General features: G+C 36.3%; 2 protein-coding genes across 3 annotated transcripts; both read left to right on the top strand.

Moving 5' to 3' along the window:
- Positions 1 to 11,132: 11,132 nt before the first annotated feature.
- Positions 11,133 to 11,840, top strand: LOC108038649. The gene is made up of 2 exons (XM_017115480.2): positions 11,133 to 11,354; positions 11,423 to 11,840. Exon 2 carries the CDS (start codon positions 11,434 to 11,436, stop codon positions 11,800 to 11,802), a length of 369 nt encoding a protein of 122 aa, XP_016970969.1. The 5' UTR covers positions 11,133 to 11,354; positions 11,423 to 11,433; the 3' UTR covers positions 11,803 to 11,840.
- A 2,455-nt stretch (positions 11,841 to 14,295) lies between these two features.
- On the top strand, positions 14,296 to 65,788 carry LOC108041553. Of its 2 annotated transcripts, XM_044457462.1 has the most exons (5): positions 14,296 to 14,516; positions 14,585 to 14,960; positions 64,735 to 64,903; positions 64,959 to 65,210; positions 65,280 to 65,788. In XM_044457462.1, exons 2-5 carry the CDS (start codon positions 14,596 to 14,598, stop codon positions 65,676 to 65,678), a joined length of 1,185 nt encoding a protein of 394 aa, XP_044313397.1. In that variant the 5' UTR covers positions 14,296 to 14,516; positions 14,585 to 14,595; the 3' UTR covers positions 65,679 to 65,788. The 2 variants fall into 2 exon arrangements, with proteins under 2 accessions (XP_044313397.1, XP_044313396.1); XM_044457461.1 differs by having other exon boundaries at positions 14,298 to 14,516; positions 64,959 to 65,788.
- The last annotated feature ends 6,301 nt before the right edge of the window (positions 65,789 to 72,089 follow it).

Raw genomic sequence — 72,089 nt, 5'->3', positions numbered from 1 at the left:
AACAGTATTATTAATTTTTTGGAGTTTTTAACAAATTGGTCGCCAGGTTGAAAAAAATTTCTTTTTTTAATATCACACTTGTGGTTGATGAAGCAGAATCCAATTTTTACCAAATTGACCTTTCGTTGCTCAAACTATGATCGATGATGCGGGTTCAAACTGGAGTCCGAATTTGCTGAAAATTTTGGTCAGAAGTTTGTAACGCAGTGAAGGAGAGGTTTCCGACCCCATAAAGTATATATATTTTTGATCAGGATCAATAGGGGAGTCGATATTGCCATGTCCGTCTGTCCATCTGTGCGTCTGTTTCAATACCGTTTGCGAGCTCAGTTTAAAAACCAGTCGTCCTAAATTTGATCGTATTGGTTGATTAAAAAAAATATAAATTTTATTATACCCTTGCAGAGGGTATTATAATTTTGGTCAAAAGTGTGCAACGCAGTGAAGGAGACGTCTCCGACCCTATAAAGTATATATATTCTTGATCACGATCACCTCCTGAGTTGATATAGCCATGTCCGTCTGTCCGTCTGTCCGTCTGTCTGTCCGTCTGTCCGTCTGTCTGTTTCTACGCAAACTAGTCTCTCAGTTTTAAAGCTATCAAATTGAAACTTTGCACACACCCTTCTTTCCTTTGCACGCCAGGATCGGCCAACTATATCCTATAGCTACCATATAACTGATTGATCGGAAATGCCATAACTTTCGTGTTTGTAAAGTTAGGAAGTTGGGATTTTCTATGGGTTTTATATTTGGCCAATCCATTCGACCTACCAAATTTCATAAGGATCGGCCGACTATATCCTATAGCTGCCATATAACTGATTGATCGGAAATGCCATAACTTTGGTGTTTGTAAAGTTAGAAAGTTGGGCTTTTCTATGGGTTTTATATTTGGCTAATCAATCCGACCTACCAAATTTCATAAGGATCGGTCGACTATATCCTATAGCTGCCATAGAACTGAACGGATGGAACTTTGGTATTTTTATACCCGTTACTCGTAGAGTAAAAGGGTATATTGTATTCGTGCAAAAGTATGTAACAGCTAGAAGGAAGCGTTTCCGACCCTATAAAGTATATATATTCTTGATCAGGGTCACTAGCCGAGTCGATATAGCCATGTCCGTCTGTCCGTCTGTCCGTCTGTCCGTCTGTCTGTCCGTCTGTCTGTCTGTCTGTCTGTCCGTATGAACGCTGAGATCTCGGAAACTATAAAAGCTAGAAGATTGGCATTTTGCATGCAGATTCTAGGAGTTCCTACGCAGCGCAAGTTTGTTTCAAAATGGTGCCACGCCCCCTCTGACGCCCACAATCGCTTATATACGATTTTAAAAATTTAAATATTTCGGAAAAGTAAAAATGCAGTTTTATTGTGTTTATCAATACCTATCGAAATGTAGAAGAAATTTTTCAAATCGGACCATTCGTTAAAAAGTTATGCGTGATCAAAGTTTCTATCTCCATCTCCCTCGCACTCCCTTTACCTGAGTAACGGGTATCTGATAGTCGGGGCACCCGACTATAGCGTTCTCTCTTGTTAAAGTTAGGAATTTGGAATTTTTTATGAGTATTAAGAATGCATCATATGAATAATTTTGGAGAATATAATTTACAGAGTATTCTGCAAGGGTATATTAACTTCGGCTCCGTCCGAAGTTAGCTTTCCTTTCTTGTTTTTTAATTTCACTTTATTGGTGCAGACCTTAATTCACTAACTCTTTATTACATCAAGACACTTTCACTTATTATTATTTCTTATGACCGATCCCGGTTTCCTTAATTCTAAAATCTTCTCCAACGAACCTCGGCCAGAAGCTTTTCTTTTTTAAGGTTCTAGAACTTTGATTTTTGTTTAAAATAAAAGCTTATGCTGAAACTGTCGCATCTCGTTGTGAAATTTAATTATGCTGACCGATGCAATTTTGATTAAAAATTGGAACGCAATACTTTTGTCTTTGAACGTGAGCTGTTGTTTACTTTACTAAAGGTTTATTTATCTTAGCAGAACGGTCAAGCGCGGCCTTCGAAGTTAATGAAAAAGGCGAAGGCAGAATCATAAATAAAGGCAAAGGCAATGTAGCTGAGATTGAATTTAAAAATTTGTTTATTAATCCCATAAGTAAAACCGTTGGATAATTGAATTTAAAAATTTGTTTATTAGTTCCATAAGTGGAACCGTTTCACGCGTTGGATAACTCTCCCCCTTCTAAAATGGATCGTCCCGATTCATTATGGATTTCGTTTAAACGATCTCTTAATTCTGTTAAAAATATTTCTTCGTTAATAGGTTTTTCTAATTCTGGCCGTTGTTTTTTGGTTACAAATATATTTCTGTATTTAATAATAGTTAGAGAAATTAAATATATAATGATTAAAATTTATAATATAAAGGATATAGATATTTTGGTATTATTAATTTTAATGAATGGATTTAAAATATTTATATTATCTAAAGAGAGTTCCGAATTATTTGAAAATATATAATCGGATATTTCATAATTTTTGAAGTGGTTTGTAGTAATATAGTTAAGAATTTTGTTGTTTAAATTGGTATATGAAACGTTATTTATTGTGGTTGTACCGTTAAATGTTATTAAGAATGAACCACCTAATTCGGAATTGTTGACGATGTTGTTACCATTTATTAAAATGGCACCTCTTGGATAATTTTTTTATTTTTTTCTCTTATTTTTTTACAAATTGATTGTTCACCGTTTAATAGTCGGGTAAAACATGTTTTTTCCAAACTTAGAGTGCAATAGTTATTAAAGAGTTCTTTCTTAAATGTAGACATTTCATAATATGTATTTTCGCATTTTGCGACTTGATTACTTATTAATAATTTTCCATCGATTTGGGAAATGGGTCGAGTGTAATATAATTCGCATCTATTATTTATTATTGGGTATTTTATATAAATTATTAAAAGTTCTTTATGTAATGCGATTTTTAACACAGAGATGTCCATTAAGTCAGCGATAATTACTGGCTTTTGCTCGTGTTTTAATATTTCTTTTATATCTTCATTATTTAAAATTTTGGTGTTGAAAACGTCAATTTTTGCAAGGGTGATAGTATCAATTAAATTTTGCAGATCAAATGTTATCAGTCGTAAGCGATGTTTTCTTAGTGGTAAATCTTGATCAATAAAAACCTTTTTAAAATCTTCAGAGAGAGATTATATTTCTTTGAACAATTTTTAATTAATAATAGACTGTTTATTATTATTTTCAATTAAGTCATTGATTTTATTTTGTACTTTAATGAAATCATCATGATCCGGAATTCCAGCTAACCATTTCCACACGGTGCCTAACTCATTTATTCCTCTTTTTGTTCTAGCTGATATTAACTGGGATAAGATTAATTCGATTACTTCTAAGTCGTACTTTATTTCCCATTGTGACCTTTTATTTAAATCCTTTTTTATATTATCTGATTCTATATTAATTATTTCCTTATAAAAACTTAAATTAGTTACGTGGAATAAATCGTTGTAAGATTCATACATAAGTACATCCTTGTTGTCTTTGAACAGAAAAAATTCATGGTTCGAGTAATCAATTATTTCTGAACTGGCCAATATTATAATTGATAAAATATGTATTAAAGAATACATTTTCTGTAAGTTTAAAAAAAAAGAATTTATTAATGCTTAATATTATCTTTGTGAATAATTCTGTTTCTACTGTTGTTTATTATTATTTAACTATTTGCTTCTTATATCTTGGTTTAAGTTTATTTCTTTCTCCATATTTCTTCTCATAAACAACTTGTCCTACGTGATATTGTTTTTCTTTTCTGTTTTCATTATGTGTTTCTAACATTTTCTCCTGTGTATTTTTTAATAATTGTGGAATATTATCGTGTTCGATTTTATTATAAAGAATGTCAACAGGTTTTTGGTTTGTTGTGGAATGAATACTCTGATTATATTCCTGAGCGGCTCTTATTACGATTTCGGAATAGTCAGTTAAATTAAATTGTTCTTTTAAGCAGCGAGCTAAATTTGTTAGTGTCGAATGTGCCCTTTCCACTTGTCCGTTTGAGGTACTGTGCCTCGGGTCTGCGTAATGTAGAGTTACTCCGCATCTTTGTGCAAAAGATTTAAATTGAGCTGAGGTAAAGCTCGGTATATTCTTTATATTCTTTTAGTTTTACAAATAGATTGGGCCAATAATATAATCTACTGATTTGTTTATGATTTTCGTCTAGTCCCCTATGAGCTCGATTGTGTGTTTCCTCTATTATTATAGCTCTATCTGCGGCGTTTTCTACGTCTTGTAGAAATAATCGCGTAAAAAGAAATTTGTTAGTAAAACTATTTCTTAAAGAAACTTGAATATGATATAAATCTTCTAAACTACAATGAATTCCAACCGTTACGTTAGGTGGAAGATACTCTCTTAATATGCTTATTAAATTCTCAACTGTATCATATTCGATTATGTGTCGTGTCTTGTCAAAAATGTCCAGTGACTCATGTATTGTATACCTCCCCGTTGTTAATAACAATTGTTGTTTAAATTGATTTAACGGCTTACGGGTCTCTTGTATTACATTTTCAAAACTACTTTCAGCTGAATGCTGTGTGTCTCGGTCTGAGTTTGACTGTTCAGAAACTTCTATGTCGCTGTTTGTAATATTATTTATATGTATTCGTGATAATGCATCGGCTACAACATTTGTTGTTCCGGGTTTGTATATAATTTTTGGGGTAAAACTTTCAATGAAAGAATACCATCTTTTCATCTCTACGTTTGGATTTTTATCCGAAATTGTGAACGATAAGGATTGATGATCCGTTTGTATTTCTATGCCAATTACTCCATATAAATAATTCCGAAGATTTTTTAAAGCCCATACTATAGCTAACAATTCTTTTTTATTTGTGGCATAAAGTTGTTCCGTTTTATTTAATGTTTTTGAAATAAACGTAATTGGTTTATTATCTTGTGTTAGTACTGCCCCGATAGCTACGTCTGATGCATCTGTAGTTAAAACGAATTTCTTACTATAATCTGGCTGAACTAATTTGACTTGTGCTATTAGATTCTCGATTTTAGATTTTAGCTCGTTGAAAGCTTGTACAGCTGATTCGTCAAACTGTATTGAAACTTTAGTAGACATTCTTTTAGAAACCTTTCCATTTTCCCCTCCTAGATATTTTGTTAATGGTTTAGCAATTTTTGCATAGTTACGGACAAATTTTCTGTAATACCCTGTTAAACCTAGAAAACTTCGGAGTTCTCTAATATTACGTGGAATCGGATATTTTTTAATTGTGGCAATTTTTTTCGGGATCCGTTTTAATTACATTATGAGAAAAAATGTACCCTAGAAATTCGGTTTCTAATTTAAAGAATTTAGATTTTTCGAGAGAAATTTTCATATTTGCTCTTTGTAAAATATTAATTATTTTAATTAAATCAGCATAGTGTTGTTCAATAGTGTTTGAAAAAATAATTATATCGTCCATATAAACATGGCAAGTTTTTCCTACTTGTTCTCTTAAGATATCATCCATAGCTCTTTCTGGGTGCGTTTGTTAACCCAAAAGGCATTCGTAAAAATTCAAATTTTCCGTTATTATTAGAAAATGGTGTTTTTTCAATATCTGAATCTTTCATTAAAATTTGGTGGAATCCAGATTCCAAATCAATTGTTGAGAAGTATCTAAATTAGCTAATATTACAGACGGGTCTTGCATCGGGTATCTGTCCGGTATAGTGTTTTCGTTCAGTTTTTTGTAATCTATTACTAATCTATGTTTGAGACTGCCATCTTCATTTTGACCTTTTTTGGGTACCACTAACACTGGAGAATTATAAGGACTTCTACTAGGTCTTATAATATTTTCCTTAAGCATTCTATTGATTTCCGTATTAACGAAATCTGATACTGATAAGGCATAAGGATATTGTTTACTATAAATTGCCCTGTCATTTTCGGTGAAATACACTCCCAATATCGGTACGAAATGGAATTTGTAAATTTATTTTTGAGTGTTCCTCCTCGATTATGTCAATTATTTTCTTCTCCAGTACTTCAATTCGATTTGTATTCATTTTATTTCGCTTGGGCTCTTTAGTTTTAATATTTTTTATTCTTTTTAGATCCTAAACCAATAATTTTTTTGTTGACGGAAACTACATCGTCGGCGTGCTCAGGATTTGTTGATCCCAAACTATTTAATTTTTTGTTGACGGAAATTTCATCGTCGGCGCTTTCAGGATTTGTTGATCCCAAGCTTTTCTCGCTTCTTTCCACAAATATAGAATCTGTGTTTTCAAAACTTATAAATCAAAATATTTTTTTAAATAAATTCTTTTAATGGAAGAGTATTATTGACTTCCATTAAACTTGTTTCATTTTTTTCCTCACTATCGTAATATAATAACTTTTCTGTATTTCCTTTATACTCCAACACTCTCTTTTTAATATTTATAATTGCTCCGATTTTTCTTAATAAATTAAACCCAATTAATAGGTCAGATTCCAATCCTTCTATTTCAAATGTCTTGTTCCAAATATATTTATATAATGGTAATATTTAATAATTGAATACCCATGAACTGTAGATACTTTTTTGTAAATTGATAATTCATTTTTATTCTCAAAAATTCCCTTCTTTATAGAGCAAGCCGTAGCTTCCGTGTCTATTAAAATATTTAACTCTTTCTTAGTTTTTCTGTCCACTCTTTTTAGATAAGGCATTCCCCTGTAGGGGTCTGATCTAAAAAATGATCTTCATTGATATTATTTAATGATTAACTGTTCCTTCTAGTTCCCTTTTTTGAGCTTTAGTTTGCTCTTTGTTTTGATTTGGACGATAATAGTTTGTGCGATTATTGTTTTGATAATAATTATTATTATCTACCTCGATTATTATTTGACTGCCAATTATTTCTGGGCTTATTTTGAAATTGGAGCGATGAATCTACATCCATTGGCTCGACAGGTTGTTCTTTTTGATTGGTATTCTGATTATTATTTTGCCAAAAATTCTTATTCTGTGGCCAATTATTATTTTGATTATAATTCCAATTATTTCCGTTCCCTTTAGTATTAGTGTTTTGTTTAGAATTAAATCTTAAATTATTTCCCTGATTTTTATTTTCATTTTTAAAGCCATAGTATCTGTTTGCAAATTGAGCTCGAAAATTGTTTGACTCTAATTCCTGGACCTTTGCCAACGCATTGGGCAAGTCCGGTGGATTTAATGAGAAAAGGGTTTCTGCTATCGGACCATTTAATCCAGAGATAAAAATTTGTAGAGCATTGCTCCTTATTGTTTTGTTTGTTTCTTTGGTAATTACGTTATCTTTTCCGTATGTCATTATAGTTTTGTTTATTAGTAAAGTCATTTTTTTTATTAACTTCATTATAGTATTCAGTAACTGTCATTCTACCTTGTCTAAGGATACTTAATTCGGACTCAAGAATATGGATTGGTCGTTTATCACTGTATATAAAATCCAATCTAGATAAAATTCCTTGAAAATTTAGAACAGTGCCATGATTGGTAAGAGCGTCGTGGGCTGATCCCATGATTTTATTTCGTAAAATTGTTAACGCGATAAAATACTGCCCTATAAAGGCTCATTGCAGTTTCTGCAGCTTCTCTCCAACCTACGTTATGTGTTGGTTCCCCGGTGAACTTCGGTAATGATTTGATTACTTCAAGAGTGGTTTCACATTTTATATTTGGGTCAACTTCTTGAATTTTATAGTCCTCTACTATGTTTGCGTCTGTAGCTAACTTTTCTTCCAAACCATCTATTTATACCCGTTACTCGTAGAGTAAAAGGGTATATTGTATTCGTGCAAAAGTATGTAACAGGTAGAAGGAAGCGTTTCCGACCCTATAAAGTATATATATTCTTGTTCAGGATCACTAGCCTAGTCGATCTAGCCATGTCCGTCTGTCTGTCTGTTTGTCCGTATGAACGCTGAGATCTCGGAAACTATAAAAGCTAGAAGATTGGCATTTTGCATGTAGATTTTAGGACGTCTATATCTATAGCTTCCGTAGGAAAAATTGTTAAAGTATCCCTTTTTTTCTATTTTTATATGACATTTTTGCAGTATAAAAGCAATTGACATCAAACGATGCAAATCTAGTTTATTTATGTATACCTTATTCCTTTCGCTACTGTTTCAGTTTTAGCAATTTTGGCAAAGTCTGCAAGGGTATTAAAACTTCGGTTTTCGAAGATAGCTTCCGTCCTCGTCAGGGTTAATTTTTTTTTTTGGCTTTGCAAAAGCCTTCCTTTTCGTTTGCATAATACAGTTTTATACCCTTGCCGAGGGTACTATAATTTTGGTCAGAAGTTTTAGCGCAGTGAAGGAGACGTTTCCGACCCCATAAAGTATATATATTCTTGATCAGGATCAATAGGGGAGTCGATATAGCCATGTCCGTCTTTCCGTCTGTTTCAATACCGTTTGCGAGCTAAGTTTAAAAGCTAGCGATCTAAAAATTTTAACAGTCGTCCTAAAACATGTGTACGCAGATCAAGTTTGAAAATCGCCCCGATCGGATGTCTATATCCTATAGCTCCCATAGGAACAATCGGATATATCTTGCAAGAATTGATGATATTTCGCGCAGTCTAAAAGCTATCGACATGAATCTTTCCAAATCGTATTTTTTGTGCATACCTTGATCAATGTAAAAGCGCGTACTGATCGTACGACTACATATATATATTTTAGCTCCCATAGGAACAATAGGGTGAAATCGGTCAAAATTTGATGTTTTTCAGAATATTTCGCGTAGTGTATAAGCTATTGACATACATTTTTCCAAGTCTTATTTATTTACGCATATCTTGATCAGGATAAAAGCGCTTACCGATCGGACGTCTTTATCTTATAGCTTCAGTAGGAAAAATGGTTAAAGGCCTCGAAAATATACCTTTTTTCCTATTTGTATTTAACATATTCGCAGTATAAAAGCTATTGACATGAAATTATGCAAATTATCTAATTTATTTATGTATACCTTGCTCCGGGTAAAAGTCGTTGCCAATCAGACAACTACATACTACAACTGCTATTTAAAAATGAAATTGATTACGTATAGCTAATCTTTTTTTATGTATAATTACAAAACAATTAATTTGTATACTCTTGCAGAGGTAATTATAAATTTGGTCAGAACTGTACGTAACAGGTAAGAGGAAGCGTTATCTACTCTATAGAGTATGTTTATATTCTCGATCAGGATCAATAGCCTAGTGCACAAGGCCATGTTCATCTGCCTGTCCTGTATGAAGTGTGATAGCGAAATATACAAACATAAGATTTGGGATTGAGCATTTAGATTAGAGTTATGCCCACAAAGCGAAATTTTATTTCAAAAGTGAGCCACGCCAAAAAAAAATTAAAAATTCTGTACAGAAATGGAAAAACAAGTTTTTGAGCAGTTACAATTTGATCACAGTTAACAGCACAAAAAAAGTTTTTTTAATCGAACAGTTATTTTAGAAATTATTAAGAACTGAAGTTCAATAAAGTCAATAAGGTCCGCTTTTTTAGATTAACAGACACATTTTTTCCTGTTTTTATACCGTTGCAGAGGTTATTATAATTTGAGTCAAAAGTTTGCAACGCAGTGAAGGAGACATTGCCGACCCTATAAAGTATATATATTCTTGAGAGTCGATCTAGCCATGTCCGTCTGTCCGTCCGTCTGTCCTCCTGTCCGTCTGTCCGTCCGTCCGTCCTTTTCTACGAAAACTCGTCTTTCAGTTTTAAACCTATCTGCTTGAAACTTTCCCAAAAGTCGTCTTTCTATTGCAGGTAGTATATATGTCGGAACGAAAATCGGGAAACTGGGTCATATAGATCCCATAGAAACAATCGGAAAACAAAAAATTAAAAAAATTATAACTTTGTTGGTATACCCTTGCAGAGGTTATTATAATTTCAGTGAAACTTAACTTATTTACATAATAGAAATTAAAATGGATTTATATTTAAAAAAAATGTTATTTTAGTTGTGTACGAGATATGTCCTTTTATATTTATTTATAATATTATATTTACATTAAATAATATTATAATATTATTTAAAATAATATTTATTGCATTTTGAATTATTGAAATTTGTACAATAAAAAAAAACAAATATAATATTCGAAAGTTGTATATATTTATAATAAGTAAACTTTTTTATTCCTAAACAAGAAAGGGAAGCTAACTTCGGGCGGAGCCGAAGTTGATATACCCTTGCAGAATACTCTGTAAATTATATTCTCCAAAATTATTCATATGATGCATTCTTAATACTCATAAAAAATCCCAACTTCCTAACTTTAAAAACACCAAAGTTATGGCATTTCCAATCGTTCAGTTATATGGCAGCTATAGGATATAGTGGCCGATCCTTATGAAATTTGGTAGGTCGGATTGATTTGCTAAAAATAAAACCCATAGAAAATTCCAACTTCCTAACTTTACAAACACCAAAGTTATGGCATTTCCGATCAATCAGTTATATGGCAGCTATAGGATATAGTCGGCCGATCCCGGCCGTTCCGACATATATACTGCGTGCAAAGGAAAGAAGGGTGTGTGCAAAGTTTCAATAGCTTTAAAACTGAGAGACTAGTTTGCGTAGAAACAGACAGACAGACGGACAGACGGACATGGCTATATCAACTCAGGAGGTGATCCTGATCAAGAATATATATACTTTATAGGGTCGGAGATGTCTCCTTCACTGCGTTGCACCCTTTTGACCAAAATTATAATACCCTTTGCAAGGGTATAAAAACAGAACATTAAAAGATGCACAAAACCACACATCTTCACCCACGACCTTTATCTTAGCTTGGCAAACCTTAATGACCAGGTCGTTCATGTCAAGGAAGCAGATTTTAGAAAAAAATATTTTTTATTGTTAGAAATGTTTGACACCAAATTCGCTCCAGCTTTGAAATGACACATTATTTTTATTTTCTATCCATTTGCTAGAGCTCTCAGTGTATCATAATTAAATAGAAAACTCTGTATTGGTACTTGACAGATAGCGGTCCCTCATCAAAAACGTCGAGAGGCGGATTAAAACTTGATAAGATAATTAGCTGTCAATCGTTGCGAGTTGAATCTATCCAACAAAAAAGAAGCAAACTAACAGACTCTGCATCGCAAATACATGAAATATGACTTACTAGCTGAATACGCCTCAAAAATCGACGTCTCCGTGTATTGCGTGCTTTATTCAAAAAATTAGACAACTCGCTGTCGTCTATTAAAAAAGTATATACCCACAAAGTTAATAATAGTACAATTCAATATTACCATAACTAAATGACTATATTTATTTTCGGCGTTTTTCTCAAGTAAGCAAGATCATATTCAGCACCAGTCACGCTTATAAAGTGAGTACCGCTCCCTTGCTACTTTTCAGACGATAGCGAAATGTGTAGCATTGTGTTTGATGCAGAGGTGGTTGTTCCACCCAGTCACCTGAACGTGGCCTTTTTTGAGGAAGTGCTTGAGACAGCACTGCGAACCGCAAGAGTCCAATTGCTGGCCATACATATTCGAATGGGCAGCAGCACTGGGGAAAACTATTGCAGTCAAATATATCGAGCGAAAGTATCGTTCAAGCGTCCCGACCATCCGGAGCAGCAGATGGTGTTTATTGTGAAGAGCATTCCTCGTCAAGATTCAGTGGAGTTTATTGAGGATCTAGAAGTGTACCTAAAGGAGAAGATCACGTACACCGAAGTTCTTCCTCGACTAGAGCTGATGATGCAATGCAAGCGGCGCTTTGGACCCAAGTAAGTGAAAATTAGGAAAATAAAAGGATCGTTGTTTAGTGACTGAGGAAATGTCTATCCACGGTTCGAGACTAGGTTTTTATACCCGTTACTCGTAGAGTAAAAGGGTATATTGTATTTGTGCAAAAGTTTGTTTCAAAATGGTGCCACGCCCCCTCTGACGCCCACAAGCCACAAGCTGTGGCCACAGTTTTGATGCTATTATGAAAATTTTAATTAATATGTATTTGTTTCGTCAATATCTATCGATTGGCCTAATAAAAGTTTGCCACGCCCACTCTAACGCCCAAAAACCCATTAAACGCTTAAGCCTGGCTAGCGCCTACATTTCCGCCTTTCATGGCGCCATCTAACGGATGACTTTGGAACAGTCGGCCAAGGTGCTAATTCGAGCGGCGAAAAACATACAAGAAGGCATATTTATCTTAAGTTGTTTAGCTGAGTAACGGATATCTAATGGTCGAGGCACTCGACTATAGCGTTCTCTCTTGTTTGCTTATAAAAATGATTTTATCTTAAACTTGTGAATGAACTGTACGTAACTGGTAAGAGGAAGCGTTATCTACTCTATAAAGTATGTTTATATTCTGCATCAGGATCAATAGCCTAGTGCACAAGGCCATGTTCATCTGCCTGTCCTGTATGAAGTGTGATAGCGAAATATACAAACATAAGATTTGGGATTGAGCATTTAGATTAGAGTTATGCCCACAAAGCGAAATTTTATTTCAAAAGTGAGCCACGCCAAAAAAAAATTAAAAATTCTGTACAGAAATGGAAAAACAAGTTTTTGAGCAGTTACAATTTGATCACAGTTAACAGCACAAAAAAAGTTTTTTTTAATCGAACAGTTATTTTAGAAATTATTAAGAACTGAAGTTCAATAAAGTCAATAAGGTCCGCTTTTTTAGATTAACAGACACATTTTTTCCTGTTTTTATACCGTTGCAGAGGTTATTATAATTTGAGTCAAAAGTTTGCAACGCAGTGAAGGAGACATTGCCGACCCTATAAAGTATATATATTCTTGAGAGTCGATCTAGCCATGTCCGTCTGTCCGTCCGTCTGTCCTCCTGTCCGTCTGTCCGTCCGTCCGTCCTTTTCTACGAAAACTCGTCTTTCAGTTTTAAACCTATCTGCTTGAAACTTTCCCAAAAGTCGTCTTTCTATTGCAGGTAGTATATATGTCGGAACGAAAATCGGGAAACTGGGTCATATAGATCCCATAGAAACAATCGGAAAACAAAAAATTAAAAAAATTATAACTTTGTTGGTATACCCTTGCAGAGGTTATTATAATTTCAGTGAAACTTAACTTATTTACATAATAGAAATTAAAATGGATTTATATTTAAAAAAAATGTTATTTTAGTTGTGTACGAGATATGTCCTTTTATATTTATTTATAATATTATATTTACATTAAATAATATTATAATATTATTTAAAATAATATTTATTGCATTTTGAATTATTGAAATTTGTACAATAAAAAAAAACAAATATAATATTCGAAAGTTGTATATATTTATAATAAGTAAACTTTTTTATTCCTAAACAAGAAAGGAAAGCTAACTTCGGGCGGAGCCGAAGTTGATATACCCTTGCAGAATACTCTGTAAATTATATTCTCCAAAATTATTCATATGATGCATTCTTAATACTCATAAAAAATCCCAACTTCCTAACTTTAAAAACACCAAAGTTATGGCATTTCCAATCGTTCAGTTATATGGCAGCTATAGGATATAGTGGCCGATCCTTATGAAATTTGGTAGGTCGGATTGATTTGCTAAAAATAAAACCCATAGAAAATTCCAACTTCCTAACTTTACAAACACCAAAGTTATGGCATTTCCGATCAATCAGTTATATGGCAGCTATAGGATATAGTCGGCCGATCCCGGCCGTTCCGACATATATACTGCGTGCAAAGGAAAGAAGGGTGTGTGCAAAGTTTCAATAGCTTTAAAACTGAGAGACTAGTTTGCGTAGAAACAGACAGACAGACGGACAGACGGACATGGCTATATCAACTCAGGAGGTGATCCTGATCAAGAATATATATACTTTATAGGGTCGGAGATGTCTCCTTCACTGCGTTGCACCCTTTTGACCAAAATTATAATACCCTTTGCAAGGGTATAAAAACAGAACATTAAAAGATGCACAAAACCACACATCTTCACCCACGACCTTTATCTTAGCTTGGCAAACCTTAATGACCAGGTCGTTCATGTCAAGGAAGCAGATTTTAGAAAAAATATTTTTTATTGTTAGAAATGTTTGACACCAAATTCGCTCCAGCTTTGAAATGACACATTATTTTTATTTTCTATCCATTTGCTAGAGCTCTCAGTGTATCATAATTAAATAGAAAACTCTGTATTGGTACTTGACAGATAGCGGTCCCTCATCAAAAACGTCGAGAGGCGGATTAAAACTTGATAAGATAATTAGCTGTCAATCGTTGCGAGTTGAATCTATCCAACAAAAAAGAAGCAAACTAACAGACTCTGCATCGCAAATACATGAAATATGACTTACTAGCTGAATACGCCTCAAAAATCGACGTCTCCGTGTATTGCGTGCTTTATTCAAAAAATTAGACAACTCGCTGTCGTCTATTAAAAAAGTATATACCCACAAAGTTAATAATAGTACAATTCAATATTACCATAACTAAATGACTATATTTATTTTCGGCGTTTTTCTCAAGTAAGCAAGATCATATTCAGCACCAGTCACGCTTATAAAGTGAGTACCGCTCCCTTGCTACTTTTCAGACGATAGCGAAATGTGTAGCATTGTGTTTGATGCAGAGGTGGTTGTTCCACCCAGTCACCTGAACGTGGCCTTTTTTGAGGAAGTGCTTGAGACAGCACTGCGAACCGCAAGAGTCCAATTGCTGGCCATACATATTCGAATGGGCAGCAGCACTGGGGAAAACTATTGCAGTCAAATATATCGAGCGAAAGTATCGTTCAAGCGTCCCGACCATCCGGAGCAGCAGATGGTGTTTATTGTGAAGAGCATTCCTCGTCAAGATTCAGTGGAGTTTATTGAGGATCTAGAAGTGTACCTAAAGGAGAAGATCACGTACACCGAAGTTCTTCCTCGACTAGAGCTGATGATGCAATGCAAGCGGCGCTTTGGACCCAAGTAAGTGAAAATTAGGAAAATAAAAGGATCGTTGTTTAGTGACTGAGGAAATGTCTATCCACGGTTCGAGACTAGGTTTTTATACCCGTTACTCGTAGAGTAAAAGGGTATATTGTATTTGTGCAAAAGTTTGTTTCAAAATGGTGCCACGCCCCTCTGACGCCCACAAGCCACAAGCTGTGGCCACAGTTTTGATGCTATTATGAAAATTTTAATTAATATGTATTTGTTTCGTCAATATCTATCGATTGGCCTAATAAAAGTTTGCCACGCCCACTCTAACGCCCAAAAACCCATTAAACGCTTAAGCCTGGCTAGCGCCTACATTTCCGCCTTTCATGGCGCCATCTAACGGATGACTTTGGAACAGTCGGCCAAGGTGCTAATTCGAGCGGCGAAAAACATACAAGAAGGCATATTTATCTTAAGTTGTTTAGCTGAGTAACGGATATCTAATGGTCGAGGCACTCGACTATAGCGTTCTCTCTTGTTTGCTTATAAAAATGATTTTATCTTAAACTTGTGAATGAACTGTACGTAACTGGTAAGAGGAAGCGTTATCTACTCTATAAAGTATGTTTATATTCTGCATCAGGATCAATAGCCTAGTGCACAAGGCCATGTTCATCTGCCTGTCCTGTATGAAGTATGATATCGAAAAATACAAACATTAGATTTGGGATTGAGGATTTAGATTGGAGTTATGCCTACAAAGCGAAATTTTATTTCAAAAGTGAACCACGCCAAAAAATTCTGTATAGAAATGGAAAAACAAGTTTTTGAGCAGTTACAATTATTTGATCACAGTTAACAGCACATATTAACAAACACATTTTTTCTTGTTTTTGTACCCTTGCAGAGGGTATTATAATTTAAGTCAAAAGTTTGCAACGCAGTGGAGGAGACATTTCGGACCCTATAAAGTATATATATTCTTGACCAGCATCACCAGGAGAGTCGATGTAGCCATGTCCGTCCGTCTGTCCGCCCGTCCGTCTGCCCGTCCGTCTGCCGTCCGTCCGCTTCTACGCAAACTCGTCTCTCAGTTGTAAACCTATCTGCTTGAAACTTTCCAAAAAGTTGTCTTCCTATTGCAGGTTGTATATATGTCGGAACGAGGATCCGGCAACTAGCTCCCATAGAAACAATCGGAAAACAAAAAATCAAAAAAATTATAACTTTTTTGGTATACCCTTGCAGAGGTTATTATAATTTCAGTCAAAAATTTTTGAAACGCAGTGAAGGAGACATTTCCGACCCTATAAAGTATATATGCTTGATCAGCATCATCAGGAGAGTCGATATGGCCATGTCCGTCTGTCCGTCCATCTTTCCCAAAAGTTGTCTTTCTATTGCAGGTAGTATATAAGTCGGAACGAGCCGGATCGGGCGACTATATCATATAGCTCCCATAGGAACAATTCGAAAAAAAATTCAAAAAAAATATAACTTTATTGTTTTTAATTATTTTTTTTTGTTCTTTGGGGTTTGGTATTATTTAAATATTATTGAAATACGATTTCAATTAAATAAAAATCGGACAACAATATTATATAGCTGCCACTGAAACGATAGCAAAATGCAGCGCAAAATCTACATAGCTTTGTTGTAATAGTTGTTTTAGTAATATAGGCATAGAAATCGAAATGTAGTAGATTTGTAACAACTGCAAGGGTATATAAACATCGGCGTGCCGTGTTCCCTCCAGGCAACCTACTGTGGAAAACACTAGCAGAGAGAATAGATTTGCAATTCTGACCGATACAGAAACTGAATCGGAAAAGAATCGGAAAGCCAAAGCCGCCTCCAATTTTTATACGAGTAAAAGCTTCTAACTCCCTCGTGAATTCTATATTGGAATTTATAGGGAATGAGAACTTCTACGTTTTTCATCCCATCTACAAGCTGCAGTACTTACTTCACCGCAGAGTCCCTGTCGAGGAGCCGCATAAGCGCAATGGCCCGGTATAATGCCCAAATTGCGAAGAATTTGGACACACGAAATTGTACTGCAAGCTTCGCCCCGTATGTGTAGCTTGCGGCGAGCCCTATGGCTCTGCCAAATGCAAATTAAACAAAGACGACCCCAGCAGCAAAAAAATATGGAAACTGTGGACGTAACCACATGGTAAACTATAAAGGTTGTTCGGTTTATAAGGAGCTGAAAAGCCAAATCCAACACAAAGTGTCTCGGTCCCAGACAGCACTATTAATACCTTCGACAACGTCCCCTGACGTCTTCTTTTCAACTGCAGGGAAATCTTCATTTGGTAGTTCATAAGTAAGAAGAACGTAAGCTTTGCGAGCCTTCCAAAATCCAACCTTGGCGGCACTACCTTCAATGATGAAATATCACCTCCTACCAACCTATTGAGCAGACAGCTACCAAAATGGAAATACGTACCCTGCAACAAAGTATGTAAGAAATCAAGAAATTTATGGAGACGACCATGCGAAATCAAGATATATTGATTCAGTTGCTCCATAACATTTTATCAAAATAATCAATGGCTTCCCTGCTTAAGGAATGTACCGAAAATAAACTGCACACTTTTTAGCGAAAATTTCTCGAAGAGCGATCTTTCGACCGTGCTGGGAAATGTACCGTTTGCAAGCTTCATAAATTCTACGTTGTTTACATACTCTATTTTTTTGTGACTATCCATCCTTTAGTTTCGTCAATGCCCCAAATCTAAGAGCAAGTTCGCAAAAATATTATGCACAATTACTGCACCGAAAAAGGTGTGTCGTTCAGACAATTAGCTACACGCTATAAAGTTAGTGTTAATAGTGTTAAAAACATTATAATAAAGTTTGGGGGGGGGGTTGAATTTTTTGATAAAAAAAAGTATTGGCCTTAATACACAAACATAATGAAATGTCTGTTCGAGATTTGGCAAAAAAAAGCACAAACAAGTTGAAGAATGGTACAAAAAATAATACGGCGTCATAACTTAAAAACATATAAAAAACAAAAAGTTTCAAAAAAAAAATTGCGGCAAATACGAGGGCAGTCGGATAAGTACTTAGCCTTACTGCCCGATGGCGTCACTATCGCAAGAGAAATTTACTATCGTGTAATACAAACGTCTACTGTCGATTTCAATCGAATCGGACTCGTAGTTTTGTTTTGCGAGTGGAATCGGACGTGTCCGCGGATTTTAGAAAAATGTTTTGGAAGGAAAATCGCGCAGCGAAATCAAAGAGCGCTTGGATGCTGTGTGCGGTGACTCTTCTCCTTCGATGGCGACCGTCAAAAATTGGTTTAACGAGTCTTAACGTGGTCGCACGTCGGATTTTGATGAGCCACGTACAGGTGCCCCGAAAACGGCTACCACGGAGGATAACGTGACAAAAACCCACGATCTCGTATTGGCAGACCGCCGATTGATGATACGCGAGATAGCTGAGATAGTAGGCATGTCAAAAGACCGCGTGGGTGATATCCTGCATGAAATTTTGGGCATGAGAAAGCTGTCGGCGCAATGTGTGCCGCGTTTGCTCACCGGCCCCATTTGGCGAAGAAAAAAGTGTTCTTCCATCATGACAACGCACCGGCTCACACTTCCGCCCCCGCCAAGGCCAAATTGATCGAATTGGGCTACGAACTGCTACCCCATCCACCATATTCTCCAGATTTGGACCTGTGTTACTTCTTTTTGTTTCAAAACTTGAAAAAGTCACTCGCTGGACAGAAATTTTCGTCGAATGAGGAGGTCGTCGCCGCCACAGAGGCCTATTTTGCAGACCTCGAGAAAACGTATTTTTCAGACGGGTTAAAGAAGTTGGAGTATCGGATGGAGCATTTTTGATTTTTCGGCATCCTTTTTATAAAGTTACCCGCCATTATTTTTTTAAATTTTCGTAGTGAATGTTTCTATTTTCACTGTCAAGAAGAAGAACTCAGAGTTGCACCGAAAAAACATCACCTAACTATCGCATAAAAAAGTTCGTCGGATGGGGAACTAACTGGGAATTATCGGAACGTCAAAACCTTAAGGACCTTCCGTACAACGGATGGTAGATGGTGGATGGCATTGGTGTCCAAAATTCACTGCGAAAAATTTGGCGAGAAGGTACTGATATAGCAGGCCATTTGCACCTGTGGTTTAAGAACCAACTCTTTCTTCACGAAAGGAACAATAAACGCTGATGTTTATATGAGAGAGTGCTTAAAAAAGCGTCTGATACCATTTCATAAGAAACAATACTATATTTTGGCCTGATCTAGCGTCAGCACACTATGCTCGTTCCACCATAGCGTTGTTTGACTCAAAAGACACAAATTTTGCATTAAAAGAGGAGAACCCACCAAATTGCCCAGAACTTCGCCCAATAGAAAGATATTGGGCAATAGTGCAACGCAATTTACGAAAGGATGACAGAACCTCAAAAAACGGGCAGGACATGAAGAAAAACTGGATACGTGCAACCAAAATGGTTCAAAAGAGTGTGTGCAGTGAGCGGTGTTAAACAAAAAATTTGATCAAAAATAAAAGGCGCAACATTTCTGTAATATTTTTTTGAAATTAAATTTTAATAATTAAACATTAATAAAAAATAGTCAAATCGAAATAAAAACATTAAAGTTATACTTGAAACAAAGTGTGCAGTTTCTTTTCGGCACACTCCTATAGCACTGTGGAATGCTAACGGAGTTCCACGGAACAAACTTGAGGTACCTCAATTTATTAATGATAACGAAATCGACGTCATGCTCCTTTCTGAAACACACCTTACAAACAAATATAATTTCCAAAAAAGTTGGTACTTGTTCTACAGTACCAGTCATCCTGACGGAAAAGCACTTGGAGGCATCGGAATTTTTATCAGAAAACGCATAAAGCATCACTTCCACAATGAGTTCGCAACGTAATATTTTCAAGCCACTTCTATAAATCTACAAAAGGAGATTCAAAATATAACTCTAGCGGCTGTCCTCCCCATTTCACAATAACCTAAGCACAGTTTATGGACTACTTCAATACCCTAGGCAAACACTCCAAAGCAGCAGGAGACTATAACGCCAAGCAACTTAACAATGCCATTACGCAGTTACGCAAAACATCCCACGCACTCTGATCAGCGCCAGTTCATTGTCAGACCCATCATCGGACCACTTGCCTGTGTCTTAGTCTTAGTCTTAGTCTACACCTGCGGCCAGAAACCAAAGACAATCCTTCCAAAATAACATCAAAAAGAACGAACTGGATAAACTTTAAAAAGTTCGTAAGCTCGCACATTGAGCTAAACCCACGGCTGAACAACGTAGAAGACATAAACAGCTTAACCAACATATTCGAGTCCGTTTTGGCCTCAGCGGATCGAGTCTCAACACCCCAAAGAAAAAACACAACGTACAGGGTGGCCCACGAAAGATTTGTGTTTTAAAATCGCTATAAAAAATACCGAGTATATATTTTCAAAAATTTTTGTATACCCGTTACTCGTAGAGTAAAAGGGTATATTGTATTCGTGCAAAAGTATGTATCAGGTAGAAGGAAGCGTTTCCGACCCTATAAAGTATATATATTCTTGTTCAGGATCACTAGCCGAGTCGATCTAGCCATATCAGTCTGTCCGTCTGTCTGTCTGTCCGTATGAACGCTGAGATCTCGGAAACTATAAAAGCTAGAAGATTGGCATTCTGCATGTAGATTTTAGGAGTTCGTACGCAGCGCAAGTTTGTTTTAAAATGGTGCCACGCCCCCTCTGACGCCCACAAGCCACAAGCTGTGGCCACAGTTTTGATGCTATTATGAAAATTTTAATTGATATGTATTTGTTTCGTCAATACCTATCGATTGGCTTAATAAAAGTTTGCCACGCCCACTCTAACGCCCAAAAACCCATTAAACGTTTAAGCCTGGCTAGCGCCTACATTTCCGTCTTTCATGGCCCGTGGTACCAATGTCTTGGGGTAGAAGGCGCAATACAATAGCGCCATCTAACGGATGACTTTGGAACAGCTGGCCAAGGTGCTCAACAGAGTCAACGTGCATTTTGGTTTGAAAGACCCCGTTGCAAATGAACGGCCTCCACGTGGTGTTCCCTGGGTACCGATTTTAATTCGAGCGGCGAAAAACATACAAGAAGGCAGGGTATCTAATAGGCGAGGCACTCGACTATAGCGTTCTCTCTTGTTTTTATTGGATAGCCTCAACATTGTGGTATGCATGAAACATATGGCTGCCTCGGTTGGCTTCACAGTAGCCCATTCGGTCGACCAAATTTTACATGCAATTTATATATATATAAGTGCACATTTATTATTTTATATTTCAAAGCTTTATCAATTTCACAATAGGACGCCAATTTTGAATTACCGGTGTGCAAACAAGTAAAATATTGTATAAGCAAATCGATAGTAGTATCGATAAGCAACTAAAATGCGATAAGTGGCGGTTCTAATTCGAGAATAAAAAAAAATAGGGCGATCAAATCAAAATAGTTTTCAGCCCTATTTCGGGCTTTTACGGGCCTATTTCGGGTTTTTACGGTCTGGGCCTTTTTGCTAAGGCCCGGGCCCGCACGAAGCCAGCACGAATCTTAATTTTAGGGTCCGGGCCCGCTCCGTTCCTGTGTAAGCCGAAAAAACGCCCGGTTCATGCCCACATCTACTTCCGACATTCCCACGAGCGGACGACTTACTATGCCTACGTTTGCTGACGATACTGCAATCCTTAGTCGATCAAAATGTTAACAAAAAGCACCAGCGCAACTAGCAGATCACCTAGTTGTTGTTGAAAAATGGCTGGCCGACTGGCGAATAAAGGTCAATGAGGAAAAGTGTAAGCGCGTTACAATTACAGCAAACAGACGAGATTGCCCTCCGCTTACATTAAACAATACTGTGCTGCCTCAAACAAACGATGTAACGTACCTCGACAGACGACTCACTTGGCACTTGGACTGGCTTATAAACTCCCGCTCTCCTCTTAGTCCGGACAACAAGATACTTCTCTACAACTCAGTCCTAAAACCAATCTGGACATATGGCTCTCAGTTGTCGGGGAGCTCCAGTAACAGCAGCGTAGAAATTATGCAGAGAGCTCGGTCGAAGATCAGAACGTGGTACGTTCGGAACTATAACATTCAGAGAGATCTGAATATACTCCCCGTCAGAGATGAAATATCGCAAACCATAGAAAGATACTACAATAAACTGTCACCACACTCAAACCACCTCGCAAGAGCCCTAATCTTTTTGTTAATCTCTTTAAGAGAAGTTTCAAAAATTAAACCAAAGTTATAAAAAAAAGGTAAAAACAGACAAGTTCATTGGTCTATTAAAGGAGGAATGACACATTCAAAGTCTAGTTTTCATTGTTAAATTATAAGAGTTCGCACGAGCGCAAGAGATATAGGAATATTATAAGTTCGCCGCATAAATATTGTGCCAAGACCATAAAAGCTGTTAAAAATGTACTCTGATAGATTTAATACTGTCGCAAAAGGAAATTTCCCGCCTCTTCAAGTCATAAACGTAATTCTAATAGTCGAAAACAGCAAAACAACAAATTGAATTGAATTGTATCAAGTAAAGTAGATGCCAACTTGATTCCTTCCGCCATATGCGCAATAAATTCCACCGAAAAAATAATCAAACTAATTGAACAATTTTGGAAATTTGATAGTTTGGATTTTAAAAAGAAAGCATCGATCCCAAAAAGAGTATCAATATGCACTGATAAACAAACAAGAAAGGAAGCCAACTTCGGCAGGCCGAATCGACCACATTTCGATTTATATGCCTATATTAGTTACCGAGAACAGCTGATCTGAACAGCTGTGGCTCAGCACAACAGCGTTAAGCCTAGTACTTAGATCGACAAACGAGTACGCTAGCGTAAAAACTTTTTTTTTTAGTCCGGGGAAAAAAATAATAGTAAGATCAATTTTGTGCCCATGAAGCTAGTATTAATCGTTTTATGAGCGGAAGAGAGTCAAGATTTGAGATTATAGGGAAAAATCTATTATTGTCAGAACACAATACTCTGAAAGGCTCATGCAAAGCATAGTTAGATCTACAATGATTTAATAGTAGGGGAATATAATTTCTAGTTAATCGACTAGGCACAGAAAAGTTTAACCGACTTACCAAGTCGGGGGAGTCAATACCACCATGTATAAGGTTATAAATAAAGATAGTACCAAGCATCGTTCTACGGTTGGCTAGGGATGGTAAATTAATCAAATGAAGTCTACTAGAATAAGAAGGTAAGATAAGATTTGCATCTCAGTTTAGGCGCCGTAAAGCAAAAAGAAGAAAGTTTTTTTGTACTGATTCAATACGACCAATATGTATTCCGTATTACGGACTCCAGACGGGAGACCCATACTCCAGAATCGGACGGACTAACGAAATAAATAAAGATTTAGTTAAATAAGGATCATCGAATTCTTTTGACCACCTTTTAATAAATCCAAGCACTTCTCTGTCTTTATTAACCATGGACGAAATGTGGTTTGAAAATTTTAGTTTAGGGTCCAAGAGAACGCCAAGATCGTTTACAAGAGTTATTCTATCTAAAGATCTGCCACTTAATGTGTAAGTCGCGTACATCGGATTGACCCGATAAAAAGTCATTAGCTTGCACTTGGATGCGTTTAAATTTAGTAAATTATCTCGGCATCAGTTTTGAAAATTATTTAGTTCGGATTGCAAGTCTAAATGGCACAACTCTTCTGCAGGCACAACTTAACATCATCTGCGTACATAAGTACGCGAGAATGACTTATAATTGAGGGAAGATCGTTAATAAATAATGTAAAAAGTAACGGACCCAGATGGCTCCCTTGTGGGACTACGAAGGTAACACGGAGAATTTCAGAAATTGTATTTTTAAAAAGGACCTTTTGTGACCTGCCATTCAGATAACTTGAAATCCATTTAAGCAGATCAACTGGATAAGGTCAAGTTTTTGAATAAGAAGTAAGTGGTTGGAGTCAATTGTGGAGTCAAATGCTTTACTAAAGTCAGTGTAAATGACGTCTGTTTGAAAACTACTATTGAAGCCTTTTATCACAAATGTAGTAGCTCTAGAAGGTTTGTGATTGTGGATCTACGTTTAATAAATCCGTATTGACACGGAGAAATGATTGATCTGCAAAGGTGCTGCAAATGAGGAGTAATCATTTTTTCAAAAAGCTTAGGAATAGCTGACAACTTAGAAATACCTCTGTAGTTACTGGCTTCTAACTTGTTACCTTTTTTAAATAGAGGAATAACAAATGATTCTTTCCGAATGTTTGGGAATTGGGAGGTTTCTAGAGATAAGGTAAACAACTTGTGAAGAGGTTTGCACAGGGCCTTACCGCAATACCTAAGCACGCACCCAGGAATACCATCGGGCCCTGGCGAATAAACAGGCTTAATACGAAGAAGATCCAAAAAAAGAGAGCTTTCTGTTAAGAATAAGGCTGTGATGAATAATCTAAAGTAGAGTAAGTCGTTTGAAAAAATTGGGCAAATAAATCGGCTATTGCCTGATCTGTGGTTGCCGTCATGTTTTCGAACGACAGCGAGGAAGGAAAAGAATTAGATTTATGCTTGGTGTTAACGAAATTATAAAACTTTCGGGTCCTGCGAGAACTGGACCTTACAACGGTTTAAGTAACTATTATAACACTGAGCATTAAGCACGGTAAATCTTGACCGAGCACTTAAATATCTGGTAAAAACAGATTGAGAACCGTTATTTTTGTATTTCCTAAAAAGTCTGGACTTTACATTTCTTAAGTGTGTCAACTCTTTGCTAAACCAAGGTGATTTATTGGAAATTGACGGATAGTACCACGGAACACAGGAATTAAAAAATGAGTTTATTGCAGTGTAAAAAACATTAACTGCATCGGACATATTATTGCGAAAACAATGTATTCGTTTGGATTTTTTCTGATTTTTCTTCAATAACTCTACCCGTATCAAATGAAAGTTCGATTGTTGGGTGATATGGATCTCTGGACAGAAACACACCTTCAGGATTTGATACAAAACACAAATCAAGTAGGCGACCTAATGAATTTCGAACATGGTTTACTTGAGAAAGAGATATGTCAAGCAGGCCATCATTAAAATCATGCTGTGCTATAGGTAGTAAGACATTCGATCCATCCTCAGTGGACCAAGTAACTCCAGGTATATTAAAATCAGCTAGAACTACCAACTGATCCCTATCGGAAAGCTTATTTGCAACGGACTTAATAACGGAAAGGTGATTTAAATAATCAGGAAGTTCAGACAACGGCGGAATATATGAGCAAGTTATGTATATAAAGTTACCAGGAAGCGATAACTTTACACAAATAAATTCAATACCATCAAAAAATAACTCCTCAGACGGGAAGTTTGAATCATCTCCAATTAAGACTCCACCACCGTCTAGAGGTACGGTCATACCTATATATTGTGTACTTACCTGGAAAAACTTCGGAGTTAAAGATCTCCGGCTTTAACCAGGTTTCTTTGAACACAATAATATGAGATGCAAAGGAAAGGCTATCGGAATACAATTTAGTGAGTTTGCTACGGAAACCTCTTGCATTCTGATAGGAAAGAAGGAGGTTAGAAGTTAGTTTTTTGAAATTGGTACACTGGTTTGGCCTCTACTAGGAATTTTACTCCCACGGGCCCCTTCTTCTTTATCTTAGCCTCGAACTCTTTTACAACCATATTATCCGGCCAAAAGTCGCCCGAGCATATGGCTTCAAAAAGCTCGTTAGGGACAGTTATCTTGAAAGATGAAATGTCCCTAGCATAAGAAAAACTTAAACTTTTCCACCTTTACACTATTACAATCGGCTTTAGTTTTGTCTTTTATATAAGACAATACATCAGAAGATGTTTGATCAGGGGAAAGCCGAGAAACGAAAATTTGTTTCTTTAGTGAACCACTGAAAGGGTTAATAACTGTTAAATTTAAATTGTATTGTTTTGTAATTTCTTTGTACAGCAGCAGACTTGTCTTGCCAAGGTAGTTGATAATATCTTTTAAAGGCTCTTTACCGCAATTACGATTTTTTAATTTTAACTGCTTGTAAACAAACCCAGCTGATTGACAGTACGACCGTAGAACGCTTAATTCTGATGAACTCTCGAAAAGGCAGTCACACTGGAAAGATTAAAATTCGTACGCAGGCGAACTCGTTTTTCGATCTGAGTATTAGGCTTAAAGCACTAAAAAGTTGCACAGTGTTATGAAACGAACTCCAAACAGTATGGAACAACAAACATGATTATCCTAAGACGATAAGACGATAGACGATCGCATAAAGGCGATTCAAATTCAAGTTCACATTTACGATTGAAAGATTCCAGTCACCAAGTTACTATATATCTTTGTTGGGGAATCGGAACGAGCATACCGCGCACATTTACAAAAACTACCAGGTTTCTGTTTGATCACCCTTCTCGCAATCCTCTCGAGTTGTAAATGCCTGGACTAAACCAAGATGAGAAGACATCCACATTTGTTGAGTTCTAGTTGAGTTCTTTAGGTAAATAACATAAGATTCTTATAATACACTTATCTATGGCCTTATCAACGGTCTCCCGCGAGGCAACCCTTTATGGAGTGTGAGAACTATATTTATTGTCAGGCTCAAGTGGCCTGTACTTAAGATTACAATTTTTTGGCACTGCACCCTTGTAAGTTTTAAGTTATAGATCGTTATTTACAGCTCTATTTTGATTTACATATTGACATGAACAGAGCTCGTAAAGTCTTAAACTTATGGCAATAAGTGTTCTTCTTGAACATGTTATTTATATGAATTCATATTCAGAGTGTCTGAACATTACATTACCTTACATTTTTTTAATTTTCTTATTGTTCCTTTTTCTTTAAGTAACAATGCTTTCCGGTATGGCAATTCCTTGCAATTGCCGTTTTACATTTATTTTTCTTACAAAATATACAAATAGAATAACAATCATTATTATTACTGGTCTTGGTGAAATTGTAGTTCTTTTAATTCAAGCTTGTGAGCTTTGAAATAATTTAGTTCATTTTTTAAGCGATTTATTTCGTCAGTATGATTAATAATTGGTGAGTCTAATTGGTTCCAAACAATCTTGGGTATTTCGCTAATGTCTCCTATAAATGACAAAGAAAACGTTCCCTGATCTTCTGTTTCTATACTGTGGTGAGCTATTAGGATCTTATCTTAACTCGAGCAGTGCAGTCCGACCTTATTGTTAAAATCCCTTGTTCCGGCAAATCTACTATTTCTAAGCTTGTGGTGCCGCATTGTACTCTAGCCTTTGTATTATCCTTAACTTTAAAGAGCCAACTACTTTTTCTTTCTAACTCTATCCAATATGACTTGCTCTCGACAATATTATTTGCAATTCACAGCTGCCATCGCTAGCACTACTCCAACGCCAACTTCCTTCACATTATTTTTATTAGATTGCCAACTTTGGCACCTACTGAGGGTAGATTCTTTCACAAGTTGATATGCATCAATCTCGAAGTTATAAACTAAATATTCATCATCGACGTGTACCATTATCATGTGCTCTTCAATACTAACCGTTATTGGAACAACTCTAAATAATGATGATGCATGTCGACCAAACAATAGTATCTTTGCATTTAATATAAGCCTTTTATAAACAAAAAAGCCCCTAGCTGTTAATTAAGTATAAACTTCGATAAGTTCTGTGCCAGTTCTTTTCACTGTCAAAAATTTTTGATAACCTGTCTTTTATTTTCGAAATCTCACTTTTTAACTGACTGGGCTTCAAAATGTTAGTATTAAATCGACCATGATTAATATCTTTTAGTAAGCTTACGACTCCAGATTGTATTTTTTCGCATTCATCTATTATGTTAGTTAATTGTTTGGTTATCATAAAGAACTTGATAGACTCCTTGTACACATAGTATGATTCTTGTAGTGTAGCCGTCATATTCTCAATTTTCGTTTGCATTCCCTTAAAATTAACATTGTCCTCATCAGATGTTCCTTTTAAAATGTTTGAAACAAACTTCAAGTTTCTTACTAAGCTAATTCAGACTGTGCTGATTGCCTAATAACTTTTTCATATTGTTTTCCATTTAAATCCTGTCGTCCTCATTCATTATTCCATAAATACAAATGAAGCTCACTTATTTCTAGCCCTACTTTGAGCCATGAAAAGTTTGTTATTTTCTTTTAAGTCCAACATTTTCTTTTCAGTATTATCTAAAACTAAAAGGCATTGGTCTTCGAAACTATGAAGTTTATCGCAAATTAATTTCATTTTCGGTACCAAATCTTTACCCTTTTTTAGCATATCAAAATAGGCGTCCATATTATAAAAAATAATTAGATTTCAAGAAGAGGCAACTATTTCAACGTTCCCCATTGGATCTTAATATTTTGCCGAACTCTTATTTCTTTTTTCTATTGTATACTTCGTTTTTTCCACTTTGGGTAATGCGTTAGAAAATTGACAACTTAATATAAATAACAACATGGCCATTAGATAAGGACTTTCCCTCTTCCATTTGTGCCTCTGCTGAAGAGTATGAAAATACTCCTCTTTCCACTTCACCCAGAAATCTCTTTTTATCTTTTGAATTAACTTCCACCTATCTAGATTTCCAATTTTTTCATCTGTCATTGGCTCAACTAAATCTAATGGTGGTCTACCAATCAAAAAATTACCTGGAGTAATATATAAATGTCTTGAGTTCAAACATGCCTCTATTTGACACAAGAGCGTCGACATTTCTTCATATGTTGGGCTGTTGTCCCCGATTACCCTCTTAAGATGATATTTCATGGATTTTACTCCAGCTTCCCAGAAATGTCAATCAATTTTATCTTTTTCAAGTTGCGCAGCAATCATAATATTTTCCTGGATTGCTTTAACTACAACTTGATCCAATTTTTAGAAGTTCCTACAAAATTTGTTCCGTTATCAGAATATATGTTGGCACATTTACCTCGTCTAGCAATAAATCTTCTAAGTGCTGCTAAAAATGCATCAGAAGTTAAATCACTGACCATTTCTAAATGTATGGCTTTGGTAGCAATATATCCTTTGTAGGTCTTTTGCCCACGAGTATTTGACGTTATAAGGACCTGCATATCTATTCCAGTGTTCAAGAAAGGGTATGTCATCGTGACTCTATATTGAGGCAGACTTCCTATTATTTGCTGAGCTGTTTTTTGTCTGTACCTTGCGCACTTGACGCATCCTCTTAAATAGCCCGAAAATCCAATACTTTTTTTGGATATATTTTCGCATCAAGTTTATGCCTTATGAGCATTTTTGATTATCAACTCTGATATGTGGCATTTGTCTAATATTATTGGATGTTTAACATCAAATTCGGTGGCGGAAATCTTCCCCCACTCGAAGGATTCCATCCGTGTCTAAAAACGGATTTAAAGACAAAATTCTGTTATTCTGTTATTTTTGGCCAAGGAGCCCATCGATTTTAAGAACTCCTGTTTGTAGAGTTTGAGCGCATAAATCTGCTCCAATAATAATGTCAACCCGGCCTGGTTTATTAAAATCAGGGCCAACTAAATGATACCTTCCCCATTTCGACTTGTCAACATTAACGGTGTTGATTGAAGGAGCCTTCATTAATTTTGGCAATATAATGGCTTCGACCTTTAAAATTGGTTTAAAATTCTCACTTTTAATTTGAAGATTTACTTTGTGCTTTGATATGCACTTTCCTGTGGATGATACCCCACTATTCTCTGTTAGAGATAGAATTTTTGTAATTTCAGAAACTGCGCAGATTCTTCTGAAATAATTGTGCTTTGTGACCCACGGTCAATCAAAGCTCTTACTGTTTCAAATTCTCCATTCGAAGATTTTATTTGAGCACGCGCTGTAGCTAACAGCACTTGTTCCGACGTCATGCACGTGTTCACTTTTTCATGGTATGGTGATTTCTTTTGCACAGCTGGTGCATTTGTTATTATGGGTGTGTTTTAGGCATTTAAAACACAAAAATTCCTTTTTTACTTTATCCATTCTTTCAGATGGATTCAAAGCCCTAAATTTGTGACATTGAAATATTATGTGTCCCATACCTTTGAAAATGGGACAATTATTAGTAGTTACTAAATATATGTTTGTAACAGGTTTTTCTTCCTGAACTGAGTTTATTGAATTTAATCGTTGCTCCAAAAAATCCATGACGTCGGATAATAATTAAATTTCCTTGTTTTTCTTAACATGGCTCTCATATAACTGCAGAGCCTCTTTATTCAATTTTCTAATAATAATATGTGCAAAGATACTGTCAACCTCTTCGGATAGCTGTGCCTTCAATTTCATCATGTGAATTGACTCATTTATATTGTCAATAAATATTCTTAACTGGTTTACTGAGTCTACATTTAAATTTTGTAGGTCAAGAAGGCCTATTTTCTGATCAATTAAAGATCAGAAAATATTTATTATATCATTTCGTCGTCCAACTTTTTTTTCCAATTAAAATTTATTTTATCTATTCTGATTGGAAAAGTTTTATTTTTTCAATTATCTATGGCTACCAATGTTTCATTTAAGTCATTTAGTTTTTAGTTGTTCTATGTATTTCGAAAATTTGCAGGCAGTTTTTGGACTCTGCTCTGAGTTTGAAGCCTTTGGACCCGGCCCGTATGATACACCGGCCCGTATGATACATCCATATCGGCACCAGAAATCTTTTGCTTCTGCCCAGAACATGAAGCCTTCTGTCCTTGTTGCTCATTGAAACCTAAGCCCATTTCATTTTGACTATTCTGTTTATTCGAATTTTTCGACATATTTCCATCATAGCTGTATATTGGTTTTTCCTAAAATAGTCATGATCATCTACACCAATTATTTATGCATTCCGCTGTCAACAAACCAAATTCTTTTGCTTGCTCACTACAGAAAATTGTAAATTTTTCTAATTCCATAAATATTTTAGTAATTTCTACTTGCCTTTTTATACCCTTGCAGAGGGTATTATAATTTTGGTCAAAAGTGTGCAACGCAGTGAAGGAGACATCTCCGACCTTATAAAGCATATATATTCTTGATCAGGATCACCTCCTGAGTTGATATAAGCATGTCCGTCTGTCTGTCCGTCTGTCTGTTTCTACGCGAACTAGTTTCAGTTTTAAGGATATCGAATTGAACCTTTGCAAACACCCTTCTTTCCTTTGCACGCAGTATATAAGTCGGAACGGCCATATAACTGAACGATCGGAAATGCCATAACTTGTGTGTTTGTTAAGGGGGTCTTCTAGTTAGAGGCTTGAATTTCGAGCGTTTTTTAACAATTAATAAAAAAAAAAGCAATAGATATTTTTACTATCCGTTTTTTATCATTTGTTACTATATATCTTTGTTGGGGAATCGGAACGAGCATACCGCGCACATTTACAAAAACTACCAGGTTTCTGTTTGATCACCCTTCTCGCAATCCTCTCGAGTTGTAAATGCCTGGACTAAACCAAGATGAGAAGACATCCACATTTGTTGAGTTCTAGTTGAGTTCTTTAGGTAAATAACATAAGATTCTTATAATACACTTATCTATGGCCTTATCAACGGTCTCCCGCGAGGCAACCCTTTATGGAGTGTGAGAACTATATTTATTGTCAGGCTCAAGTGGCCTGTACTTAAGATTACAATTTTTTGGCACTGCACCCTTGTAAGTTTTAAGTTATAGATCATTATTTACAGCTCTATTTTGATTTACATATTGACATGAACAGAGCTCGTAAAGTCTTAAACTTATGGCAATAAGTGTTCTTCTTGAACATGTTATTTATATGAATTCATATTCAGAGTGTCTGAACATTACATTACCTTACATTTTTTTAATTTTCTTATTGTTCCTTTTTCTTTAAGTAACAATGCTTTCCGGTATGGCAATTCCTTGCAATTGCCGTTTTACATTTATTTTTCTTACAAAATATACAAATAGAATAACAATCATTATTATTACTGGTCTTGGTGAAATTGTAGTTCTTTTAATTCAAGCTTGTGAGCTTTGAAATAATTTAGTTCATTTTTTAAGCGATTTATTTCTTCAGTATGATTAATAATTGGTGAGTCTAATTGGTTCCAAACAATCTTGGGTATTTCGCTAATGTCTCCTATAAATGACAAAGAAAACGTTCCCTGATCTTCTGTTTCTATACTGTGGTGAGCTATTAGGATCTTATCTTAACTCGAGCAGTGCAGTCCGACCTTATTGTTAAAATCCCTTGTTCCGGCAAATCTACTATTTCTAAGCTTGTGGTGCCGCATTGTACTCTAGCCTTTGTATTATCCTTAACTTTAAAGAGCCAACTACTTTTTCTTTCTAACTCTATCCAATATGACTTGCTCTCGACAATATTATTTGCAATTCACAGCTGCCATCGCTAGCACTACTCCAACGCCAACTTCCTTCACATTATTTTTATTAGATTGCCAACTTTGGCACTTACTGAGGGTAGATTCTTTCACAAGTTGATATGCATCAATCTCGAAGTTATAAACTAAATATTCATCATCGACGTGTACCATTATCATGTGCTCTTCAATACTAACCGTTATTGGAACAACTCTAAATAATGATGATGGATGTCGACCAAACAAAGGTATCTTTGCATTTATTACAAGCCTTCGATCAACAAATAAGCCCCTAGCTGTTAGTAGAGTTTAAACTTCTTTAAGTTTTGTGCCAGTTCTTTTCCCTGGCAAACGTAATTTTCTGATAAACTGTCTTTTATTTTCGAAATCTCACTTTTTAACTGACTGGGCTTCAAAATGTTAGTATTAAGTCGACCATGATTAATGTCTATTAGTAAGCTTATGATACCAGATTTTATTTTTTCGCATTCATCTATAATGTTAGTTAATTGTTTGGTTATCATAAAGAAGTTGATAGACTCCTTGTACATATAGTATGATTCTTGTAATGTAGCCGTCATATTCTCAATTTTCGTTTGCATTCCCTTAAAATTAACATTGTCCTCATCAGATGTTCCTTTTAAAATGTTTGAAACAAACTTCAAGTTTCTTACTAAGCTAATTCAGACTGTGCTGATTGCCTAATAACTTTTTCATATTGTTTTCCATTTAAATCCTGTCGTCCTCATTCATTATTCCATAAATACAAATGAAGCTCACTTATTTCTAGCCCTACTTTGAGCCATGAAAAGTTTGTTATTTTCTTTTAAGTCCAACATTTTCTTTTCAGTATTATCTAAAACTAAAAGGCATTGGTCTTCGAAACTATGAAGTTTATCGCAAATTAATTTCATTTTCGGTACCAAATCTTTACCCTTTTTTAGCATATCAAAATAGGCGTCCATATTATAAAAAATAATTAGATTTCAAGAAGAGGCAACTATTTCAACGTTCCCCATTGGATCTTAATATTTTGCCGAACTCTTATTTCTTTTTTCTATTGTATACTTCGTTTTTTCCACTTTGGGTAATGCGTTAGAAAATTGACAACTTAATATAAATAACAACATGGCCATTAGATAAGGACTTTCCCTCTTCCATTTGTGCCTCTGCTGAAGAGTATGAAAATACTCCTCTTTCCACTTCACCCAGAAATCTCTTTTTATCTTTTGAATTAACTTCCACCTATCTAGATTTCCAATTTTTTCATCTGTCATTGGCTCAACTAAATCTAATGGTGGTCTACCAATCAAAAAATTACCTGGAGTAATATATAAATGTCTTGAGTTCAAACATGCCTCTATTTGACACAAGAGCGTCGACATTTCTTCATATGTTGGGCTGTTGTCCCCGATTACCCTCTTAAGATGATATTTCATGGATTTTACTCCAGCTTCCCAGAAATGTCAATCAATTTTATCTTTTTCAAGTTGCGCAGCAATCATAATATTTTCCTGGATTGCTTTAACTACAACTTGATCCAATTTTTAGAAGTTCCTACAAAATTTGTTCCGTTATCAGAATATATGTTGGCACATTTACCTCGTCTAGCAATAAATCTTCTAAGTGCTGCTAAAAATGCATCAGAACTTAAATCACTGACCATTTCTAAATGTATGGCTTTGGTAGCAATATATCCTTTGTAGGTCTTTTGCCCATGAGTATTTGACGTTATAAGGACCTGCATATCTATTCCAGTGTTCAAGAAAGGGTATGTCATCGTGACTCTATATTGAGGCAGACTTCCTATTATTTGCTGAGCTGTTTTTTGTCTGTACCTTGCGCACTTGACGCATCCTCTTAAATAGCCCGAAAATCCAATACTTTTTTTGGATATATTTTCGCATCAAGTTTATGCCTTATGAGCATTTTTGATTATCAACTCTGATATGTGGCATTTGTCTAATATTATTGGATGTTTAACATCAAATTCGGTGGCGGAAATCTTCCCCCACTCGAAGGATTCCATCCGTGTCTAAAAACGGATTTAAAGACAAAATTCTGTTATTCTGTTATTTTTGGCCAAGGAGCCAATCGATTTTAAGAACTCCTGTTTGTAGAGTTTGAGCGCATAAATCTGCTCCAATAATAATGTCAACCCGGCCTGGTTTATTAAAATCAGGGCCAACTAAATGATACCTTCCCCATTTCGACTTGTCAACATTAACGGTGTTGATTGAAGGAGCCTTCATTAATTTTGGCAATATAATGGCTTCGACCTTTAAAATTGGTTTAAAATTCTCACTTTTAATTTGAAGATTTACTTTGTGCTTTGATATGCACTTTCCTGTGGATGATACCCCACTATTCTCTGTTAGAGATAGAATTTTTTGTAATTTCAGAAACTGCGCAGATTCTTCTGAAATAATTGTGCTTTGTGACCCACGGTCAATCAAAGCTCTTACTGTTTCAAATTCTCCATTCGAAGATTTTATTTGAGCACGCGCTGTAGCTAACAGCACTTGTTCCGACGTCATGCACGTGTTCACTTTTTCATGGTATGGTGATTTCTTTTGCACAGCTGGTGCATTTGTTATTATGGGTGTGTTTTAGGCATTTAAAACACAAAAATTCCTTTTTTACTTTATCCATTCTTTCAGATGGATTCAAAGCCCTAAATTTGTGACATTGAAATATTATGTGTCCCATACCTTTGAAAATGGGACAATTATTAGTAGTTACTAAATATATGTTTGTAACAGGTTTTTCTTCCTGAACTGAGTTTATTGAATTTAATCGTTGCTCCAAAAAATCCATGACGTCGGATAATAATTAAATTTCCTTGTTTTTCTTAACATGGCTCTCATATAACTGCAGAGCCTCTTTATTCAATTTTCTAATAATAATATGTGCAAAGATACTGTCAACCTCTTCGGATAGCTGTGCCTTCAATTTCATCATGTGAATTGACTCATTTATATTGTCAATAAATATTCTTAACTGCTTTACTGAGTCTACATTTAAATTTTGTAGGTCAAGAAGGCCTATTTTCTGATCAATTAAAGATCAGAAAATATTTATTATATCATTTCGTCGTCCAACTTTTTTTTCCAATTAAAATTTATTTTATCTATTCTGATTGGAAAAGTTTTATTTTTTCAATTATCTATGGCTACCAATGTTTCATTTAAGTCATTTAGTTTTTAGTTGTTCTATGTATTTCGAAAATTTGCAGGCAGTTTTTGGACTCTGCTCTGAGTTTGAAGCCTTTGGACCCGGCCCGTATGATACACCGGCCCGTATGATACATCCATATCGGCACCAGAAATCTTTTGCTTCTGCCCAGAACATGAAGCCTTCTGTCCTTGTTGCTCATTGAAACCTAAGCCCATTTAATTTTGACTATTCTGTTTATTCGAATTTTTCGACATATTTCCATCATAGCTGTATATTGGTTTTTCCTAAAATAGTCATGATCATCTACACCAATTATTTATGCATTCCGCTGTCAACAAACCAAATTCTTTTGCTTGCTCACTACAGAAAATTGTAAATTTTTCTAATTCCATAAATATTTTAGTAATTTCTACTTGCCTTTTTATACCCTTGCAGAGGGTATTATAATTTTGGTCAAAAGTGTGCAACGCAGTGAAGGAGACATCTCCGACCTTATAAAGCATATAAATTATGTTTTTCGGTTCGGAATATATTAAAAAAAAGCGATTTTTATTTTAATATATAGCGGAGTCTTTATTGGTAAAGTTCTTTCAAGTTAGATCCCCAATCTTAAACTGATTTTACAAAATGCATTATTCTTATAACTATGGCTTCTACCGGTGACAGCGCGCGAGCAGCGAAAGTGGACTTTGATTAGATAATTTTGATTGGTCAAAACTGTGGCCTGATGGGTTGGTTTCTAGGCTGCATCTTTTGTTTAATTAATTTGGATTGGCCAAAGCTTTTATGCTGACAAATGGGTTCTCAGGCTGGACCCTTTGTTTAAAGGTCTGAATATTGTTTATGTCTGCCGTCGTCGATAAAGGCGTGTGAAGTGTTTATAATTCGGATGCCGCCGATCGAAGGCGTGGGAAAGATTTATGTCTGAGGGGTTAAATGTTTATGTTGGATTGATTTGAATAACTGTAATAGTAGGCTCTGGACTTATGTTATTGACAATTGTTAAATGTTTATGTCGGATTGATTTGAATAACTGCAATAGTAGGCTCTGGGCTTATGTTATTGACAATTGGAATAATGGGTATCTCTGGATATACAGGTTGTATGTTGGGTTTGGTAGCTAGGGTATTTGCGTATACGTCACTCGCCCCTCCTTTAGAAGATTCAACATCCTTGTTGAATTTAAACAAAATTTCTTTTTTGTTGGCTAGGCGCCTATAGGTAAATATGATGTAAGTTGTGATGCTTAAAAGTATAATTATTAATATCGTAAAAACAACCCACTTATAGATTGATTCTTGTTTTTGTTGATGGGTAATAGAATTTTTAAGTTTTAACAATCGTATTGGTTCATATAAAGTAACATTAGTGCTGGATAATATAATTTTATATTCATTTATATTCTTTGAAGTTGTAAATTTTATATCTCTTATTTCTAAGGAGCATTGACTTAATTGTATTAGATTGTTACCCTGAATTGTTTTGTTGAACATTTCGCAATCTTGCTTAATTTGTGTTTCACTTAAATTATAAGTAATAATGATGTTAGGTTCAATGTATTTTACAGATTCATTTTCTGATACAAAAGTGTGTTGACATTTTGCTAATTGATTAGTAAGGATTTGAGAGATACATTGATCCATGATTATAAATTTTTGGTCTAATATAGTTGTTAATGAATTTGGTGAATTTTCCAAGTAAAATACCTTTTTTTCGTCGTTTATAAAATATTCATAATTGTCATTAATGTCAATTTGTCGTCCGATATTATCTGGGTATTTTATAATTCTATATTTTTGTGTTTCTTTAAATGAAGTGGGTATATGGGCTAGAATAAAAGTGTCTTTAGTTTGACTGCTTAACCAAGCTGAAGTTTTGATTGATAGTAATTTTTCTTCGTTTATGTTCTCTAATTCTTCATGTTTTAATATTTTAGGATTAAATATTCCTACTCTTGTTAATTGTAAACTCATTTGTAAATCCTCAATGTATTCTAGAAATATATTTAGGGAGTATCTAAAAATGTGCAAAGCATCTTCCTCTTCTTCATCTCTTACGAGTCTGTTTATATGTTTGGATTGCTCATTTATTATTTGAATTATGTCATTAAATTCTTTGTTTTCAATTATTTTTTCCTGTAAGTTTTCTAGCTTATCTTCCAACTCCTTTTTATCATCTTCAGTTAATGTTCCAAATAGATATTTGTAAGCTATTCCTACAAAGTTGATTAATCCCCGTTTTTGTCTTTGTGACGAAGTAATTCCCTTGATTTCATGTTTTAATTGTTTCAATGTTAAAGCAATGTCCGGTACGTGTTTAAATTGGTTTTCGTATTTTATAAAATCTTGATATGTTTCAAATATTTTAGTTTGATTTATTTTAATCATATGGTGTTCATAATTTAGAGGTATTTTTATAGTCCCTGTGTTCAGAAGTAAATAACCGTTGTTCGAAGTAATGGGTGTAATGCTAATTTGTTGTGCTGTTATCAATGGTATTTTCGTCCATGTCAGTATCATGATCAATTTCAGTATCAGAGTTAGTACTGTCAGTCTCCCTGGAATGATGAGAAAGATTATGCATTTTAGCTTTTTTGAATTTACTTCTGTGTTTTATTACTTTATGACCCCTATTAGTTTCTTGCCAGTGCTTTTCATCTTTTTGTTCTAATGCTCCTGTCTTTTTGAATGGGTTTACTAATTTAGCTTTTCGTTTCATTTCTTTTTCAACTTTAGTATATTCCAAATCTATTTCATGTTCCTCGCGGTTTTTATTAATTTTATCTATCTTGTATTCTTTCCGTTTTTGTATATTTTTGTTCGGTTTTATGCCATAAAGAAATATTTCGGCAGGAGTTTTACCTGTGGCATCATGGGTTATTTCATGATTATAAACGTATGTTGCTTTTTCTATATTCATTAATTTATCTTCTGCGTCTGTAAGTGTATTGATAATTCTAAGCTTTTCATTCATTGTTTTATGGACCCTTTCTATGTCGGCTATACCATTCTTGCTAGTTGTTATTTCAATATTGATATTTTCCTTTTTTAACCAATTTTGTAATGATTTAGATATTAGGCCAGGATCTTGATCCATTTTAATTGTTTTTGGTTTACCTATCATACTAAAAATTTTTAGAAGAGCTTTTTTACTTTCAATCCAATCTGTCGTTTTGGTTTCAATAATAGAAATGAATTTTGAATGAATGTCGATACATGTTAAAAATTTACGTTGGTCAATAAAATAATAGTCTATAACATATTTATCGCGAATATTTTTGGTTTCTGGAGTTTTTTCAAAAGGAAGAGCAACTTTTCTGTGCTCTGCTTTGCATAAATTACAAATTTCACATTTATTAATAATGTTTTGAATAAGTTTTTGTGCGTCTGGGAAATAGTATTTAGTTTTAAAATCGTCATACGTTTTTTTTATACCTTGATGTATTGTCTTTTCATGTATTTCTAATATTTTCTCGTGAAAGTCTGCATATGTGGGCAAGTTGGGAAGTATAACTGAAGTTTTCATTAATTTCGTTCCAGTATTTGGTTTAATTAATTTCATATAGGCTCGTTGAAAAATAGCAAAGTCTTCGTCATTATTAATGTACATAACAAAATTGTGTCCACATATAAATTTTATAATTATGTCTTTTGCCAATATTTCAGTCATGTCACTGTAAATTATTTTATTAATAGTTTTATTAAAGTAGTGAGTAAGTTCGTTAGTGTCTTGATTTCCCTTTTCAAATATAAGTTGGTGATTAAAAACGTTAACTGGTCGTTCGGTAATTTGTATGCAATCACCGTTATCTTCTTGTGCACTATGCACCGTTGCTGCAGTAGTATCTAAATCGTCTTCATTTTGAAATACTTCTTCAATTTTGTTATCTTTAGTTTCTTTCTTTGTAATCCTTGACAAAGCATCTGCTACGTAATTCTCTTTTCCTTTAATGTACTTTATTTCATAGTCAAACTCTCTAAGTTTTATTTTCCAACGTTGTAATTTCATATTAGGTTCTTTTATGTTATGTAACCAAACAAGCGGTTTATGGTCAGAGCATATTTTAAAACTTCTTCCGAAGAGATAGGGGCGGAAATACTTAGTCGCCCATACAATAGCTAATAATTCTTTTTCAATAGCTGCATAATTTAACTCATGTTCATTTAATGTTCTACTGGCAAAACAAATGGGTTTGCCTTCTTGGGATAGAACTGCACCTAATGCATAATTGCTTGCATCTGTAGTTAAATCGAACTTCTTTTCAAAATCTGGATAAATGAGAATTGGATCGTTACTTATTAAAGTTTTTAATTTTTCAAACGCTTCATTGTAATTAGGATCGCTTATATTTATTTTTGATCCTTTCTTTAAGCAAAGAGTCATTGGTTTTGCAATTTTTGCGAAGTCTTTTATAAATTTTCGATAAAATCCACAAAGGCCTAAAAATGATTTTATTTGTTTTGGAGAGTTTGGAATTTTAAAATCTTGAATAGCTTGAATTTTATTTGGATTTGCTTTGATTCCTTCGGTTGAAATTATGTGACCTAAGAATTCCGTTTCTCGTTTCATAAATTCACATTTATCTAATTGTAGTTTGAGATTTGATCTGCGAAGACGTTCGAATACTTTTTTAAGAGATTGAATGTGCTCTTGTAAAGAGGTAGAAAATATAACAATGTCGTCTAAATATACTAGACAATGGGTACCTATTATGTCGTGTAATACATTATTCATACAACGCTGAAATGTAGCGGGTGCGTTTTTAAGACCAAAGGGCATTCTAGTATATTCATAGTGACCTTTCTTAGTGGAAAATGCAGTTTTTTGAATAGAGTCTGGATCCATTTCAATTTGATGGAACCCTTTAGCAAGATCTAATGTTGTAAAATATTGACATTTCCCTAACTTGTCTAAGATTTCGTCCATGTTCGGAATAGGGAATTTGTCATTAATAGTTACTTCGTTCAATCCTCTGTAATCGATAGCCATACGAAATTTGGGTATGCCCGATGCATCCCTTTTCTTGGGTACCATTACAATTGGACTGCAATAAGGAGATTTTGATTTTCTGATAATACCTTGTCTTATCATTTCTTCAATTTGTTTTTCTACTTCTGTATCGTAAATATACGGATAGCTATATGGTCTCCTATATATTGGTTCTTCATGTTTTGTTTTAATAATGTGTTTGATTTCGTTCGTGAAAGTCAAATTTTCACCTTCATGATACTGAATATCAAAATATTTTGACATTAAATAATGAAGTTCAGTTTTTTCTTCATTATTTAAGTGATCGTCTCTTATGTTATTGTCAGATAAATCTGTTTGTAAGGCATAAATATATTCCTCATCGTCTACTATATTTGAAAAAGTTTGTTTAGGTTTTTCCGTTATATTTACCATTGGGAATTCATATTTATTTAATTCAATAGTGTTTTTCATAAAATCAATTTTTGCTGATGTTTCTTTTAGAATTTTTCTTCCAATAAGAATGTCATAATGATTTGAAAAGTGGTTTATATAAAATGTTTGTTTAGATGAAAATAATTTTGGGATACTAAACTGGATATATTTATTCAAAATTACAGATTCACCTATAGTTTCAATTTTAGTAGAATTATTTTTAATTGGGTATTCAAAGAAGTTTTTGTTAATTAAATTTATGCTTGATCCTGTATCGATAAGACAGAGGCATAGTTTATTATCAATTTTGATTTTTATGGCTGTTGTGTTTCGTCCGAGGCTGTTGTCTGAAAATTTTCAAATGTGTCCATTGGTTCAGACTTGCGTTGTTGATCTGATTCTGAAACTCGGGGACGTTTTTGGGGAATATTGGTACTTTGAGTACTCTGGTTACCCTGTCCTTGATTATTTTGAGAATTTTTAGGATAATAATTATTTCCTGAATTATTATAATTATTGTTGTTACCCCAACTTCTATTAGAGTCGAACTTATTCTGTCTCTGCTGATTGTTGTTATATTTGTTTTGATAATTATTATTTTGGAATCTACCCCCTTGGTTATTATCTGAATGATAGTTGGGTTTTGTATTTGAGAATGATTTTGATGTTTTAAAATCTTGAAATTCATAGTCTTCCTGAGAGTTTTGGGACATATACGAACGATTATTTATTGATTTTTCTTCAAACATTCCTACAGATTGGGCAGCTTGTTTTAATTTAAGAGGAGTTGAAATATCAAATTTGCTCAACGTAATAAAAGTTTTTACTGGTAATTTTTCACGAATCACTTCAGCTATTGTATCACTCAATGTCCTCGAAACTAGAACTGTGTTTGACGGATTATTATCTAAGCTAAGTTTACAACAAATTCTACTTGTCTGTTCTTCTAATTCTTCAACAAATTTACGTAAATTATTTTTATATTTAGTCTCACGTAATTCGGCTATCATTCGATGTGGAGGCGTTGCGCTGTTGAACTCGCCGATAAGTAGGCTTCTCAATTCCTTCCAGTCCTGTGGTACATTTCTCATCAAGAGTGATCGGGCTTGTCCAACTAGGAGGTTCCTGATGGCTGCTTGTATAATTTGATTTTGGCCTTCTGATGCTGTAGGATAATGGTAGACTAATTCATCGACTTCTTTTATGAAGAGAGCCAAATAGAGTGGGTCTCCATTAAATTTATTTATCTGCTTCAGTTGCAGAAGGAAATGGTTCATTGATACATCTGAAAGGGTTTGTGCAGCTTTTGATGCTGCGGCTACGGCTGCTGCTGCTGCTGATGTTGATGGCAGATCCATATTTAATGTTTTTTGTTTTTTTTTTTTAGTTGTTGTATTTAGGCGAAATAATTTAGATTATTTTCACTGGTTTAGACACTAGAAATCCTCATTCGTGATTTAACTAATGTTGTTTTTTTTAAAAAAAATTTTTTTTTTTTTTTTTTTTTTTTTTAAGTAAGTTCGTTTTGCGGATACAAATAATGTTTTATTTTCGCGAAGTAATTTTTTTAATTCCTTTTTAGGTAGTCACTCGCGAGGATATTACTTGTATCCTACCGGCTGCGCCAATTATGTTTTTCGGTTCGGAATATATTAAAAAAAAGCGATTTTTATTTTAATATATAGCGGAGTCTTTATTGGTAAAGTTCTTTCAAGTTAGATCCCCAATCTTAAACTGATTTTACAAAATGCATTATTCTTATAACTATGGCTTCTACCGGTGACAGCGCGCGAGCAGCGAAAGTGGACTTTGATTAGATAATTTTGATTGGTCAAAACTGTGGCCTGATGGGTTGGTTTCTAGGCTGCATCTTTTGTTTAATTAATTTGGATTGGCCAAAGCTTTTATGCTGACAAATGGGTTCTCAGGCTGGACCCTTTGTTTAAAGGTCTGAATATTGTTTATGTCTGCCGTCGTCGATAAAGGCGTGTGAAGTGTTTATAATTCGGATGCCGCCGATCGAAGGCGTGGGAAAGATTTATGTCTGAGGGGTTAAATGTTTATGTTGGATTGATTTGAATAACTGTAATAGTAGGCTCTGGACTTATGTTATTGACAATTGTTAAATGTTTATGTCGGATTGATTTGAATAACTGCAATAGTAGGCTCTGGGCTTATGTTATTGACAATTGGAATAATGGGTATCTCTGGATATACAGGTTGTATGTTGGGTTTGGTAGCTAGGGTATTTGCGTATACGTCACTTATATATTCTTGATCAGGATCACCTCCTGAGTTGATATAAGCATGTCCGTCTGTCTGTCCGTCTGTCTGTTTCTACGCGAACTAGTTTTAAAGATATCGAATTGAACCTTTGCAAACACCCTTCTTTCCTTTGCACGCAGTATATAAGTCGGAACGGCCATATAACTGAACGATCGGAAATGCCATAACTTGTGTGTTTGTTAAGGGGGTCTTCTAGTTAGAGGCTTGAATTTGGAGCGTTTTTTAACAATTAATAAAAAAAAAAGCAATAGATATTTTTACTATCCGTTTTTTATCATTTGTTTATTAAGCTTAAATGAGTACATAAAAAAAATTTTTTAAAAAAATAGTTTTCATTAAGTTATTCGTTCTTGAAGAAGAGAGGAAAAAAAGAGGCCGTGTCCTCGTCGCCATGATTTCTATGCTTGTCGTTATTTGAAAAATAAAACATTGATAGATTCTTAATGAGTACAAATGTCGCTAAGCCATGAAGCACCAAAAAAAAAAATTTTTTACATGAAATGGCGGTTACTCAAAGAAAAAAGTCGATTTTTTTCACTAATATTTCCATTTTGTCTAATTTTTAAAAATATTATAAATTTAAAATTTTTATTTTTTGTTGGTTCCGGCTATAGAGATATATTTAAAGAATATACATGCCAAATTTCAATTAAATCGACCGATTAGATCTTGAGATATAGTGGCGACCGCATCAAAAAAAGTAGTTTCGAGAAAAACGCGTTTAAAGTTTTACGTTCAGTTTCAGGCCCCGTAACTGATAGAATATTACGTATAAATTACATTCCCTTAATCAGCTATCCCAGCCATACAATGACCTTCAAACGACTAGTGTAGTATACTGGAAATAAGGATATTGTTATAGAAAGAAGGAGAGAAAGTAATTCATACTAAGGTAGCCCGGGCTTCCAGCCACTTATTGTTCCAGTCGTTCGCTCAACCGGTCTAGTTGCCACGTCACTAAAACGGCTATAACTTGGAAAATAATTTGAGTTTTGAAAAATCCTTTTAGGGAGATATTTTTGAATATCAAACTATCGAATTATGGAAAAACAAATTTTTCGATTTTCTCAAATTTCAAGACTAGAAGACTCCCTTAAGTTAGGAAGGTGGAATTTATCTATGGGTTTTATTTTAGGCAAATCAATCCGACCTACCAAATTTCATAAGGATCGGCCGACTATATCCTATAGCTGCCATATAACTGAACGATTGGAAATGCCATAACTTTGTTGTTGTTAAAGTTAGGAAGTTCGGATTTTTTATGAGTATTAAGAATGCATAATATGAATAATTTTGGAGAATATAATTTACAGAGTATTCTGCAAGGGTATATCAACTTCGGCTCCGCCCGAAGTTAGCTTTCCTTTCTTGTTTTTATTTGTTTTTTCTTTTAAAGTATGAATTTCCTGCCTGTGGGGTAGGGTTTTTTTTTGTTTTGATGATTTTGCTGATATTTTCTTCTTATTTTTTCACTTTTGTTTGACGATGTTCTTTTAAACTGTCACCTTTTCGATGTTAGCCTCGAATACGCTACATTAACAATATTTGCACGGTGGCAATATTATTTTTTAAATTTAATTTATTTGTTTAATTGTCGATTTCTCGACCACAATATCACAAAAAATATTATTAACTTTTTGTAACACACAAACAGAAAAGGCTCTTTTGTATCTTTTTGTTTTAAATGTCGATTTCTCGCTTACAATATCAAAAAAAAAATATTAATAACTTTTTGTAACACACAAACAGAAAAGACTCTTTTGTATCTTTTTGTTTTTAATTTTTAATTTGTTATACTCTGCATCTTACCAACAGGGGGAATACAGAGTAACCTATTTTACAGCCTGTAGCTGTAAGTGACTTGCACTTTATAGAATCTTTAAGACGCTGGTTTGTTCTTTGAGAAGCATTACCATTGAGGGTGCAACTGCAAAGACGTCGAAGAACCAAAACGTAAATGCCTTGACTTAACCAAGATGATACGACATCCACATTTGATGAGTTCTAGATTAAAACTTATTTTTCTTAGTCTTTATTTAGATAAATAACATAAGATTCTTATAATACACTTATCTATGGTCTACGCAGAGACCACATCTGTTTGCCTGAGCGGGAGCCTTATCAACGGTCTCCCGCGAGGCAACCCTTTGTGCAGTGTGAGAACTATATTTATTGTCAGGCTCAAGTGGCCTGTACTTAAGATTACAATTTTTTGGCACTGCACCCTTGTAAGTTTTAAGTTATAGATCGTTATTTACAGCTCTATTTTGATTTACATAATGATATAAACAGAGCTCGTAAAGTCTTCAATTTATGGCAATTAGTGTTCTTCTTGAACATGTTATTTATATGAATTCATATTCAGAGTGTCTGAACGTTATGCAAAAGGCCAGGAAAAGTTACGCTATATGGTACCTTACATTTTTTTAATTTTCTTATTGTTCCTTTTTCTTTAAGTAACAATGCTTTCCGGTGTGGCAATTCCTTGCAATTGCCGTTTTACATTTATTTTTCTTATAAAATATACAAATAGAATAACAATCATTATTATTACTGGTCTTGGTGAAATTGTAGTTCTTTTAATTCAAGCTTGTGAGCTTTGAAATAATTTAGTTCATTTTTTAAGCGATTTATTTCGTCAGTATTATTAATAATTGGTGAGTCTAATTGGTTCCAAACAATCTTGGGTATTTCGCTAATGTCTCCTATAAATGACAAAGACAACGTTCCCTGATCTTCTGTTTCTATACTGTGGTGAGCTATTCGGATCTTATCTTAACTCGAGCAGTGCAGTCCGACCTTATTGTTAAAATCCCTTGTTCCGGCAAATCTACTATTTTTAAGCTTGTGGTGCCGCATTGTACTCTAGCCTTTGTATTATCCTCAACGTTAAAGAGCCAACTACTTTTTCTTTCTAACTCTATCCAATACGACTTGCTCTCGACAATTGATTTGCAATTCACAGCTGCCATCGCTAGCACTAATCCAACGCCAACTTCCTTCACATTATTTTTATTAGATTGCCAACTTTGGCACTTACTGAGGGTAGATTCTTTCACAAGTTGATATGCATCAATCTCGAAGTTATAAACTAAATATTCATCATCGACGTGTACCATTATCATGTGCTCTTCAATACTAACCGTTATTGGAACAACTCTAAATAATGATGATGGATGTCGACCAAACAAAGGTATCTTTGCATTTATTACAAGCCTTCGATCAACAAATAAGCCCCTAGCTGTTAGTATAGTATAAACTTCTTTAAGTTTTGTGCCAGTTCTTTTCCCTGGCAAACGTAATTTTCTGATAAACTGTCTTTTATTTTCGAACTCTCACTTTTTAACTGACTGGGCTTCAAAATGTTAGTATTAAGTCGACCATGATTAATGTCTATTAGTAAGCTTATGATTCCAGATTTTATTTTTTCGCATTCATCTATAATGTTAGTTAATTGTTTGGTTATCATAAAGAAGTTGATAGACTCCTTGTACATATAGTATGATTCTTGTAGTGTAGCCGTCATGTTCTCAATTCTCGTTTGCATTCCCTTAAAATTAACATTGTCCTCATCAGATGTTCCTTTTAAAATGTTTGAAACAAACTTCAAGTTTCTTACTAAGCTAATTCAGACTGTGCTGATTGCCTAATAACTTTTTCATATTGTTTTCCATTTAGATCCTGTCGTCCTCATTCATTATTCCATAAATACAAATGAAGCTCACTTATTTCTAGCCCTACTTTGAGCCATGAAAAGTTTGTTATTTTCTTTTAAGTCCAACATTTTCTTTTCAGTATTATCTAAAACTAAAAGGCATTGGTCTTCGAAACTATGAAGTTTATCGCAAATTAATTTCATTTTCGGTACCAAATCTTTACCCTTTTTTAGCATATCAAAATAGGCGTCCATATTATAAAAAATAATTAGATTTCCTGGATTGCTTTAACTACATCTTGATCCAACTTTTAGAAGCTTCTACAAAATTTGTTCCGTTATCAGAATATATGTTGGCACATTTACCTCGTCTAGCAATAAATCTTCTAAGTGCTGCTAAAAATGCATCAGAAGTTAAATCACTGACCATTTCTAAATGTATGGCTTTGGTAGCAATATATCCTTTGTAGGTCTTTTGCCCACGAGTTTTTGACGTTATAAGGACCTGCATATCTATTCCAGTGTTCAAGAAAGGGTATGTCATCGTGACTCTATATTGAGGCAGACTTCCCATTATTTGCTGAGCTGTTTTTTGTCTGTACCTTGCGAACTTGACGCATCCTCTTAAATATTTCTTTAATAAATTTCTGAGCCCGAAAATCCAATACTTTTTTTGGATATATTTTCGCATCAAGTTTATGCCTTATGAGCATTTTTGATTATCAACTCTTGATATGTGGCATTTGTCTAATATTATTGGATGTTTAACATCAAATTCGGTGGCGGAAATCTTCCCCCACTCGAAGGATTCCATCCGTGTCTAAAAAAGGATTTAAAGACAAAATTCTGTTATTCTGTTATTTTTGGCCAAGGAGCCCATCGATTTTAAGAACTCCTCTTTGTAGAGTTTGAGCGCATAAATCTGCTCCAATAATAATGTCAACCCGGCCTGGTTTATTAAAATCAGGGCCAACTAAATGATACCTTTCCCATTTCGACTTGTCAACATTAACGGTGTTGATTGAAGGAGCCTTCATTAATTTTGGCAATATAATGGCTTCGACCTTTAAAATTGGTTTAAAATTTTCACTTTTAATTTAAAGATTTACTTTGTGCTTTGATATGCACTTTCCCGTGGATGATACCCCACTATTCTCTGTTAGAGATAGAATTTTTTGTAATTTCAGAAACTGCGCAGATTCTTCTGAAATAATTGTGATTTGTGACCCACGGTCAATCAAAGCTCTTACTGTTTCAAATTCTCCATTCGAAGATTTTATTTGAGCACGCGCTGTAGCTAACAGCACTTGTTCCGACGTCATGCACGTGTTAACTTTTTCACTTTTTTAATTATTAACATAATTGATGCATGCTATGGTGATTTCTTTTGCACATTCGTTTTTTACTTTATCCATTCTTTCAGATGGATTCAAAGCCCTAAATTTGTGACATTGAAATATTATGTGTCCCATACCTTTGAAAATGGGACAATTATTAGTAGTTACTAAATATATGTTTGTAACAGGTTTTTCTTCCTGAACTGAGTTTATTGAATTTAATCGTTGCTCCAAAAAAATCCATGACGTCGGATAATAATTAAATTTCCTTGTTTTTCTTAACATGGCTCTCATATAACTGCAGAGCCTCTTTATTCAATTTTCTAATAATAATATGTGCAAGGATACTGTCAACCTCTTCGGATAGCTGTGCCTTCAATTTCATCATGTGAATTGACTCATTTATATTGTCAATAAATATTCTTAACTGCTTTACTGAGTCTACATTTAAATTTTTTAGGTCAAGAAGGCCTATTTTCTAATCAATTAAAGATCAGAAAATATTTTCCTTTTATTTTCATACCGCTTGATTAACAATTCCCAAGCAGTTACATAATCTTCTCCCTTAAGTGAAATATTAAGGTAACTAAATTTTAAGGTAGGGCTAAGATCCTCCCATAAATGAATCACTTCAGTGAATAATTCATAAAACTGGTCCCAATCTTTGGAATCCCCAAAGAATGTAGGTACCTGAATTTTTGGAAGTGTTGGCAAATAATCAAGATTTTGATTTGTAACATCTCCCATTTTCGGCACGTTATCCTGAAGTTCTTCTTTCATACTTTTAATTACAGATAAAACGTCAAACTTCAATTCATCGTACATATCAATAACATTAATCATTTCGTCGTCCATCTTTTTTTTTCCAATTAAAATTTATTTTATCTATTCTGATTGGAAAAGTTTTATTTTTTCCATTATCTATGGCTACCAATGTTTCATTTAAGTCATTTAGTTTTTAGTTGTTCTATGTATTTCGAAAATTTGCAGGCAGTTTTTGGACTCTGCTTTGAGTTTGAAGCCTTTGGACCCGGCCCGTATGATACACCGGTCCGTATGATACATCCATATCGGCACCAGAAATCTTTTGCTTCTGCCCAGAACATGAAGCCTTCTGTCCTTGTTGCTCATTGAAACCTAATCCCATTTTATTTTGACTATTCTGTTTATTCGAATTTTTCGACATATTTCCATCATAGCTGTATATTGGTTTTTCCTAAAATAGTCATGATCATCTACACCAATTATTTATGCATTCCGCTGTCAACAAACCAAATTCTTTTGCTTGCTCACTACAGAAAATTGTACATTTTTCTAATTCCATCAATATTTTAGTAATTTCTACTTGCCTTTTTATTAAGGCTATTGTCTCTTTGTACATCATTTTAGTTTTTATACCCTTGCAGGGGGTATTATAATTTTGGTCAAAAGTGAGCAACGCGGTGAAGGAGACATCTCCGACCCTATAGAGTATATATATTCTTGATCAGGATCGCTTCCTGAGTTGATATAAGCATGTCCGTCTGTCCGTCTGTCTGCCCGTTTGTCTGTTTCTACGCGAACTAGTCTCTCAGTTTTAAAGATATCGAATTGAACCTTTGCAAACACCCTTCTTTCCTTTGCACGCAGTATATAAGTCGGAACGGCCATATAACTGAACGATCGGAAATGCCATAACTTGTGTGTTTGTTAAGGGGGTCTTCTAGTTAGAGGCTTGAATTTCGAGCGTTTTTTAACAATTAATAAAAAAAAAAGCAATAGATATTTTTACTATCCGTTTTTTATCATTTGTTTATTAAGCTTAAATGAGTACATAAAAAAAATTTTTTAAAAAAATAGTTTTCATTAAGTTATTCGTTCTTGAAGAAGAGAGGAAAAAAAGAGGCCGTGTCCTCGTCGCCATGATTTCTATGCTTGTCGTTATTTGAAAAACAAGAGAGAACGCTATAGTCGGGTGCCCCGACTATCAGATACCCGTTACTCAGGTAAAGGGAGTGCGAGGGAGATGGAGATAGAAACTTTGATCACGCATAACTTTTTAACGAATGGTCCGATTTAAAAAATTTCTTCTACATTTCGATAGGTATTGATAAACACAATAAAACTGCATTTTTACTTTTCCGAAATATTTAAATGTATCGTATATAAGCGATTGTGGGCGTTAAAGGGGGCGTGGCACCTTTTTGAAACAAACTTGCGCTGCGTAGGAACTCCTAGAATCTGCATGCAAAATGCCAATCTTCTAGCTTTTATAGTTTCCGAGATCTCAGCGTTCATACGGACGGACAGACAGACGGACAGACGGACAGACGGACAGACGGACAGACGGACATGGCTATATCGACTCGGCTAGTGACCCTGATCAAGAATATATATACTTTATAGGGTCGGAAACGCTTCCTTCTAGCTGTTACATACTTTTGCACGAATACAATTTACCCTTTTACTCTACGAGTAACGGGTATAATAAAACATTGATAGATTCTTAATGAGTACAAATGTCGCTAAGCCATGAAGCACCAAAAAAAAAAAATTTTTTACATGAAATGGCGGTTACTCAAAGAAAAAAGTCGATTTTTTTCACTAATATTTCCATTTTGTCGAATTTTTAAAAATATTATAAATTTAAAATTTTTATTTTTTGTTGGTTCCGGCTATAGAGATATATTTAAAGAATATACATGCCAAATTTCAATTAAATCGACCGATTAGATCTTGAGATATAGTGGCGACCGCATCAAAAAAAGTAGTTTCGAGAAAAACGGGTTTAAAGTTTTACGTTCAGTTTCAGGCCCCGTAACTGATAGAATATTACGTATAAATTACATTCCCTTAATCAGCTATCCCAGCTCCATACAATGACCTTCAAACGACTAGTGTAGTATACTGGAAACCTTCTGTAGTATGCACATATATTGAATACCCACTGTACCGAAAGTACTTAAAGAGTGAGCACTGTAACACTTTGTTGCAGTGTTTACATATTTCAAAGTCCCGATCATAAACCCTAAGTGGCCGAAATATGAACCGATCGCTATGGCTTAGCCCGAACACAGAAAGTGCTAGTGTCGGCATAATTGTAACGAACGGACAGCATATGCATACCCCTCGCGCCACCACTTGAGAGCGCATAGCAATGTATATAAGTACATTCCTTTATACAGAAGTATATAGGTACATAGCCGCCTCTTTGCCGCTGCCTGCGAGCAGCGCAGCTACGAGACTTAGCCTTAATTAGACTTAAAGAATATTGTAAAAGAGCAGAGACACTTCGATCGTTGGAGCGGCACCATTGCTGCTCCAACTAAACCAAATAAACCCAAATAAAACTCAAGACAAATATAATCTATGTGGGATAGGGATATATTGATAGACTATATTTCACAACGATGCGTAGTATTTCATCATCCTCATCGCAAACCACTCTTCATCCTTTTCTATTAATGTGATCTATATATCCATCACACTCTTCCACCCGAATTTCGCGACACTATATTGCACCAAGCTTAGTTGATGCCGAACAATTGACAAAGGAGGTCGAAGTGTCCATAGTGCGAAAGTCGTAAAAGCCGATTAGTGGTCTTTAATTGATTAATTTGAAACCTTGTAAAATACCCGAAATAAAATAAATAATATTTAATTTGTAATACCCTACAAATTATTGGGGGCTCAACCGGGATGTAAAATACAAGGACAATTATAACAACTGTGTGTTAACACATAAAGAAAAAGCCACGACGGAGTTACATGAAAGTAAATTGAAAAGGAGCAGTTAATCGACGAAAAAACAGTTAAAAATAAAAAAGGAAACCAAGAAGAAAATCGAAGTATGTGCAAAAATTTGGCGACATACAAAGTAAAACGCAAGTAAAAACTTGAGTGTGTGCGTGTGCAGAAAAAAAAAAACACAATCACAATCACAAAAAGATGATGAAATGGACGCACTAGATAGAGAAACAAGCAATCCGACCAAAATTTCGACGATGATTTGATGCAGAGCTAGTGAATTTTTTTCTGATGAGGCGATCGCAGGTGACAACGAAAAGTTAACCTCCGAGCAGAAAAACGAAGAAGTGATCCTTGCTACGAAGACGCAAGAAACACTAAATCAAAAAAACGACGACGAAGAGCAGAGGTTTGCAAAAGAAACGAAGAATTTTGCAAAGTATTTCAACGAAGGTCGAGCAGTACTCAAACCAAGGCTAAGCAGTACTCAAAGGAAGGCGTAGTACTCACTGTACGAAGAACAGCGAGAGAGGGACATTGATCTGGCAAATTTTGGCAACTAGAGACACGAGTTTGCTAAATAAATGATGAATTTCGCAAAGGTCTGCAACGACGAGAAAGCAGTGCTGTGACGACCTCGACGAGAACGAGTTGCAACAGAAAAGAGCGGACTGGACTGGAGGAGTTGTCGGAGTTGTTGGATAGTCAAATACAATCGGGTGTGGTGAGCGACAAGGGGAAGTCATATAACTTTCTTATTTGAAAATTTGTAATTGCATTTGTTTTGTATCAAATTGAATTGTAAAACCATTTGTAAACGGCTTAGACGCATTAACATGGATGCTAGATCGATTCTTGATATGACAGTTCCTTTGCTGCGGTCAAAGTGTTCCGAGTTGGGATTGGAAACAAATGGAAGAAAGAGTGTTTTACAGGATCGGCTGTTCGATCATTTTGGGCTGGGTGTGGGTGGCGATGCGGGTGAAGATTCTGTAAGCGTCAGTGGTTCATCAAACTACCAAGAAGCCAATGCACCTGTAAGCTCAAGATTTACTTTACGCGATATTCAAGACAGTGTATCTTCGTTTTCGGGCTCCGAACAAGAGGACGTCAATCACTGGCTGTCCGAATTCGATGACGTTGCTGTTACGGTGGGCTGGGATAACTTGCAGAAATTTATTTATGCCAAACAGCTTCTGATTGGAGCAGCCAAGCTTTACATCAGAAGTGTTAGAGGAGTTAGGGGTTGGATCGAGCTTAAAGAAGCATTGAAACAAGAGTTTGGAAAAAAGTTATGTTCGGCAGAAATACATAAGATTTTGCGGCAGAGGCAGAAGCAGCCAAAGGAGTCATGCATTGAATTTCTCTATAGTTTAATGGAGATAAGCAAGCCGATTAATCTCGACGAAGAAAGCTTAGTTTCATATTTTGTAGATGGCATACCAGATAGCAAAGTAAATAAGGCAGGACTGTATCGCGCCAAATCCGTTAGGGAACTCAAAGACGAAATTTATATTTACGAGAAGATGAAGGGTAAAGGAAAGGAAAGTTTTAATAAGGAAGTGACAGGTAAACAGAATCAAATGTAATAGTGAGGGCCACATCGCAAAAGATTGCAAAGGTGAAGTAGTTTGCTACAACTGCAACAAGAAAGGACATATCTCGAAGCACTGTAATGAGAAGAAAACCAAAATTTCCGTTAAGAACGAGTCTGCTAATCTGCTGGAAGCTAAAGCTGCGAAAGGGCTTATTTACAAGATGCTGAAAGTTAATGACGTGGCGTTTGTAGCCATGATTGACTCAGGATGCGATTTGTGCTTGATGCGAGAGGACATTTTTAGAAGTTTCGATGGCCTAAGGCTCAGACCAGTAGTTAAACACCTAAGAGGCATTGGCAAAGGCGGATTGGTAACAATTGGATCTTTTGAAGTTGATATCGAAGCAGATAATATATGTTTTTCTGTGACTTTTCATGTGGCTAAACAACACGAACTGGAGTATGCTGCGATTGTTGGAAATGATGTGCTGCAATCCGTCGACCTTATGTTCACCTCAGATGGAGTCAAATTCATTGCGAGAGAGAGCGATTTTGCGTCAACATTGAAGGGTATGTGTGTCACGGAGATCGTCGAGGAAATCTCTGTTTTGGATAAAGTTGACTTGTCTCACCTGAATAAGAATTACAAGCTAGAGATAGAGCAGCTTGTTACAAGGTATAAACCAGAAAAATCAATTGACTCACCTGTGAGTATGAAAATTGTATTGGAAGACTATATTCCAGTTTATCAACGCCCAAGACGAACCTCTTATGAGAACAAGTGTTTTATTGAGAAACAAGTGCAGGAATGGCTGGCAGAGGGAATTATTGTACCCAGCTCCTCAGAGTACGCATCACCAGTTGTACTAGTTGCAAAAAAGGACGGATCAAGAAGATTTTGCTGTGACTACCGACGGCTTAATCAAAAAATCAAGAAGGACAATTTTCCGATGAGCTTAATTGACGACGTTCTCGACAGGTTGCAAGGATCGAAAATATTTACAACTCTTGACATGATGAACGGATTCTTTCATGTACCGATTGACGAACAATCCAGGAAGTTTACAGCATTCGTGACACATAACGGGCAGTACGAATTCACGCATGTACCATTTGGTATCTCAAACTCTCCAGCTGTCTTCTGTAGGTATCTTACCGCTACGTTGAGGGATCTCATTCAAAATCAAACGATCGTAGTTTATATGGACGATATTATCGTTCCAAGTAAGGACGAAAACGAGGGACTGCAGGCGCTGGAAAAAGTTTTAAAAGTAGCTTCAAAGGCAGGCCTACGCATCAAATGGGAAAAAGCACAATTTTTGATGAGCAAAATCAATTTTCTAGGCTACACCATCGAGAACGGAACCATAGCACCAACGAACGAGAAAATTAAAGCAGTCGTTAACTTTCCTATTCCTCAAAGCAGGCAAGCTTTGCAGCGTTACTTGGGTCTGACGTCTTACATGCGACGATTTTTTAAAGATTACGCCTCAGCAGCAAAACCATCGAGCGACTTGCTGCGAGAGAAAAATAATAGAAAGGACGACAGAAATTTAACGTTGACTGAGGAAGGCGAAGTTTCCTTCAACTGTCTGAAGCAACTGCTAGTATCAGCACCAGTACTCAAACTTTTCGATCCGTTGGCTGAAACTGAAGTGCATACAGATGCAAGCAAGTATGGCTTTGGTGGCGTTTTAATGCAGATGGACTCCGAGGATCAACAGTTTCACCCTGTAGAGTTTATGAGTCGGAAGACAAACACTTGTGAAGAGAAATATAGTTCTTACGAACTTGAGGTTCTAGCGATCGTAAACGCGCTGAAAAAGTGGAGAGTTTACCTGCTTGGAAAGCGATTTACAGTGGTAACCGATTGCAACGCATTTGCAATGACGATGAAAAAGGACGACCTACCACCGCGAGTTGCAAGATGGGCCATGGCTCTGCAAGAGTTTGAGTTTAAGGTGGAGCACAGAGCTGGAACCAAGATGAGGCACGTGGATGCACTAAGCCGATTGTCATGCTTTATGATCGCAGATTCCACAAAGTCAAGATTATTAGAGGCACAAAACAATGACAACTGGATCAAGGCTGTTAAATCCGTATTGACCAGCAATGACGTATATGAAGACTTCTTTCTGAAGAATAATATCCTTTATAAAGACGAAGTTAACGAACTACTGGTTGTTCCTGACTCAATGGAAGAGGAAATCATAAGCATTGCACACAGGGAGGGCCATTTCGGTATCAAAAAGACTCGTGACATTTTAGAAAAAAGTTATTTCATCCCAGGAATCCAGCAAAAAGTCGAAAGAGTAGTCAAAGGATGCGTTGAATGTCTGATCATTGAGTCCAAGCGAGGAAAGAAGGAGGGTTTACTCAGTCCCATTGATAAGGCTCAAGAACCCCTTGGAACCTATCATATCGACCACGTTGGACCTCTGACAGATACGAAGAAGAAATATAACCACATTCTGGCGGTCGTTGATGGATTTTCAAAATTTGTTTGGCTTTATCCTACAAAATCGACGGGATCAGAGGAAGTCCTAGAAAAGCTCGAGAAGCAAGCAGCAGTCTTTGGAAACCCTCGCCGAATAGTTACTGACAGGGGAACTGCATTCACTTCTGGACTGTTCCAGGAGTACTGCAGCCGCGAAGGAATTCAACTACTTCACATCACCACAGGCATGCCTAGGGGCAACGGTCAGGTGGAAAGAATCCACAAAATTGTGATCCCGATGTTGAGCAAGATTTGCCAAGAAACCCCAGCAAATTGGTATCGGCACGTAGACAGAGTTCAACAAATAATAAACAGCACTCCACCTCGAACTACCAAGTATAGTCCGTTTAAAATTTTGACTGGATTAAAATGCGAAAAAAAGACGATGATTTAAGAAAACTTTTTGAAGACTTAGGTATAGAAGAGATAAGTAAGGAGCGAGAAGAAATACGTGAAAAAGCTCAGGAAAATATTGAGAAAGTGCAGCAAGAGAACCGAAAGAACTTTAATGAGAAAAGAAAAGTTGAAATTGATTATACTGTAGGAGAATTAGTAGCAATTAAAAGGACACAGTATGGAACTGGAATGAAACTTCGTCCTAAATTTTTCGGACCGTATAAAATAGTCAAAAAACTGAATCATGGGCGCTATGAAGTTCAGAAAGAAGGCAACCAGGAGGGACCGAAACTAACTACAACAGCTGCAGAATATATGAAAAAATGGGGTTCATTCAGGGGCGAATGAAGATTCAGGATGGCCGATTGTGGGATAGGGATATATTGATAGACTATATTTCACAACGATGCGTAGTATTTCATCATCCTCATCGCAAACCACTCTTCATCCTTTTCTATTAATGTGATCTATATATCGATCACACTCTTCCACCCGAATTTCGCGACACTATATTGCACCAAGCTTAGTTGATGCCGAACAATTGACAAAGGAGGTCGAAGTGTCCATAGTGCGAAAGTCGTAAAAGCCGATTAGTGGTCTTTAATTGTTTAATTTGAAACCTTGTAAAATACCCGAAATAAAATAAATAATATTTAATTTGTAATACCCTACATCTAAATACAAACAAGACCATTCATTGAACTTGGAAATCATGGAGCAAATTGGAACTACAGAATAATTATATTTCACTTCAAACGACTAGTGTAGTATACTGGAAATAAGGATATTGTTATAGAAAGAAGGAGAGAAAGTAATTCATACTAAGGTAGCCCGGGCTTCCAGCCACTTATTGTTCCAGTCGTTCGCTCAACCGGTCTAGTTGCCACGTCACTAAAACGGCTATAACTTGGAAAATAATTTGAGTTTTGAAAAATCCTTTTAGGGAGATATTTTTGAATATCAAACTATCGAATTATGGAAAAACAAATTTTTCGATTTTCTCAAATTTCAAGACTAGAAGACTCCCTTAAGTTAGGAAGTTGGAATTTTCTATGGGTTTTATTTTAGGCAAATCAATTCGACCATGAGAATCGTGTTTTTTCTTTTAAAGTATGAATTTCCTGCCTGTGGTTTCGTATAGCTTTACGGGCTATACTTCTAATCGGGCAGAGAGGATTCCGCTTAATTTTAACAATTTCTCTTATTAATTATAATAGTATTATATATATATATAAAAAGTTGATGTCACTTTTTGGACCTTCCTCACCAGCATCAGCCGGGGCCTATGGGCTCAGGCGGTACCAGTGCCGGTTATCGCACAGGTATAGTTGCAGTACACGCTTTCCAACGGAATGATTGCTTTTTGTTGTTGGCTGTTTTCTTACTGTCACTGATAATTTTTATTTTATTTTATTTATTTGTTTTGTGTTTTTTTTTGACGAACGACGAAGTCAATTTTTTTTTTAATAATTTGTTTTTAATAATTTTTTTTAATTGGATAATTTGTTTTTTTTTATTTATTTTTTAACGTAGATTTGTAGGGTTTTTTTTTGTTTTGATGATTTTGCTGATATTTCCTTCTTATTTTTTCACTTTTGTTTGACGATGTTCTTTTAAACTGTCACCTTTTCGATGTTAGCCGCGAATACGCTACATTAACAATATTTGCACGGTGGCAATATTATTTTTTAAATTTTATTTATTTGTTTAATTGTCGATTTCTCGACCACAATATCACAAAAAATATTATTAACTTTTTGTAACACACAAACAGAAAAGGCTCTTTTGTATCTTTTTGTTTTTAATTTTTAATTTGTTATACTCTGCATCATACCAACAGGGGGGAATACAGAGTAACCTATTTTACAGCCTGTGGCTGTAAGTGACTTGCACTTTACAGAATCTTTAAGACGCTGGTTTGTTCTTTGAGAAGCATTACTATAGAGGGTGCAACTGCAAAGACGTCGAAGAACCAAAATGTAAATGCCTTGACTAAACCAAGATGATACGACATCCACATTTGTTGAGTTCTAGATTAAAACTGATTTTATGGATCTAAGCTTATGAGCGCGAAACAAAACAGCAATCGACCGTGTGGGTCTTCGAAGACGAGCCAAATTCAACGAAAGTTGTTCGTGGATGAAGCACTTCGAAGCAAATGGTTGCCTGTTTCTTCGGTAAAACAGGTCATGTGGCGACTGTTCCGCTTGAGCAACGTAGGACGGTCAATTCTGAGTGGTACACCACAATTTGTTTACCTGAAATCTTCGGAGAAATTCGAAAAACGAACAAGAGAAGACGGATCATTCTGCACCATGACAATGCGAGCTCTCACACCAGCTCAAACCAGCGCCTTTTTGACCGGCCAAAATGTCGAATTGATGGGTCATCCGCCATACACCCCAGACTTGGCACCCAATGACTTCTTTTTATTCCCGCACATCAAGAGAAAAATGCGTGGTCAACGATTTTCGACGCCAGAATATGCTGTTAAAGCGTTCAAAAACCATGTTTTGGAGGTATCTCAATCGGAGTGGACAAAGTGCTTCGACAATTGGTTTGAGCGCATGCAAAAGTGTATAAGTCTTGCTGGAGAATACTTTGAAAAATTAAAACCATTTTTAATTATGAATATTCGCATTTTCATAATTAGGCCAGAAATATACAGTTTGTCAAGAAACTCTTTACACACTGAAAAAAGACCTTATTTTTTGACTTTGCATGCAAAAATAAGGCATTTCGTTTAGTTTTTTCAATATTTTTTTAATGCAGAACTATTATATATTAACTTTTTAATGAGTATTTACAAAAATAAAAACATAACAACGCAAGGGAAAACTTGTAAGCAACAAAATACGAGTTTACACATTTTTGACACTGTCAACCAGCCAGTCATGAGAGGGAGCGAGAGGCAAACAGCTGGCGTTCACTTTTCGTCGGGCCTTTTTTTCACTTCGGTCCACAGATCTACGATAAAAATACCAGAAAATTCCATAGCGTTGCCAGTCTGCGGAAATGAACTTTGGGTGAACCCTAGCGAAAAGATTAAAAAATTTAATCTTTTGGCGTGCGCTTCTCACTGAACATTATAAAGCCTAGTATCCAGATCGACAAACGATTACGCTAGCGTAAAAACTTTAATCTTTCCAGTGTGACCAAAAGTTTGAGAGTTCATCAGATTTAAGCGTGCTATGGCCGTACTGTCAATCAGCTGGATTTGTTGACAAGCAGTTAAAATTCAAATATCGTATTTGCGGAAGAGCCTTTAAAAGATATTATCATACCTTTTCAAGACAAGTCTGCCGCTGTACAAAGAAATTAAAAAACAATAAATTTTAAATTTAACAGTTCTTTTTTTTAATTTACTAATAATTATTTGCTAATTTAAAGTTCATAGCTGCACTTTTATGCCCTCTTCCCATAGAGTCCATCCGTCTGAAACGGTTGGGATTTTTGACAAATGTGAAACTCCGATTCCCACAGAGCACATCCACCATCCACCATCCGATAACAGCTGATCTGAACAGCTGTGGCTCATCATTTTAGCCCGTTGCATTTTGCACAACATTTAAAATGAGCACAACAGCGTTATAATGATACTTGGTAACAGACTGCAAGTGATCTACGCGAACAATCAAAACGAACTAATACGTCTGCAGATTTTTGCCAGCCTGCAGACAAAATATGAACAGCTATTGCCCAATATTGTCTAAATGGTAACAAATCAAGTTCATTATATATAAATGTTTGTTTTTTGTTTTATTATAATTTCATATTTTATTTCATTTTAAATGTTCTGCTTAATGTTGTGAGTAAGGTATGCGCCTAGGAAAGAGTGGAGCAAGACCTAATGCTGCCACACGGATGGAGCAGTAATTAATTAATTATTACAAGTAAAAACTGCATTTTTTGAATTGGCGCCTTCCTGTTCAAAAGTTACCCGCCATTATTTTTTTTTAATTTTCGTAGTGAATGTTCCAATTTCCACTGTCAAGAAGAAGAACTCAGAGTTGCACCAAAAAACCATCGCCTAACTATCGCATAAAAAAGTCCGTCAAATTTGGATGGGGAACTAACTGGGAATTTTCGGAACGGCAAAACCTTATGGACCATCCGTTCAACGGATGGTGGATGGTGGATGGAGCTCTGTGGGAAGAGGGCATTATTGTGTTTTTTCGTACATTCTGGACTTAAAAAACATTTTGCTCTGACAAGAGGCACCCCAGATAGTATTAATGTTATTTTGTCCTCTCATGTAAACACCTGCAATCGACTTTTGTAAGTTTTTTGAGTTTTTCCCTCCATTTCTTATAAATATATAAAACTGAGAAGCGCACGCCAAAAGATTAAATTTTTAATCTTTTCGCTAAAAGTTTATTTCCGCAGACTGGCAACGCTATGGAATTTTCTGGTATTTTTTTCGTCGATCAGGGGACCGACGTGAAAAAAAGGCCCGACGAAAAGTGAACGCCAGCTGTTTGCCTCTCGCTCTCTCTCATGACTGGCGTACGGTTTACGTCGAAGTGGATACTAGGCTTCTATGAAAATTTGGGAAAATGTTCTCTAGGGGATATACTTTAGAATTCAGCAAAAAAAATTATTTGTTTAAAAAAAAAAAAAGAAGGTATATAACCCCTTAAAGCTATCTGCTTGAAACTTTCCCAAAAGTTGTCTGTCTATTGCAGGTAGTATATAAGTCGGAACGAGCCGGATCCAACGATAATATCATGTAGCTCCCATAGGAACAATCGGAAAATTCAAAAATGTTATAACTTTGTTGTTTTTATAGCTATTGAATTACTCGAGGTCATACGTTGGAGCGTCAGATACTCCTCAATGTTACGATCAGAGAAGCTTTTTTTTTGTTTTTTGGGACTTGGTAATATTTAAATATTGTGGAATTACAGTTTTAATTAAATAAAAATCGGACAACAATATCATATAGCTGCCATAGAAACGATGGCAAAATGCAGCGCAAAATCGACATTGCTTCATGTTTTTAGTAATATAGGCATAGAAATCGAAATGTAGTCGATTTGTGAAACCTGCAAGGGTATATAATCTTCGGCTCGCCGAAGTTAGCTTTCTTTCTTTTTTAATACAAATAAATATAAGTCAAAGGATTTATTGTTTTACTTTGTGTGGAATATTTTTTTTTATTACTTTCATACTGTCTGTTCCCGAATAAGTTAAACAAAGTTAATATTTAACGCTGAAATGTTCTGTTATGTATATTTAATCCGTTTCGACCGATGTATATATATCTTGAAACGATGCTCTATTTAATGTATCTATAAGGGATCCCAATTTATTAAGTGCCTCCAGAAAATGATTTTACTAAATTGAAAGATTAAAAGCTTTATACAAACGACACTTTACAAATGTTGTCTGACGAAAAATTAAAAATATCTGCCATGTTGATAAATATCTCTCAAATATCTTGAAAAAATTTTGAAGCAATGACTATTTTGGAACAATAACAACATTACAAAAAACGCTTTACCATAGAAATGTTACATATAACAAACACACCACAAGCATAAGACTGAACTACAAAACAGACGTTAAAAATTGCGCTGACATTTACAGACACTTATCAATAACAACTAGTATTAATCTCCACGTCCGACGGAGCAGACGTGTAAAATTATGTAGGTGTAATAATTTTTAAAACTTTATTTTTCATTGTCTAAATTTTTGTTATTTTATGTGTTTTTATGTTTATTATAGTTGCCTTGAAGACGGTTGCCGAAGTGCAACCGAAATATATTGGAAAAAATAAAAAAAAAAATTTAAAAACTTTTGTTTAAATATTTTTTTAATTGTTGACCTCGAGCCGGAAAAACTCAAAAATAAAATATCTTGAAAAACTTTGGCCCGATTTAACTACTTTTGTCAAGAATAAAACAAACAAGAAAAGAAGCAAGCCGAAGTTTATATACCCTTGCAAAACGACTACATTTCGATTTATATGCCTATATTACTAAAAACATTAAGCTATAACGATTTTGCGATGCACTTTGCCATCGTTCTGACTTATATACTGCCTGCACTAGAAAGACAACTTTTGGGAAAGTTTAGAGCAGATAACTTTAAAGCTGAAGGACTAGTTTGCGTAGAAACGGACGGACGGATGGTGATGCTGAGAATATATATACTTTATAGGATCGGAAATATCTCCATCACTGCATTGCAAACTTTTTACTGAAATTGAAATACCCTCTGGAAGGGTATGAAAAGTGACAGCGCTTGGACGTTCAAAAAACCTATCAAAAGTCTGGTTTCGTTTAATTTCAACCTCAAAAATATTTATACAAATTCATACCGATTCATTCATACATTTTAAAAAAAATTTTGTTTGTATTTTTTTATTGATTGTCGTCAAAAATAAAACTAGTAAAAAATGATAAGGAAAGTGTCCTCACATTCCAATATATAGAAAAATTAATAAACTCTTTACTAGATGGCCCTACGCTCAAGAAGGGAAACCACGGGTGAGGTCTAGTCAGATTCTTCTAATGCGTATTCGAGCTCATTTACCGATGACGCTCTTCGAAAGGTGATCAAGTTAGTTCATTACGAGGAACGCTGCAGCTCTTTTACAGGACGTCGTCTTAGTTTTTATGGACATTGGTATTCCTCCTCTTCGGGGGGTAAAGTTAGTTTGTATTCTTCATTATTCGAGCCTGAGCACCCGTCTGACTGCTTCGAGCGATACCGAGAGAAAAAGGTATTTTACATACCATGCGAGGCACAAGAACTCGGCCTTACCATATATATATTATGAAATTAAATATAATTATACCCTTGCAGAGGGTATTATAATTTTGGTTAAAAGTGTGCAACGCAGTGAAGGAGACATCTCCGACCCTATAAAGTATATATATTCTTGATCAGGATCACCTCCCGAGTTGATATAGCCATGTCCGTCTGTCTGTCCGTCTGTCTGTTTCTACGCGAACTAGTCTCTCAGTTTTAAAGATATCGAATTCAAACTTTGCACACACCCTTCTTTCCTTTGCACGCAGTATATAAGTCGGAACGGCCGGGATCGGCCGACTATATCCTATAGCTGCCATATAACTGATTGATCGGAAATGCCATAACTCTGCTGTTTGTTAAGTTAGGAAGTTGGGACTTTCTATGGGTTTTATATTTGGCCAATTAATCCGACCTACCAAATTTCATAAGGATCGGCCGACTATATCTTATAGCTGCCATATAACTGATTGATCGGAAATGCCATAACTTTGGTGTTTGTTAAGTTAGAAATTTGGGATTTTCTATGGGTTTTATTTTTGCCCAATCAATCCGACATATCAAATTTCATAAGGATCGGCCGACTATATCCTATAGCTGCCATATAACTGATTCATCGGAAATGAAATAACTTTGGTGTTTGTAAAGTTAGAAAGTTGGGATTTCCTATGGGTTTTATTTTTGGCCAATTAATCCGACCTACCAAATTTCATATGGATCGGCCGACTATATCCTGTAACTGCCATATAACTGAACGATTGGAAATGCCATAACTTTGGTGTTTTTAAAGTTAAGAAGGTGGGATTTTTTATGAGTATTAAGAATGCATCATATGAATAATTTTGGAGAATATAATTTGCAGAATATTCTGCAAGGGTATTTCAACTTCGGCTCCGCCCGAAGTTAGCTTTCCTTTCTTGTTTTTTTTTTAAACATTACATTTAATATTTAATAAATGCGTAGGGCTTTTATAAAAAATACAAAAATAAAAGTTGTTAGGGACATTTAAAATAAAAGTCAGTATTGATATTCATATAACAAATTTAAATTATAAATCAGTCAGTGATTTTTATTCGAAATAAACGATTCATTCAGATTATTTAAGAATTCGATTTTTTGGGTATCAATGAGGCAGGTACCCTTAAACTTTAAATAAGACCGGGGATATAAAATACCCTTTACTTAGCTAACCAAGCGTTACAAAACACAGAATCTTCATGCCAAGTCCCAAATCTCCAGTTCTTATAGTTATTGAGATCTCGACAAGGACGGCCAGACAGTCGAACTGGCAGACGGACTGATTGAAGGGCTTGGCTTAATCGACTCGGCTCCCTTTTACCTGTTACATGCTTATCAACAAATACACTTTAAAGGTACATGGTCCAAGACCACACCAAAACATATTTTTTTTTTTCGTGTCGTGTCTTATTGACATTTATTTTATTTAAAAGCTTACAATTTAAAGTCATCCAAACGTCTTTTTAAAATAATATGCCTTTGCCAAAGTTTAATAAAGCCAATTAAAAGTAGTTTCAACCCTTTTAATTTTAGAGAAATAAAATAACAACAGTTTATTTTGAAATAAATAACAGTTAAAAGGGAAATTTGAATTTAAAGTTGAATTGTAAATTATTTCAGTACCTAACGAGTTCTTATTCAATTTCCACAGACTTTACCAGTGCATCAAAGAGCCGGAAAGCACTCTTGTTTTCGAAGATATGGGTCAGGTGGGCTTTAAGATGGCCTCCCGTGAGTTAGGTTTGGACGAGGAACACTGTCAACTGGTGATGGAGCGCTTGGCGGAGTTCCACGCCACTTCGATGGTCCTGGCGGTGCTGGTGAGTTAATTTAAACTGGGAACAATTTTGAATTCAACCATTTCTAAACGCCCAGGATCCCCACATCTTCGACGCCTATACCGACGGCATGCTCTCGCCGAGGGGGCTCGCGAAGGACGACGGTCTGCTGATGCGCTTTTTCGCGGGCAATGGGAAGGAACTGCACAATCTGGTGGGCTCTTGGCCCGGTTTCGAGCGCATTGCAGAGAAGATCGGCAAGTACATGCAGAACCAGAGAGCTAATCTGGAACGCAGCCAAGCGCCTCAAGAGAAGGAGATAAAGGTTCTCAACCACGGTGACCTATGGGTAAACAATTTGCTATTCAAGTACGACACAGCGCAGAGGGTGCAGGACCTTATCCTCATCGACTTCCAGCTAAGTGTTTGGGGCAGCCCGGGCATTGACCTCAATTATTTCTTCTATACCAGCCTCACTCTGGAGGTGCTGCGCCACCGGCGGTCTCAACTTCTGCGCTCTTACCACGCTAAGCTAGCTAAAACGCTGCTCAATCTCGACTTGGGGGTCCCCGTTCCCAGCTACGAGCAGATCCTAGAAGAGGTTCACCGCCGCGAGGCCTACGGCTTCTTCGCTAGCTACGGCATTTTCCCTACTGTCAGCCAGGATAAGGCCCAGACCGCCGATAACAATCTGGAGAACTTCAAGGATGAAGACTTCGCCAACCATAAAGTACGTCAGATGTTCGAGTCGCGCCGACTGGCAGAGACGCTGCGCTACTCACTACCATACTTCGAGCGCGCCGGCGTTTTTAATTGAATTACTTGAACTTTTAAAAATACATACATTAACATAAACGTATGTATAGTAATTTTAAGCAATTTGAGGTGGTTTGCTGGAAATTAAAATCTATTTTCACTTTTAATGAACCCAATTCTTTTTTTTTGGCCACAGGCAAAAATCGGAGAAAAAATCCAGGTTATAACGATAGTTTACTATGGATGGATTTTTAGGCAGCTAAGAATCGTCCTGTAAGATTCCATCCACAAGTATAGAAAATGGCCAATGTCTAGGGAAGCATTAAAAATTAGATAGAGCATTTGCTACCTTACAGGCATTCCATCCATGCCAGGAGCTTAAGTGGTAATATCGTTTATCGCGAACCTCATCCACGTCCTCTAAACGCACAGCAATAAGAGGACCAAAGGAGACCCCTAACCTAGAGATGGTGGAATTGACTTCTTTGCTTGTTGCAAAGCCAAAAAGAGACAATCTTCATAGAATTTTCAAGTACTTCAGCAATTTCGGAATCACGGCGGTTGGGTTGAATGGTACTGAACTTCTCCATAATGAATGCCAAAATAGCGGAACGGAGGAATTTTCTGAGCTCTGACATAATAGCCTCCTACCTTGCCATGTCGATGGTATGCCGCGTCATTACTCGGAGTGGTGGATTGTATGACCTTTTCTGGCCAAGGCTGCAATTTATAACTGGAATATGATCAGAGAAAGCAAATTGGTGGCTGCACCGGATGCCTCTGTACATTGTAAAATTAAAGGCGGTCGGGAGGTACTCATTTTTTTTTTTTTTTTTTGAACATTTGCTTTTTATTTATTGGATCTTCTCTGAATTGAGACTAACAATAAGTATATAGAATCTTAAATTAAAAAACTATCTGACAGTCAAGGTGACTGGCGCGAAAATTTAGGGGCTCTAATAACTATTGCTGAGCTGGAAGGTCATTGCGTTGCAATCGGGTCCGGATGGAAGCCCTGGCTAGGCCCCTGGCGAGCTGGTTTGGATGAGAAGTTAGCTTGGTGTGGTAGGACGCTTTTTGTTTTGATATTTCATCTTTTACGGGTAGAATGCCAAGATCTCTGTGGACGTTGTCGTTCCGAACATACCAAGGTGCCCCAGTGATAGTTCTCAGGATTTTTGATTGTGCTCGCTGAATAATGTCGATGTTGCTGCTGCTCGCGTTTCCCCACAATTGGGAGCCGTAGGTCCAGACTGGCTTAAGCGTTGAATTGTAGAGCAGGACCTTGAAGTCCAGGCAGAGGGGGAGCGCGCGTTTAAAAGCCAATGGAGACTGTTTGATTTTAGTTTTAGGTGAATTTTCTTAGCTTCGATATGTCTCCGCCATGTAAGTCTCCTGTCTAGGTGGATGCCAAGGTACGTTACATCGTCAGCTTGTGGAAGTGGCGTGTTATTCAGGGTTAGCGGGGGACACGTTTGTCTGTTAAGAGTAAACGTTATGTGTTTACACTTTTGCGCATTTATTTTTATACGCCAGTCTGATAACCACCTCTCCACTACAACGAGATGATCAGCTAGTAGTGCTGTTGCCTGAGTTGGGCATTTGGACCGACTTATGATCGCGGTATCGTCTGCGAATGTAGAAGTAGTTAGCCGCTCGTTCGTGGGAATATCTGCGGTGTAGAGGAGAAATAGAGTTGGACCAAGGGCGCTACCTTGGGGAACTCCAGCCTCTATAGCGTAGTAATCGGATGTTGTGGTGTTGCATCTCACGGCGAAGGCTCTGTTGTAAAGGTACGATTCCAGTATCCTGTGAGTGTTTCCTGGCAGGATCGTTCTGATTTTATGGATAAAGGCCATCAAGCCAGACTCGGTCGAAAGCCTGTGCAACGTCAAGGAATACCGCACAGCAGTATTCCCGTAGCTCGAATGCAGTCCTTATTTCTGTTGTTAATCTGTTGACTTGCTCTATTGTTCCATGGCTTTCTCGAAAGCCAAATTGATGTGCTGGAATAACGTTGTGCTCTTTCAGATATGGAATGATGCGCGTCAAAAGGCATTTTTCGAGCAGTTTTGACAGACACGAGAGTAAACTTATCGGTCTATACGAAGCTGGTATTGTGTGATCTTTCCCTGGCTTTGGAATCATTATGATTACCGATTTTTTCCATTTTTTTGGGAAATAGCCAAGTCGTGTAATCCCGTTGAAGAGTTTACAAATAACCTCAACTGCACAGGGTGGAAGTTCGATTAACATTTTGGGAGTTATTTGATCACCGCCTGGGGCCTTTTTTGGTTTCAATTGCTCGCTTATTACTTTTGCAATTTCATTTGGTTGAAACAGAATTGGCTCGAATTCGAATTGACGGCGACGGTAGTGCGAATGAATTAGTTGCAGGGTTTGGCTGAAAAACATTTCGAAGGTGTAAAGCAAATGTACAAGCTCTGTCTTTGTCGCTTCTGGCCCAGCTGCCTGAAGAGTCTCTTATGGGGATTACTGTTTCGGCCGGCGCACTTCGATTTGGGTGGGCCCTCCACAAGGGATGCTTAGTGCTGGTGGGTGAAAGTTTCTCAATGTACTGGCGTTGTGATTTTTCTTCTTCTAGCCTTAGAGCCCTGGTAAGTCTGCGACCAGCTTCTTTAAGACTTTGTTTTGAGGATGGCGATCTGCTGGTTTGCCAAGTACGTCTCAAACGTCTTTTCTCCAGAACAAGCTGTTCGATTTCATGGTTAGTTTTGTGTTGGTGTGTGTGCCCATCCCTCCCTTGCGGTGTTGAGACTTTGGCTGCTGCGACGAGTACAGACTCCAGTGCATCGGCGTAGCAGTCGATGTCCTCCTTGATGTTGAGCTGTGGAGTTAGTTCAATGTGGGAACTTACGTACGTTTTGAACTTCAGCCAGTTGGTTCGATGCGACGTCAGCCTGCGAGGGTGCTCGATTAATTCCGGGCTTTGAAGAAGAGTTATTAGCACTGGTGAGTGGTCCGATGATAGATCCAAAAGCGATTTTGCAGATATTAGATTGCAAGAGATGTTTTTTGTCACAGCAAAATCAATTAAATCAGGTAGTTTTCTAGGATCTGTAGGCCAGTATGTAGGGCTGCCTGGTGAAACGTAGTCCAGTTTGTTGCATGTTTTAATGAGTGCATTATATAGTTGTCTTCCTTTGGGGGTCACAAGGCGGGATCCCCAGTGCGTGTGCTTGGCGTTGTAAACTCCTGCTGCTATGAATCGCTCTCCAAGCGAATTGTAGAAGTCCATGAATTGGTCTTCGGAGACTGTAAAGCGGGGTGGGCAGTAGACAGCGGCAATGGCAAGGTTGCAGTTGCCCAACTGTAATTTTATCGATGTAGCTTGCAGATGATTTTTAGCAAACCGTTGGTGAAAGTGGTGTTTGACGCGGTCTCTTATTAAGATTACTTTTTATTACTTTTTCCCCGGACCTTTACCTTTATTTTCCTATCTCGCGTCTATCCTATCGCGAATCGTGCCGTACGATACACGGCTGCGCCCCTCGGTCGGTTGGGCGTGTAAGTGGGCCGTGGGACTCCGCGCTATAAAAAAAAAAAAAAAAAAAAAAAAGATTCCAGTGCCGCCATGCGCTTTACCATCTGGATGATCTGTGCCATAGAACGTGTATCCCCGTATTTGAAAGTTATATTTGCTGGTGAGATGCGTTTCTGCCAGCAACATAACGTCGATGTGGTTTTCGTTCAGAAATTGAGTTATTTCAGGTTTATGCCGTGAAACACCGTTGGCGTTCCACAGAGTTATTTGAAGGCTAGGCATGGTTTATTTGGACTGCTGAGCTGCAAGCATTTGTAGTAAGATATTTTGGTTTTGCATAAGGGTTTCATGGTGGTTTTCATGAAGGACATAAATTCCATCATATTTTGTTGCAAAGTAATCATCATAGATTCCATGTTACTTTGTGGCTGTCCCATGGCCTGCTGGATGTTATCAATTTTCGGCTCTATGTGAGCTGTGCCTGATCTTAGAGCACTGGCGTAAGAAATTCCGTTGGTGGTAATTGAAGGGCCAAATGATGATCTAGCTGCTTTTGCGAAGAAAACTTCCGGTATCGTTTGTGATCTCATGTAAGTGTTTTGTGTGTTCAGGGAGCGTGCCGTTGTTGCTCGTTGCATCCGACTTTTCATCGCCTCTGTAGTTAGCTGTGTGGTTTCCTTGGCAGTTTACACACTTTTTAGTGAGAGAGTCTTCCTTGTTGGCAGGGCAGGGTTCGGAGCCGTGCCAGTTTCCACAAGCTACACATACTGACCTCAGGGTGCAGTAAGCCCTGGTATGACCGTATTCCTGGCAGTTTGTGCATTGCACTGGCCCGGTCCGTTTGTGCGGCTCTTCCACTGTGATCCTACGGTGCAGAAGGTACTGCAACTTGTAGATCGGGTGCACTGCGTTTTTTTTTAAGTTCTGCTGTCTGGCTCCAGCTCGACCTTGAAAAGTGGTTGCGGCTTCTTGTTTTTGTTCATAATGTTTATAACATTTTTTGCGCAAAAACCGTTTTCTTTTAAGGCCTCTGTAATTTCGCAGGGGGTCACATCGGGTTCTATTCCCTTAAGCACAACTTGCAAACCTTTGCATCGTTTAAGTACTTCGACACTGCTCGGAAATCGTCTTCGGTTTTGGTTTGGAGTTTAGTTTCGCTTATATTCCCTTTCATAAGCGGAATAACATGAAAGTTATCTTTTCCGACAAGCTCAACTATTTTGTTGACTAGGGCATTCGAGATCTTCTCCCGAATAAAAATAGGTGGGGGCTTTAGTTTCCTTGGGGCTAATTGTTCAGACTCTGTTTCAGGCACCGCCAGAATGGAAAATCTATTTTCATCTAATGGCCCGGGATTTACAGGGCCTTTGTTGGAACGATTTATTTTGGGCTTATTGCCGTCCGAGTTTTTTGGGGGTGTTAGCTTGCGCTTGGAGATATTAATGTAGCGATCCATGCCTGTCTGCATGGTAGAACCCGCTTGCAGAATTGTCATTTCTTCTACCGTAGCTTTGTTTGTGCCGTTTGCACCGATTTTTGCACTTGGTTGTGTTGTTGCTTTACCCGCAGCACAAGAAGAGGGTGGAGTCGTTATTGCATTGTTGGCGACAGAGACCGTTGTAGTAGTCGTAGTAGTTTCTGTTGTTGTTGCGCTAGGCGGCATTGCTCACTCCATGGCGTTCGAGCGGTGAAGAGCAGGGCGGGAGAGCAAGAGCTAGCTCTCTGGTTTTCGGCGGTCAGTAAACTTGCACCTTCAAGCACTTTCGGTTCTAGAGTATTACTCGTCACCGTAAAATAGGCGTTGTTACGGGCCAAAGAGAGACGACGTTTGTCTTGTTCTCTCTGAATTTTTTCACGGGCTTCGTCTTGTTGTTTTTGTCGTTGAGTGCGCTGATCCACGTTCTTACTCATTTGTTTATAGTTAGTGCGTAAAGATTAATTATTTAATTAATTAAAACTTTAGTTTACGATATGCGATTTGCATCGCGAAACGCAAAACCTCGCGCTTATTAATTTTTTTCGAACGTTTTCGACTGATTGGCTAATTGTTTTTCCGGAGCGTTAATAAAACACGTCTGCACGCAGCCGAATTGATTTTGTATCTGAGAGGGAGGTACTCATTGATCTCAAACAAGAAAGGAAAGCTAACTTCGGGCGGAGCTGAAGCTGATATACCCTTGCAGAATATTCTGCAAATTATATTCTCCAAAATTATTTATATGATGCATTCTTAATACTCATAAAAAATCCCAACTTCCTAGTAGGTCGTATTGATTGGCCAAAATAAAACCCATGGAAAATCCCAACTTCCTAACTGTTTAGAGGAGGCATTAATTTATGCCACCTTTTTTGCGAATGTTTAACGAATTTTAAACTATGCGGTGTGTGAACGGTGTTAAAAGAAAAAGCCGAGAGTATGGTTCGATTTCAAATATGTATGTTTTATTGCTGGAAGCGAGAGCGAACGAACTGCTTCGTACCAGCGATCAAAAGCGAATGCAAAAATGAGAGTGCGCAGGTCCGAGAGATCAGCGAGCGCAGTCGCTTATCTCGGCTTTACTCACCCACGCATGCAGATAGATAAATGAGAAGCTTTTGTTTACATTGTTGTTGTCAGTGATGCTGACCAAAATAGAAAACAATAAATGGTTTTGAAATGATTTTAAATTGATTTCTGCGGCTGCTCCCGACATGCTCCCCCGTTGGAAGAGTCATGCTTCCAAGTGAAGTGGTTTCAAGGGGCAGTACCGCCAGCTTCCTCATTGCCCGCTTGCATAGTCCAGAGTCGGTTCGGATGACTGCAACTCGTTCGACGCCATCCTCTCCGGAGATGGTGCTCTCGATCCTGCCGAGGCGCCACCGCAAAGGGGGTATGTTGTCCTCCTTGATGAGGACCATGCTTCCTGCCTGTATGTTGCTCACAGGAAGGCGCCATTTGGTCCGATCCTGCAGCAGCGAAAGGTAGTC

Source organism: Drosophila rhopaloa, unplaced genomic scaffold (genome assembly GCF_018152115.1).
Source record: "Drosophila rhopaloa isolate 14029-0021.01 unplaced genomic scaffold, ASM1815211v1 contig_158, whole genome shotgun sequence".
In the NCBI taxonomy this organism is placed as follows: domain Eukaryota; kingdom Metazoa; phylum Arthropoda; class Insecta; order Diptera; family Drosophilidae; genus Drosophila; species Drosophila rhopaloa.
The sequence above is the reverse complement of the archived record's forward strand: the minus strand, read 5'-3'. Positions and strand labels throughout refer to the sequence as shown.

Excerpts from the sequence above, each read along its gene's own strand:
- LOC108038649 (XM_017115480.2), top strand. The coding sequence starts at position 11,434 with ATGTGTAGCATTGTGTTTGATGCAGAGGTGGTTGTTCCACCCAGTCAC.
- LOC108041553 (XM_044457461.1), top strand. The coding sequence starts at position 14,596 with ATGTGTAGCATTGTGTTTGATGCAGAGGTGGTTGTTCCACCCAGTCAC. Across the intron at positions 14,961-64,734 it reads AAGCGGCGCTTTGGACCCAA|ACTTTACCAGTGCATCAAAG; the intron begins GTAAGTGAAAAT and ends CAATTTCCACAG. Across the intron at positions 64,904-64,958 it reads CGATGGTCCTGGCGGTGCTG|GATCCCCACATCTTCGACGC; the intron begins GTGAGTTAATTT and ends CTAAACGCCCAG.